Genomic DNA, 68546 nt, shown 5'->3' with positions numbered 1-68546 from the left:
GAGAGAGAGAGAGAGAGAGAGAGAGAGAGAGAGAGAGAGAGAGAGAGAGAGAGAGAGAGAGAGAGAACCCAAACAAACCTTGCAACAAGTATTTCTGATAAAGGTCTTATTCCTCAAATATATAAAGAACTAAGTCAAATTTATAAAAATACAAGTCATTCCCTAATTGAACAGGCAGCTTTCAGACAAAAATATAAAAACAATCTATAGTCATTTGAAAAAATGCTCTCAACCATTATTGATTAGAGAAATGCAAGTTAAAACAACTCTGAGGTACCACATCTCACCTATCAGAGTGGCTAATAATGACAAAAAAAGGAAAATGTTGGATGTTGGAGGGGATGTGGGAAAAGTAGGACACTAATGCACTGCTAGTGGAGTTGTAAACTGATCCAATTCTGGAGGGTTCTGGAGAACTATGCCCAAAGGTGTATAAAACTGTGCATATCCTTTGATTTAGCAATACCACTTCTAGGTTTATATTCCAAAGACATTCCAAAAAAGGGGAAAGACTCTATTTACACACAAAAAAAACATTTACAACAGTTCTTTTTGAAGTGGCTAAGAATTGGAAATTGAAGGGATGCCCATCAATTGGGAAATGGCTAAACAAGCTATGATATGTGGTTGCAATGGAATATTATTGTGATGTAAGAAATAACAAGCGGGATGGTTTTGGAAAATCCTGGAAAGACTTATATGAACTGATGCATAAGAACCATGAGAACATTGTACACAGTAACAGCAGTATTATTTGATGAAGAATTGTGAATGTCTTAACTATTCTCAGCAATACAATGATCCAAGAAAATTCCAAAGGACTAATGATGAAGCATACTATCCACCTCCAGAGAAAGAATTGATATTGTTTGAATACAGAATGAAGCATTCTATTTTTTATTTTCTTTCATTTTTTATTAGAGTCTTCTTGTACAAAATGACTAACATTGAAATGTTTTATATAATTGCAAATGTATAACCTATATTTGATTGATAACCATCTCAGGGAGTGGTACAGGGGAGGGAGAGAAGGAGTGAAGGATAGAATTTGGAACTCAAAAAAATAAATTTAAATAAAAATGTTTTTAAAATTTATGTGTGTGTGTGTCTCCAAATGTCAAATTACATACATTCAGCCTTACTTTAGGGGCTGTTCTTGCAACAAACTGACAAAGGCTAGCTAAGTCTAAGACCTGGTCATTTTCTTAGCCCCAAGATCATTGTGGTGTGCCATGGAAATGGCACCTGGGTAAAGTTTCTTTTTAGCCCTGCTTCTACCTCAATTTAGGCCAGCAACAAGTCATTTTAGAACACTGAGCTGCACTCTGCAAGTAGCTGTTCCAAAAGTCTTAGCACCATTTAAAGATACTAAAACTGAAAAGAGCACTAAGAGTGTTGAGACACCACTGGCAAATTATAAAATGTGTCAAATCTTTTACATACCTTATCTCATTTGAGGAAGGTACTATAGGTATTATTATTCCCATTTTACAGATCAGGAAACTGATATACAAAGAACTCGAATTACTTGCACATCTACAAAAAACTAGTGACTGTCAAAGGAAGGATTCGAACCACAGCTTTTCTGACTCCAAGCTTAGCACTTTACTCTGCCATCTTCTTTCTAAATGTTAGGAGTTGACTTTCTTTCAGAAGGTTAGAGATGAAATTTTCCTCATGCTTTGTTGGACTTCATAATAGCTATCCCTTGGTACAGAATGCTGCATGAATTACTTGGAACAAGAAATCATTTTGATAGGGTTTCATTTTATGACAGCAATGGTTATTGGTGTCTGCTTCTATTGACATTGGACTGATTCATAATGCCTGATTTTGATCGGATAAAACAAGATTGAGCTGGTTTTCTCACCTTTAGTTAGTTTTCTGTCAGTTAATTCTTAGATTTCATGCCAAACACACAGTTTCATTGCTCTCCTTTCATCTCTGGAACTGCCCTGGAGCTTCATTGCCCTGATTGGTTACTGCATTTCCTGGACCACTATTTCAGGAAAGCCCCAACAATGCTTTGTTCACTACTATCAAGTCATCTTCTCTTAGTCTGGTCACTCTAACATCCCCCTACCCTATATCCAATTCTGAAACCAGGAACTGTGATTAAGTCAATTCTGCCATTGTTTCTGGATGAGGTGTCAATATATTCCCCTATGTTTAACCATTCCTGTAACTTTCCTACTAAAAGTATCTTTTCCTGGCCACAACTGCTCTATGACCCATCTCCTCCATTAGCATGTAAGCTCTTTGAGGTTAAAGGATTTTATCTCCTTTTGTATTTGTATCTCCTGCAAATAGCAATCAAATACTCTTAATAAATGTTTTTTAATTCATTCATTCATTTGCTGAATTTCTATTTCTGTGACCTTAAAGAATTGATAGTACTCCATAGAAAATTGATAGGATTCCACAGAAAAATGCAAAATGTAACTTCTAAAGAGCACACTTCAGTGACTATTTGAGATATTATAGTAGTTCTCTATGTGGAGAAGTCAAGTGATTCAAGGATCATTCAAGCCTACAATCATACTGAAGCTCAAAAGAAAGTGTGGTCAGATATGAAAAAAAATGCCAAGAACTGACAAGCTTGTGCTATAAAACAATCTAATTTTCAGAAGCCAACCTAAGACCTTCAGAGAGACCTAACATAAAGGGGCTGCTAATAACTTCATTACAGTGTGGTATGGACTTCTTGATGTTGAAAGGACAGCAAGAAAACCAGTAAAGAAAAAAAAAAGCAGCTACTAATCATTGCTATGGAGGAAAAAAAACACTCATCTTGGGAAGACAACAGCAACACTGGAGAACTGAATACTGGAAAAAGATAATTTTTACCAATAAAACTAACTTTTTTGGTCAAAGCTATGCTAAAACTGCTTTTAGAAATGGTATAAGAAATCCAGGAGCTTGTTAGATCTGAGAGTGCTCATCAGACTAGAAAACATCCACCCTAAAATATGGAGGGATTTTTTAATTTTTTACTTCCAGTGAACCTTATCTTCTCACCATTAAGATTAATTGTTGTTGGGGCGGCCAGGTAGCACAGCGAGTAAGAGCACCGGCTCCAGTGTTGAGAAGACCTGGAGATCGAATCCCGGGCTCAGACACTTAGCACCCACTCAGAAACACCTGGCCGTGTAACCTTGAGCAAGTTACTTAACCCCAATTGCTTAGGGGCGCCAGGTGGCTCAGCAAGTAAGAGCACTGGCTCCAGTGTCGGGATGACCTGGATCAAATCCGGGCTCAGATACTCAGCACCACACCCAGAAATAACTGGCCATGTAACCTTGAGCAAGTTACTTAACCCCAATTGCTTTAAAAAAAAAAAAATTAATTGTTGTTGTTGCTGAGTTGTTTCAGTTGTGTTTTACTGTCCATGACCTCATTTGGGATTTTTTGGCAAAGATACTGAAGTGGTTGGCCATTTCCTTCTCCGACTCATTTTAATAGATGAGGAACTCAAGCAAACAGAATTAAGTGATTTGCCTAGGGTCATACAGCTGAGGCTCAATTTGCACTTTGGTCTTCCTCACTCCAGGACCAGCACTCTACCCACTTGACCACTTAGCTGCCCTAAGAGAATGATAAACCCCAATAAATATTTTGAGAAACAAATTGGGAATTAGAAGAATTCTCAAATAGTGATGGAATAACTACAACAGGATTTTATAACCTGTCATATGTCATGAAATAAAAAATTTAAGAGATGGAGATAAATTTACTTCAGTGCCCTGGGAACTCACTGATTTAAACTCCATTGAAAGCCAATGGGCTATAATCAAGACTAGATTTGGACAAATGGACTATCAAAAGTAGATTTAATATCTAATGTAATAAAAATTATTTCACGATGAACTAAAGAATATGTTAACATCCTGTGAACTCAGTGCCAAATCATATAAAAATATCAACAAAACTAGGCTATATTACTTATTAAAACAGCTTTTAAAAATGTAAAAAATATTATGTTTTATTTTATGTCAATAAATTTAATTATTTTACTTTGTCCCAAGCAATATATAAACCATTGACATATTTTAAGCACAAGTCAAGGGAAGAAGTGTTTACTAAGTGATTACTATGTGCCAGGTGCTGTGCTAAAGAGCTAAGGATAAGGGCACAAATCCTCTCTTCTATCTAGACACCCCCCCCAAAAGTATAAACAATCCTTGCCCTCAAGGAGTTTACAATCTAATTGGGAAGACAATATGGAAACAATTATGTACAAACAAGGTATATACTGGATAAATTGGCAATAAACAACAGAGTGAAGGCACTAGAATTAATGGAGACCTGGAAATGCTTCTTATAGGTGTTGGGATTTGACTTAAAACTTTAAGGAAGCCAGGAAGTAGAGACAAGGAAAGAATTCTAGTTTTGGAGGACAGCCAATGAATGTATATATACTCTATGTATATAGAGTCAGGAGATGGAGTATCCTGTTTGAAGAATAGCAAGGAGACCAGAGCCTGGCACATAGTAGGTGCATAAATGTTTATTGATGATTGATTGTCACTGGCTTGTTGAGCATACAGAGGGGAATAAGGTCTAACAAAGCTAACAAGGTAGAAGGGAGCCAGGTTGTAAAAGGTTTTAAAAACCAAACAGAGAATTTTGTATTTGATTCTGGAGGTAACAGAGAGTCACTGGAGTTTACTGAGTAGGTTATGACATGGTCAGAACTGAGCTTTAGATTTTGACATCTGTGTGGAGGACAGACTACAGTGGCAGGGAGAGCCACAAGAAGGTTATTGTAATAACCCAGTCTTATAAAGCACTTTCCCTACAACAGCCCCATGAGGGAGGTAGTACAATTGTTCCCTTCTTGTGGATGAGATCAGTTACTAGCAAATAACTGAACCAGGATTACAGCCTCAGCTCAGTATCTCAGTGCAACCTTCCATTCTGGTCAATGAAAGGGTAATAGCAAAGTGCTCATTGTGGGAGATAAGGAGTCATGATTCCTGAATTCTTTGCCACTTGGGACTTTGAGCAAATAGCACTATATACTTTGATATATACTACAGCACTTCTAGGTGCTTCTCATTTATAAGGATTAATGAGGTGACAGTATTTGATATTCATTAAGTCTTACACTGTGCTAAGCATTGACAACCTGTGAGGGCAGATTTCAACTCCTTAGAGGAAAGGTGCTATAAAGCACAGGGTATTATTATCACATGTAAATGATATATTTTTATCATGGAATTATGTATACCATATTTGGTTGCAAGGCATTGTACATCAGGGCTCCCAAAGGCAGCTTCTCACATGCTCTGTTAAAATGTATTACTGAATTCATGCATAGCATCAGAAGGAAAAAGCATTTGCTCTGACTCACTTTCATAATAATAGAGAGCCAATGTGCTGTAGTAAATAGAAAGCTGGCCTCAAAGTCAGGAAGTCCAGGCTCCAAGTCTGGCCTCTGACACATAAAATCTGTGTGACCCTGGGCAAGTAACTCAACCTTCCCGTGCTCTAGACAACTTTTTTTAGCACTATAAATTGCCAAGAAGTGCTGGCCTGAATTGAGAGAGGGAGTTTCCCTAGCAGGGAATTCCCTGTGCTAGTGAAATCATAGGTCCAGTGGCTATCCCTTTATAATAATAGCAACTCACCTTTATATAAGAATCAAAAAGTTTTTACACTCTGCTTCTTTGCTCACAACCCTGGGAACGACAAAGTATGTTAGCCTCATCTAACCAGTAAAAATTGTCAGTCAGGATCTGAATCTACTTTTCTCAGCTCTAAGTTTAACATTTTCTTCATAGTGCAACATTGTATTCACATAATACAAATCTTAACTGTCTCTGAAAAGATTTCAGGATCACCCTATATTTCCAAAAAGGCTTAACATCTAAAAACTTACAGTTAGTGTGAAATATATTTCACAAGTATATTTATTGCTTCTCCCCTCCCCTTTGGTGAGTGCGTGATATCTGTATAAAGATTAGGAAAAAGAAAGAAACTCTACATAGGGACAAGAAAAAGAAAATATTTTGTAAGACCTTGTGAGAGAGCAACATTCAATGTGGAGAGTTTCAAGGTCTGGAATATTTTTGTTTGTGTTAACAACCTTACTAGGGACATAGGTTGCTGTCCAACACTACATTCTGCTCATATGTAAATACATGAGGAACAGGGCCTTTCTGGGCTCTTTTTGTCAGGCAGAAGTTGGTGTGACTAGCTGTCTCAATTTCCCCTGAGGACAGAACAAGATGAAATTGCTTTAAACTGCTTCAGGAATATAGTAGGAAAGAAAAGAACATTTTCTGCTAGGATCCTTAAACAAATGGAGTAGTTACTTTCTTTTGAAGAACCTTTATAGCATCAAGTCTCATCCTTCCAGGATGATTGCAGTGTGTGCCTGCACGAACATAAAGTGAGAGACAAGATGCCTCTCAAAATCTCTTCCAATCTTCAGTTCTGTGATGGAAGAAAACACCACACTCCCTTTATTGACTCTGTGTCTTTGTACAGGCTACCCCCATGTCTGGAATATTGTTCTTCCTTGACTCCTCCTCCCAGCTTCCCAGGCATCCTTCAAGATTCAGCTCAAATACTACCTTTGGCAAGATGCCTTTCCCAGTCTCTCAACTGCTAGTGCCTTCTTCCCGAGATTACTTCTCTTTTACACTGGCTCTTTCTTGTGCAGTTGTCTTGCCCATTAAAATGTGAGCTCCTTGAGGGCTGGGACCCTGTTTTTGCTTTTGTATCCCCAGTACTTAGTGCAAAGGCTGGCATATGGTTGGCTGGTTGTTGTCCTTCGTTCTCAAAGAGGATCAAAATGACATCACGAGGTGAGAGTCAAGTTACAGTGTGTCCAACTATGGCTGACTAATAAGAGCTTGGAATGTTCTACCTACCACAGGACAGGCACAAATAGTCCATGTGAACATTTGGGGTAGATTCTCTAAATCTGTGCATCGAGTGTTTCTTTTGAGCTACTTCAATTCTGCTTTGCTCATAGAGCACAGCGCCATCTTTGATGCTGGTACTCCATGCTAGGGGGTCCTTTGCCAGCATCTCCTATGTCACACAATCAATTCCAAAGTTCTTCAGAGAGGCACACAGTAGTAGGAGCTTCATAAATGCTTGTGGATGACAATGATGAAAAGAAGTGCAAAGAAGGCAATTCAGTTCAGCACCAAATTTCTAAGAATACAATACCTGTCCTATCAACCAACCTTCTTTTATATGACTCACCTTCCTGCACGCTCTGCTGCAGCCAATGACAAAGCCCAGAAATCCTTGAGTTGCCTAAGTAGGTCAGATGACTATGGCCAGTGGCTAGAATTTGCAGTGGGGAGCAAGAAGTATGTCAGCTCTTCCCCCTGGTGCTATATGTCATGGTATGTGAGAAAAGGAACCGCTAAGTGTTGGAGAGAGAATGGTGAGAAATGTATCCTCAAGAGACAGCTTCGTTTCAGCAAGTACCAGGAGATCAAAGGAAGGTCAACATAAGGGATACAAGATGAAGAGGGAGTTTTTTTTTTTTTTTTTTTTTTTTTTTTTTAGCATAGGGGGTTATTTCTTGTGGGCATGGGGAAAAGGCAGGCACAGAAGGATAGGGAGTTGGGGCTGAAATGCATAGGGATGAAAGTGTAGGCAAGGGTAGCAGGAATAAAGGGTTTCAAAAGCAGGTAGAAGGCAAACAGGAACCAAAAAGATAGTTCAATCACAGGTACAGTGCCAGGGAGAAAAGGGACAGTTTGTCTCCCCCCCCCTCCTATGCCCCCAAACTCCTCTGATACTGACCATGTTCTGTCACCCTGTCCTTTAGTTTCCTTCTTTCCCAATACTCAAAGAAGTATGGGGGTGGGTGGGAGATGTGGTGTGTCAGAGAGGTGGCAGACCTTTTCAGGGAAGGTGTGGCTCATCTTTCTGTCTACATTGTGGCCTGGAGAAAAGCCTTAGTTGTTGGTCTCCAAAGAACTTATTAAGGATCTCTCCTTTTCCACTTTCACCTTCTATTGGGTGTCATACTGATTTGTATACATATCATTATCCCCTTGTAAGCTTTTTGAGGGCAGAAACTATTGTTTTAAACAAAAATTAGGAGTCAGCTAGTTGATACAATACATTGTTGGACTTGGAGTCTGGAAGGCTTAAGTTCAAATCCAGCTTAAGACACTGTATGACCTTGGGCAAGTCACTTAACTTGTTTCTGCCCCAATTTCTTCATCTATAAGATGGAGATAATGATAGCACCTGCCTCCCGGGGTTGTAATGAGGTTAAAATGAGATCATATTTACACAACATTTTTGCAAACCTTCAAGAGCTATACAAATGCTGACTACTAAAATTAAAAACAGCTGGTACCTACACAGTGCTTTCATATTTGTAAAGAACTCAGCATACATTATCTCACCTGCACTGGGGACAAATCACTTGACAGTGAGGTGGCACAATGGATAGAACAGTGGACTTGGAATCAGGAAGACCTTGACCGAATCCTTCCTGTCACTTATTATCTGTGTGGCCCTGGGTGAATCATTTTACCTCCCTGTGATTATCTGCCTCAACTTCTTCATCTGTAAAATGAGTTTTTCTTTGGTGGCCTCTAAGGTTCCTTCTTGTTCTAAACCTGTAAACCTCTGAAGCTCTCTGGTCCTGTTTCCCCCACTGTCAAATGAAGGAGTTGGACCCAATGGCCTCTAAAGTCCTTTCTAGCTGTAGATTCCAGAGCCTTACAACCACCCTGAGTAGTGGATGTTGTTATTATTATTATTACAACTTTAAGATGAGGAAACTGCTGTTTTGTAATGTTAAGTAACTTGCCCAGAGTCACATAGTTTATAAGGATCAAAGATGGAATTTGAACTCTCATGTCTCCTAACTCCTAGGTTCTTTCCATCATACCACCCTCTCCCACCCCTCATCCTAACATATAATAAATCTTTAGTGAGGTAGTATGGAAAGAATGATAAATCTGGGGTCATGAGTCATGGGTTCAGATACTGGCTCAAACCTTTTCTAACCAGCTCTGTGACCTTGGGCAACTCTTTGAACCTCAATTTCCTCATCTGTAAACAAACCAAAAAAGGAGATGGGAATGATAATACTCATACTACTTCCCTCCCTTCTTGTCATGAAAGTACTTTCTAAATCTAAGAGGACAATACAAAAGAGAAGAATTTTTTAAAAATTTAATCTTTTGTGGATGAGTTTTAAACTAATCATTTCCCACTAACTCTGTCCCACCTCTGTAGAGTTATCTTGTATAATAAAGAAAACCAGTTTAACAAAACTAACCAAAGTAGCACCTTTAATTACATGTTCAACATTCTGCTTCCCTAGTCCACCTCCTCTCCACTGAGAGGAGAGAAGCGAATTTCATCATTAATCCTCTGGAGTCAACTTTGATAATTTAATCTGAATTCTGGTACCTTTTCATGTTGTTTTCATTTGCTTTACCCTAGTCCTTGTATTTATTGTTTTCCTGGATCTACTTTTTTTTCACTTTGTATCAGTTTATATGAATCTTCCCATGTTTCTTTGAATTCTTCATCTTTTTCATTTCATGTGGAAGAATAATAGTTCATTTCATCAATATACTATAGTTTGTTCAATCATTACCCAATTAAGAGGCATCCACTTTGTTTACAATTTTTTGCTACTACAAAAAAAATGGCCACTATGAATATTTTGGTCTATATGGGAACTTTCTGTCATTGGTCTTGGAATGGGGTCGCTGTATAGAGAGGTATGAGCCATTAATTATGCAATATGGCAGGGTGGTTAAAGAGTTGAACTTGGAACCTTGAAGATATGTGTTAAAGGGGAAAAAGTGACAAACACTGGCTATGTGAACCTGGGCAAGTCACTTAACCTCTCTAAGACTGTTAGCCAAGAGAAAGTGCTAACCTTTACTGGTAGAGAGCAGTTCCTTCCCAGGAAGTTTCCATATACAAATTCCCTATACAAAGTTGCAGGTCCAATACCCATTTCTCCCCTTTTCCTGCCCCATGCAAAAAGAGTAAATTGTTGAATGGTGAAATTGAATTGTGGATTTTGTAACCATATGCATTCTTTTCCTTTGGAAGGATCTAATCTTTCCTCTGTGTCAAAGCCCCACCTCCTAATAATTCCTTTATAATATAGCAGTTTATAAAGGATCTGCCCTATGTTCTGGGACCTTTATTTTCTCCATTACCACATCCTTTCCTTCAAGAACATTATTCATCTCTAAAAAGCAATATATTTCTCGCTATGGACAAACATGATGTGTAGTCTTACTCTACAGTAATGGTGGTACCAGGCTCCTCTGACACCTTGTAAGGTAATGCCTGGTGGCAGCCTTCACCCAGTCTATGCAATTGAGAGAGGCAGTACACCACTCCCACTTGGCTAGACCCGTCTCCCCTCAACTCGGTGGCACATCGGAGGCACCATACTGCCTGTCACTTGTTTTTGCATTGAGTAATCACCAATGTGTGCTGTTAAGTGAGATTCCTGGCTGCTGATTGCATTTATCGCATAAATTACTTCATTATTAAAATCAGATCATTTGAGCTTGCAAACCATTAACATGCAAGCTATTAACATAATTTCATAAGCTAATAAATCAAGCACAGGAAAAGAATTAAGAGGTTCTTAGTGATAAGTGTTTCTTCAGAGATTAAGGAACACAATTTTCTTATGCATATATTAACATTTTAAGAGTGAATTCATGCAAGAGCAAATTTTTTTCTGCATACATGACTTGCGCTTAATACTCTTCATACTCTGCCTCTAAAGCTCATTCAAAATTAAGTTTTTTTTTCTTTCAAATCAGTATAAAGCAATTTTATGTTGAACCCATTAGCCTTCTGTGATATGTTCTACCTATAAAATCCTTATCTTTCTACATTTATTAGAGTGCAAAAGGTTGGAGGGGGCAGGAAAGGAATAAAGGTAAAGCTGGGAGAAAAAAATAACTTGGATTGGTCTTAGATAATGAAATTTTTATTCTAGGTGAATTTAAAATGTATTCTTAGTCTTAAGAGGTTCTAGTGAAGTTCTAATTATCTCTCTAATTACAGCACGTATTGAGGTTAAGTGTTCTTATCAAATGGTGCATTAAAAATGGATTTTATTCCCAGGTTGTATGTAACAGGCTGTGATGCTGGCCAGAACAAAACAGAAATTGGCTCTCTTATCCATCTCACCTACCAGATCACGAGTGACTCCAAGAGGTGTAGCCATAATTATCCAGTACAATAATGTTGCCTGGAAACATAGATAAGTTCAAATGTAAATTAGACCAAAGCAACTTTATCCTTTAGTCAATCTGTGGAATACTTCCAGCAAATAGCAACTTAACAATCATAACTGAAATGCACTGTTGTTTTGTATTGTCACCATTCATATTGGATTTTTTTCTTTTGCTTTTCATAGGGGCAGTTAGGGTTAAGTGACTTACCCAAGGTCACATGGCTAGTAAGTGTTAAGTGCCTGAGGTCAGATTTGAACTCAGTCCTCCTGACTCCAGGGCCAGTGCTCTATTCACTGCACCACCTAGCCGCCCCACATTGGATTTTTTTAATGGGAATTTGAGGTGAGTCACAGTCTTCTTTCTTAAATTCTCCACTGGCTCCCAGACAGTTGGGAACTGTGGACTGAAGCTTAAACTTCCCATAGTACAACATAGTCCTAGTCCCACAGAGATTAGCCTATTTATCTCTGACAATGTGCCCCCAGCTATTGAAAACGAAACTACCTTTGAGGCTTTAAATAAAGCAAAGGACTCAATTTTCTTACTTGTAAAATGGGGTTAGAGGACATGCTTTCTAAGGGTCCCTCCAGCTAACATTCTCTAGTTCAATGGCTCTATGTTACATCTCTAAACATTCACTCATTCCCTTAGGGTAAGTTGTTGGTTGTCTGGTGAGATTTCAAGATTTCCAATTTCACAAATTTCCAATAACCAATAAATAACCAATTTCACTTCCTCTAAAATCTCTTTTTTTTTCTTTTTGGAGGGCAATTGAGGTTAAGTGACTCGCCCAAAGTCATATGGCTAGTAAGTGTGTCAAGTGTCTGAGGTCACATTTGAACTCAGGTCCTCCTGACTCCAGGGCTGGTGCTCTATTCACTGTGCCACCTAGCCATCCCACTTCCTCTAAAATCTCTACCCACTGATGCCTGAAACTCTGATATTTATGATTCATTCCTTTCAGTTTCAGGGTTGACCTCTTCTCTAGGTGCCTCTTTTAAACTTAAAGTACTTTTAGAAGGGATATTAAGCTACTAACACTTTATTGGGAATTAATTGATCATTTTGGTATCTTCTCTGCTGGGAAGGACAGTGAAAAGAAGAGCCTATTTATAGCACTTACCAAGTGTTTCTCTCACAATGGCTCTGAGAAGTGGGCAGTGCAAGTATTGTGACCTCCATTTGGGGGTCAGAAAACTGGTGTTCAGAGAAATTGTGACTTGTACAATGTTACGTGGCTAGTAAATACCGTGTTTCCCCAATAATAAGACACTGTCTTATTAATTTTTTTTTGGAAAGAAAAACACCAGAGGGCTTATTTTCAGGGGAGGGCTTATGTTGTCCTGCCTCAGCTCTCCTCCACAGCACTGCTCTCAATGGCGCCAGCAAGCAAATCACTGGGGAAGAACAGGATGACGCGCTCACTGCTGCAGCTCTGATTGGATGCAGCTCGGAGTGCGGCGTGCGTTTCACCCGGGGGGGGAGGGGACGGTGCATACAGAGGGTACCGTAATGTAGTGTGTAGCGCAAGGGATCACCTTCACTACAGTAGCAATCTCAATAGGGCTTATTTTCAGGGGAGGGCTTATTTTAGAGGAATCTTACACAGTAAGGGGAGGGCTTATTTTCGGGATAGGTCTTATTATCGGGGAAACACGGTAGTAGGCCCTCCAGACTCCAAGTCTGTTGCACTCTACCACACAACCTCTGTGGGTTTTAATATTTTTCTTCCGGAAAATTGAGACAATAACAGACACACTACTTGCCTGACAAGGCTGTTGTGAGGGAAGTATTTTGTAAACCTTTAATAGTCAAAGAAATGTGAGCCATTGTAATTCTTGATCTAAAGTCCCACCTTCTACAGGAAACCTTCCCTAATTCTTCTTAATTCTAGTGCTTTCCATCTTTTAATTATTTCCTATTTATCCTGTATAGAGCTTGCTTTGTATATATTTGTTTGCATGTTATCTCCCCCATTAGATTGTAAGCTCCTCAAGGGCATGGACTGACTTTTGCCTCTTTTTGTAATCCCCAGCATTTGGCACAGTGCCTGGCAGATAGCAGATACTTAATAAATGTTTATTGAAAGGAATTGATCTGTCAAACCAGGTGCCTCTCAGCTGATCAATTTCAACTTCAATCTTTTCCAGGAAGCCAATTTATGTGTTTGTTCCTCCAAGGAGATGCTCTGAGTTGTCCTTGCATTTAGCCACAATGTCATACTGTAGTGCCAACGATATTCACAGCACCGATGACGGCTATGACTATGCTGGCATAGTTCTGAATCACAAAATTTAACAGACTTTCCATATATAAGACAGAAGCAACACATTTATTCAGCCACCAGAAAACCAAATCTCCAAACCAGAAAACCAAGTCACAACACCAGAAAACTGAATCCATCATAGCAACAAAGAAGTTATTAGAGCATAACACAGCAGGGAGCCACACCTTACCTAGCTGTGTCCTTACCTATGTCTTCTCCTCTCTCCAGCTCTGACTCCCAGCTTCCTCTGGGCTCTGCTCCACCCATTCAGCAAACTTCTCCTGCCAGGGGCTCCATGTGATTACATTAGGCCTATTAAGGGGCAGGGAAGATCTTCAAATTCCCATTCCCATTACACCTGCCTTATCATTTCATTTATTACAAAATGATAAAAATATCTGGTTTTTAGAAATCTTTCTCACCTTTTCCCATCCCTCTGCTACAATCATTGCAGGAGAGCTAGAAGGTTATGTGAGATCCAGGTCTGTATTATATTTTCATCTTTCATGGGTCATGGCTAAACTACTAGTGATGAGCTTCTGATCCTTTAATGATGGTAATAATTTTTTTACTTCTAATTTTCAGAAGAGTTCCCAACCTAGACAAAAGTAAATTTCAAGCTTCTTCTACCTGATCTAACCATTCACAAAATCCCTCTTTCTGTTTCTTTTTTCCTTTGAATTCAAGTTTTTGAAGTCAATGCTTCCTTCCAGTCAATCTGTAAGGTTAGAAGCAGAGGGCTAAAGAATTTTAAGCCCAGAAGGGTCTTTACAGAAGTCTAATACAATGTTTCTCATTTAATAAATACCGACTCTGAGGTCTAGTGGTGTTAACAAATGTGACCAAACTCATGTAGCTAATTAATGGCAAAGATGGAACTAGACCCCAAGTAACTATTGTACTAGGTGATCATTTGCTCATTATATGTGTATGTTTTCAAGCATCTTCAAATAGAAAAAGGTGTTTCCATTCTTTTCCACATCACTAAACTGGTGGGAAGGCTTCTTAGTTTTCATTAGTTGAATAATTTGCCTGTAATGGAATTATAGAATGTTAGGGCTGAAAGGAACTTGAGAGATCATCTAGACCAGTGATTCTCAAACTTTTTGGTCTCAAGACCTCTTTACTCTCTTAAAATTTACTGAGGACTCCCTCCCAGGAGCAGTTTTTTTATGTGGATTGTCAATATAATATTAGAAATTAAAACCATTAATATTAAAAATATTTATTTATGGGGTGGCTAGGTGGCACAGTGAATAGAGCACCAGCCCTGCAGTCAGGAGGACCTGAGTACAAATCCAGCCTCAGACACTTAACACAAAACTAGCCACGTGACCTCGGGCAAGTCACTTAACCCCAATTGCCCTGCCTTACCCCCTCCAAAAAGCAAAAATAAAATAAAACAATTTACTAATCATTTAAAATAACATTCATAAACCCATGTTAAGATAAATACTTTAACACAACATTTTTATGTAAAATAACTATTTTCCAAAACAAAAAAAATAGTGAGGAGAGTAACATTGTTTTACACATTTTTTTTTGCATATCTCTTTAATGTCTGGCTTAATAAAAGATAACTGGATTCTCATATCTGTTTCTATGTTCAATCTGTTGCAATGTTATTTTGGTTGAAGAATGTGAAGAAAATCTGGCCTCATACAGACATGTAGTTGGAAAAGCCAAAGTATTTTAATAGGTAAAAGATGTCTTTGTATCATGATAAAAATAATTTTGACTTGTGGACCTCCAAAATGGTGTTGGGGATCCCCGGGAGTCCATGGACCACACTTTATGAACTGCTGATCTAATTCAGTTTTCTCATTTTACAGATAAGAACACCAAAGGCTGAATGACATTTCCAGCTGTCCCTTTTTACCCCTCTGAATCATCTGAAAATCATGCAGTGTTGTTTTTTTTAAACATGTCTCGTTCCTATTCACTCTCTTGTTCATCATAATGGATGTAGTACTGTGGTTCATTCTTAAATGAGATATTGCATACTGGTGCATGGCCTAGGGATGCATGCATGGAATGCTAAATTTGGAGACAGAGGGGCAGTTAGGTGGCACAGTGAATAGAACACCTGCCCTGAAGTCAGGAAGACCTGAGTTCAAATCCAACCTCAGACACACATGTGACCTCGGACAAGTCACTTAACCCCAATTGCCCTCCAAAAAGCAAAAAAAAAAAAAAACATATGGAGACAGAGGACTTGGGTTCCAATTCTAGCTCTTCCACTGTATGACCCTGGATGAGTTATTCAATTTCATTATGCCTCAGTTTCCTCATCAATAAAATTGGACTGCATGATCTTTATGGTGTTGCAAGTATCTATGATTCTATGTTGTACATAATTCAATTAAGGTACACTATGCATGAGTGTGTGTGAATGTATATACATGGGTATATATGAATAAAGTGGACATATACATAATATATTCTCTATGAAGTAGCAGTCCACAAGAGGACAGATGTGTAAATCGCCATTCATTCTTGGCTTCTTTGTTGTTAGCATTTCATGCATGCATTGAAGAGGGAATTGTTAAGATCCTTCCTTACATTGAAGTGAGTGTGAAAATGTCATGCGTTAACAGCTAATTAGTAACATTTCAGGGAAGAGGTAGAATATTCTTTTAACTAGGGGATAACCCGCTAATTCTGCCAAGCTGCCATGTGTCACCACACATCTCAGTGGAGACACCTCCTAGCTGTCAATAGAAGCCTGGTATGAGGGGCAGGGCTGAGAGGGAGCTCCCCAGAAAATAGCCCTGATTTGGAGCATAGTCAGTAGCTGTAATGACCAGTGAGGTGGTCAGGGTACCAGACTCTGTGGGCTCTTAGCACCAGGGGAATTGCTGAGAATTTTCCCCTTTTTACATACAGGGAAGACTGCCAGTCCTTTATAGGGCTGCAGAGTCCCACAGAAAGCACCCTTTTAGTGAGGAATCCTGATTCAAGTCCTAATACTTTATGGGCCTGAGTTCCACATTATTTACTATCTGTCCCAGATACAATTATTGATGGATAAGCTATATAGACTGGATGGCCTACAAGAAATTGTGATGAATGACCCCAAGTTTCTCCAGGAAACAAAGACCCATCTTTTTAATACCAATATCATATCGTTGCTGTATGACTGTGAGCTATGAAACACAAATTTCTGAAGAATTAAAAGTGAACATTACAGATGGTAACAAAGAGGTGCATGGGAACAGGCTGCAGCATGGAAAACATGCCCTCAGGGAAATGTAGGAAGTGAAAAGAAATAGGGATGGTCCCATACAAAGGTGAGACATAAGAAGAGGACAGCTCTAGAGCTCCACTGATATTCTCGAGATGTCAGGAGAAGGGAGGCAGGCCCCCAGGCCACAGGTGGCCTCCCTGGAACACACTCATGGGAGAGTGTGGAAAAGAGTCACCCGGGGTGGTGGTCAGGCAGCATGGGTTGGGATGTGCAACCACATCAGTTGGATCCCAGGTCCATTTGAGTATTTGATGCTACCATAGAATCAGTGGCAGAAGACACCAAAATCTGAAATCCTTTCCTGTAGTTTTAGTGTTTAGAGTACTGTGGTACTCTGTGTCTCTGTCTCTCCCTCCTCTGTCTCTCCATCTCCTCTGTCCCTCTGTCCTAGAGACAGAGAGAGACAGAGAGTGTCAAGTGAGAAGAGGGCCCAAGACAGACCCCTGGGCAGGGCAGTAGAACAAGGATGATGTAGCAAAAGACCCTTAAAAATGGGTCAGACAGCTTCATGAAAACCAGATGAAAACAGTGCCACAAAAATCCAAAGAGAGATTTTCTAGGAGAATGGAGTGGTCAACAAAAGCTACAGGAAATAGACTGAGTTAAAACCCTCAGATTTTATTGTTAATATAGATCATTGGTAAGCATGTAGAAAGCAGTTTCAGTTGATCAATGAGCTGGAAAGTCAGTCTGCAAGGAGCTAAGAAATCAGTGGAACATGAGGAAATGGAAGCAATGAATATAGAATAAGAATTTGTGTGTAAAAGAAAAGAGAAAGGGGAATATAATTTGCAGGAATGGAAGTAAATAAAGGTTTTTAAGAATCAGGGAAATATAGACATGTTTGTAAGAAGTAGCGAAGCATCCAGTGGCTAGAAGCGTAAATTAGGAATGAAACGGAAATGATTGGAAGGACAGTCTTCCAGAGGAGATAGCAGGGGGTGGAATTAAGGAGCTGTCCCTTGTGAGGATTTCTGTTCCTGTGAGACTATAGCAAAGGAAGAGAAAATAGACTATGTTGCTGAGATAATTTGGAAAGTAGAGCTAGGGAAAGTATGACAGATGGGTTCTATTTTTTAGGGAAGTATTTGGTGAAGTCCTCTGCTGACAGGATCCCACAGCTAGCAGGTGTCAGAGTTAGAAACTGAATTTAGATCTTCCTCACTCCATGGTCAGACCTCTGGTTACCTTATCATGCTGCCTTTTGTGCTGACTACTAGATGGGTTAAAAAAAAAAAAAGATACAAGAACACAGGTAGAGATTGCAAAGTTCTTTGAAGTCATAATGGAACTCATGCAGATTTCCAGACTGTCATCCTAGTCATTAGCACCCTTAAGGTAAATAGCCTTTGTGCCCATGTTAATTTGGAAGAGAGCAGGTGGCATTACATTTAATATATTGGAGTGGAAAGTGAGTGAATGAGAGACAGACACACACAGACACAGACAGAGAGACAGAGGAAGAGAGACAAAGTTTTTTTTTTTTATATATCTGAAAGGGACCTTAGGGTTGGGTGAAGAGAAGTAATTCATAATAAGCCTGGAAAGGTAAGGAGGTCGTGTAGGGCTTTAAATGCTAAACTGAATAGTTTATATTTGATCCTAGAGATAATAGGTGACCACTGGAGCCTTTTGAGCAAGGGAGTGACAATAACTAGCCCTATGGTTCAGGAATATTACCTTAGCAGTCATGTAGAGGACAGTTTGAGAGGAGAGACCTATAAGTAAGGGAGACTAATTAGGAAGTTATTACAATGTTTAGGAAAGAAGTGAGGGGAGCCGGAACTAGGGTTATAGCTCTATGAGTGGAGAGGAGATAACTCTCTAGATCCAATTCTAGTCTTTTTCCTGAATTCCAGACATACATCATCAACTTCCTATGGGACATTTCTAAAATATTTTGAACTCAACATATCCAAAACAGTACCGTGATTTACTCAGTCACATGACCAGTATGTGTCAGATCATCCTAGTTTCAAGGCCAGTTCACTATCAGAAGTGTCAGCAGCCCGAAAATATCCAAAACAAAAGTATTTGCCCCTAAGCCACCCCTCATTTCAAATTTCCTTATTTCTGTAGAGGACTTTGCCATCCTTCTAGTCACATGGGTTCACGAGCTCAGTGCCGTCTTTGACCCTTCACTCTCACTCACCTCTATTCAATCAATGGCCAGATCTCGGAATACTGATCTCTCTCTACTGTCTTTGAAAATGTTCCCATCTGTCCACTCACACAGCCATCTCTCTTCTTCAGATGCTTATCACCTTTTACCTGGACAATTGTTATAGTCTCCTAACTGATCTCTCTGTGTTGTGTTTATTTTCTCTAAATCTATCCTTTGCACAGCTGTCAAAGTAATTCTCCTAAGGAACAAAGTCTTACCATGCCACTCTACTACTCAGCAATCTCCAGTGGCACCCTATTTACTCTACCATATGATCAAATATGAGTAGCTCTGTTTTGCATTTACAATCCTTAATCACCTTAAAAATCGACCTTTACAGCTTTGTTACATATAACTCACCTTCATACATATTACAATCTGACCAAACTGGCATTCTTAGCATTCATCAAGAGTAATCAATCAATCAACCAATAAGCATTTGTTAAATGAATTCAACTGAGGGGAAAAACATATGCATAGAACACACGTATACACATATGTATCTAATAAGACAACATATATGTACAAAATAATGAAGAAATGAACATATATCCATACCTATGCCCATATTTGTATATGTCACATATATGTGTGTATACACATACATGTGTGTATATATGTACATATATTTGATTATTTACTCACTGTCACCCCTCTTAAATTAAGTAGTAAGATACCCAATCAATCACATTCGTAGGCCTTAGACTAAGTGTGGAAAAGTTCTACAAAATGTAGTTATGTTGCACAGGAATCAAGTTCAGATAAGTTGAGAAAATTGGTCCATGCCCTAGGAATTGTCACCAGTTTATCTAGTTAGAGAAGTGGAATCACTCAAGAGGGTAGAGAAAGCATCACATTCCAGCTCCAATTTTCTCAGGGCCATAGGTTAGACTGAACTATGGGAAAGAAGGGAGATATTGAGGAGGGTCATCAGCTCTAAAGACATCTCAGAATAGATGATGTAGGATGAGGTAAGTCTTAAGGTCAACTCTTGCTCCACCTTCTCCCAGTGTCCATCTGTTCACAGAAACCATAAAAAAATCTGCTATTTCATTACTCAAACATTTCTTTCTTTCTTTTTTATTTCTGCCTTTTAGAGGGCAATTGGGGTTAAGTAACTTGCCCAAGGTTACAGGGCTAGTTTGTGTGTGTGTGTGTGTGTGTGTGTGTGTGTGTGTGTGTGTGTGTGTGTGTTAAGTGTCTGAGGCCAGATCCAAACCCAGGTCCTCCTGACTCCAGGGCCGGCGCTTTACTCACTGTACCACCTAGCCACCCCTACTCAAACATTTCTAATAAAGTATATTTTGCCTCAATCACAGGTATGTTTCCTAAAGTCAAAGAAGAGGAAACCATATGGACTTTAAGGATCATTATATTGCCCCTAGGATTAAATGAGCTAATTAGTGTAACTGACATATACATGTATGCATGTAGATCTCTCTCCCTCTCCCTCTTCCTTTCCCTCTCTCCAAAGGGAAAGGGGCAGTGCCAGTGATATCATTAAAAAAAGGAACTCTCAGGCAAAGAAATTCCCTTTCTCAATGTAGGCTGGCACCTTCTTTACAACTTAGAACTTGAAAGAAGATGATTGAAGAATAGATGAGAACATAGCTCTGGGTGGATGGAAAAATGATCCACTGACAATAGGAAAATGTATGCTTAATTATTATATCCTCATTTTACCTTCTATTCAGAATGAATTTTGTAATAGAATAAAAAAATGAAACCTGGTACACTGAAAGGGTAAGTGATTTGCTCAGTCACATGACCAATATATGTGTCAGATCATCCTAGTTGCAAGGTCCATTTACTGTTGGCTACATCAGAAATGTCAGCAGCCTGAACCAGATTAAAAAGCAATTGGGAAATATTTAGCAAAATAAATTTAAAAATACATTACAGCATAGATAATGTTAAACTGTGATTTTTAAAATTCAGTACATGGCCCGCAGGTATCTATTTGAACTATACTATATCATGCTGCTTCAAATACATATGTGTATATATGTGTACATATATATATACACATACACATGCACATTTATATACATATATGTACATATATATAATCAAAGAAAGGTAATTTTTGCTTTGAGGAGTATAAAATACTAGAAACAGAGGAGGAGGAGATGCATTCCAGGCATGGTGGGCAGCCACACATCATTTCATATCCCCTCTCCATGTCTTTGCACTGGCTGTCCCCCATGCCTGGAGTGCCCTCCTCTCTTCAAAATCTTAGAATCTCTAGTTTCCCTCAAGGCTTAATTACGATTTTCATTCTATATGAAACCTCTCTCTTGCTAATGCCTTCTCCCCTAAACCACCTTGTACATATTTTTAAATAAATATTGCTCTTTTGGGGGCAGCCAGGTGGTGCAGAGAGTAAGAGCGCCAGCCCCAGCATTGGGAGACCTGGGATCGGTTCCGGCCTCAGATACTTAACACCCATGCAAAAATAACTGGCCGTGTAACCTTGAGCAAGTTACTTAACCCCGATTGCTTTAAAAAAAAGTATTGCTATTTTGTATCCCTGAAATTGAATAGAAGCTTTTTGAGGGTAGAGGCTGTTCTGCTTCGGTTTTCGTATCCCTAGATCTTGGCACTATGCCTCTCATTGATCTGTAGATTAATTAACAGATGGGAAAAGTGTTGACTGAATGGATATGTAAGGTGTGGGAGAAGTCATACTCTAGGATGACTCCATGGTTTAAACTTGGACAAATATATACGAACACATTATCCATGCATGTATATATGTATGCATGTATATATATATGCACATTGTGTATATGTGTGTGTCTATACATATACATATATCTATATTCTCAATAAACTGATGGTTTGAACCATTCATGAAATTGTGTAAGAACTATATATGGGCAAGAAAGGAAAAAAATGACCATCCTTCCTCACTAAAGCTCTTTTTATAATTCTAAACACCATAAGTAGAAGTAATATGAGGGTCAGGCTGAGAGTATAGAGACATACTTTTATCTTGTATTATTTCAGCTTTTTTACTTTTTCTAGGTTTTTTTTAACTTCAAAAATTGATTATTGCTTTAAAGTGGGACATGAGGTCTATGAGATGTACTCAAGTTTTAATACATTGTTCTTCTCCTGTGATCTAATGATGCAGCACAGTTCTTACAGACCAAACCTGGTCTTTGTTAAGTGGTTTCTAAATTGTGATAATTATCCTTTTTTTTCCAATCACTGCCTAATTTATGTTTGCATCCAAGTATAGCTTTGTTTTTGCTTGCATCTAGAAGACTGTAAGTTAAATGGAACATCTCTTCCTATCTGTGTTTAAGGAGCAATCCAAGATTCCCCAGAAAAAAATTTTAATTACAAAATCTTGGGTCAAAAAAATTTTAGTTGCCTCACTCTCAAAGGAATAATTAAGGGAATAGAAGACAAGAAGTAGAGCTGGGTCAAGGTATTGGTGAGTGCCAGCAACCGTGCAACAAATCTAAGTACAATAACTCTCACTTATCAAGAATTCAAACAACCAGAAGGTTCAAATAACCACAATTTTTTTTTTTACCATATTGGACTTTCAGAAGAAAGGTCATAAAATCAGAAATCTAGAACTGAACCTCAGAAGCCATCTAGTCTAGTAATATAAATTATTATAATATAATATATGTAACAATAAAATATATAGTTTAAGTTTATATATGCAAGTCATGTCTAATTAGCCAATATTTTCATACTTCATTATTAACTACATCTTTACAGTTCATAGAAATGAGACATGATTTTTGAACTTTAGGATCATTTAATTTCCCCCTTTATATCAAGGAAGTTTTATAAGTAGAGGTTAGTGCTTTCACCTTTTCAGAAAACAAGAATTATATATGACTGAAGAATTATGTAATGATTATTGACCCCAGAGATGAACTAGATTAAACCACAGATGTCTATTGTCATGACATGACTCCTACAGACTGAATCAGAGTAAAACCCATTGCAGAACCACAACACGTAACATAATATATAATATAATATTTACATACATACATACATATATATATATATGGAAGTTGAGGCCCCGGGGAAATTAAGTAACTTGCCCAAAGTCACACAAATAGGACTCATCAGACACAGGATGTGAGCCTAGGTCTTCTGAATTCAGATCCAGTGATTTTTATCCTGTGTCTTACTGATAATAGAGAGACAGATTTAGGATCAATGGAAGAAAAAAATTTCCTAGGAATCAGTGCTATTCAAAAGTGGTCTTACATGCCTTAGATGGTAATGGATACAGATAAGACTACAGTTATACCTTCCAAATCATCGGGGTTAGGGGCACAGCATCCCCACAACCTGGAAAATCCATGTAAAATTTTTGGCTCTCTCTACATGCCAGAGAAGAAGTCTGAATTAATATTATACAATACTATACATATGTTTTATACATTTCTGAGCTTCTAAACTTTTTTTTGTTGTCTGTTGACTTTTGTGCGTCATCTACAGCTTCCTCAAAACTCCCCCAAAATTTCCATTTAATTTCTTATGCCAACCTGTGGTATATTGAGACTGTGATGGGTAAAATTACAATATAGATGCCCTCTGACATCCTATATGACAATGAGATTCTATTGTTCCATGATCCCACTTAAAATGGTAAGTTCATGGGTATTTTAATGGATCAGTATTCAGTCTTATTATTAATAGAAAAGTAGAATGGAAATTCCTTGAAGGCAGGGATTTCTTTTTTCATTTTACCCTTGTATTCCCAGATACTGACAGTGTCTAGCATATAGAAGACATTAAATGTTTGTCAGGAGGGTCAGAATTGACTCTGGTAGAGATTTTCTCAAAGACTTTGCCTTATTTAAGGGATCCCTGATCTTGTTTCAGCATCAATTGATCCTATGTGGATTCTCTCTACTTTAAATAAATGTCTGTATTAAAAAAATACATCAGATGAATTATCTTTTCATTGACGGTTAAATGAAGAAGACTTTAAAATATAGAGGTCATTTTTGTTTGTTATCTTGGAAATATCTTGTATTATTTAAATAATGCAAGGCACTTTAAATAGCCTGCATTTTATATATTCTTGTGCTAAAAAAGTTCAAAAATCATGTCTTATTTCTATGAAATGTAAAGATGTAGCTAATAATGAAGTATGAAAACATTGGCTAGTTAGACATGATTTGCATATATAAACTTAATTAAAATTGATTTTATTCAAATTGAGCAATTAACATAAAATTTGCAAGGTATTTTTTTGTATCATAGTATTTCCCTTGCTAAAACCATGCAATTTGTTGTGTGGTATTGTGGTTCTGCAATGGTTTTTACTCTGATTCAGTGTGTAGGAGCCATGTCATGACAATAGGCATCTGTGGTTTAATCTGGTTCACCTCTGGGGACAACAATCATTACATAATTCTTCAGTCATATGTAATTCTTGTTTTCTGAAAAGGTGAAAGCACTAACCTCTACTTATAAAGCTTCCTTGAAATAAAGGGGGAAATTAAGTGATCCTATTTCTTCCAGTGGATACCATTCTAAATGTTCTAATGTCCTGTCATTTTTTTGCTATGAGTTGTAGCCCTACTCTCAAAAGCTGTATCCTACACTCCCCCATGAAAGTCAGCACAGATGGGAATTAGCCCTGAAATGCTACACAGTTGGGACTGAGAGAGAAGATCTCTGCCTTATCCCATTGAAGTTTCTAGACAATGTAGTCAAATCACGTCAAGGAGTGAACTCCCAAACAGTGTTCTGCAAACAGTAAGTACTTAATAAGTGTTTTCATAGTTTAATTGAGCTCTGGAAATTGAAAGCAGTGGCTAGTTCAAACTTACTGACATATGGAAAACTGTATGAGGAATTTGGTTTCGCTACTACAATTTTTTAGCTTCTGCTTCTATCTTCCTCCTTCTATCCCCCTTCTTCCCCCCCCAGCCAGCTTTCGTGGCACTGAGACTCCCTGAATGGTCCCATCCAATGCAAGTAAATCATTCCATTCATTGAATAAGTGAGTGAAAAAGACATTTATTAAGTGCTATGTTCCAAGCACTGTTTAAGAACTGGGGATATATTGGGAAAAGTAAGATGGTCTCCATCTTCAAGGAGCTCACATTCCAATGGGTGAGACAACAAATATAGGATGATTCAGCCACAAATCCAGTAGAAAGCCCCAATAGTCTTTTAGGTACAGCACCAAAATAGATAGTAATGCACTTTCTTTAGTGTCATGTCCATGGATAAAATAATATCCATTGATGATGTTGAACCATTTGATAGTGTCAAGGTCTTTGGTAGTAAAAGTATCTTCTGGGTTGTTGGTAACTGTGTCTTCTAAAGAGGCAGAGGGCTACAAAACCTGTAGAAGTGGTTAGCAGTTCATATCACAAGGGTTGTTTCTCTGAATAATGGCTATAGGGGCTGAGCTGGAAGTGGGTTGATTGTCTGGGGGCAGGCATGGGGCACTGTTGTTCCCTTCTTGGGCTTATCTGCCCTTCAGTTGAAGATAGTTGGTAGTTAGTACTAGTTTGGGAAGGGTGCTAGACCCCATCCATAGGGATTGCTTCTTTAGGTGTTGGTTGGGTAGGTTGTCTTGGTACAGAAAAAGCATGGAGCTAGTGTTATTAGGTCCTACAGGATGGGGTGGGGGAAGGTAAGGCCTAAGAAGACTGGAAATGCAGGAAGGGGATCAATTATAAAGGGCTTAAATAGAGGGTTTTGCATTTGACCCTAGAGGTGATAGGGAGCTACTGGAACTTTTAAAATGGGGGTATGACATAGTCAGACCTGTCCTTTAGGAAAATCAATTTGACAGCTGAGTGGGAAAAGACTTGAGGTGGAAAGACCAATTCAAAGGGCCAATACTAGGGTGGTGGTCATGTCAGAAGAGAGAAAGTGTTGTACATGAGAGACATTGCAAATGTAAATGTAGAATTGATAAGTTGAGCAGATTGAATGGGAAATGGTGAGAAAGAATGAGGAATAGAGGATGACAATTGGGTCGTAAGTCATCTTGGTGACAAGGAGGACATAGTAGAGCCCTCAACAGTAATAGGAAAGTTAAAAAGAGGGGGGGGGGAATTGGAGCAACAGAGGGAGGAAGACAATGAATTAAGTTTGGGGGTATGTTGAGCATAAGATGTCTACAAGACTTCCGGGTCAAGATGTCCAATAAACAGTGGAAATGTGAGGCTAGAGGTTAGGGAAGAAGCTAAGGCTGAATAAGTAGATCTAAGAATCATCAGCATAGAGATAATAATTAAATCCATGGGAACTGATGAGATCATCGAGAGAAATTGTATAGAAGAGAATTGGGCCCAGGACAGAGTCTTGGTGGGACATCCATGGTTAACGGACAATATTTAGATTTAGGTGGACTAAGGAGAAGGAGCTATCTGAAAGGTAGGAGGGAGAACTAGGAGATAGTAGTGTCACCAAACCTAGAGAGAAAAGAATATCAAGAAGAGGGCAAATGACAATGTCATAGGCTGCAAAGAGGCTAGATGAGGACAAGAAAAGTAATGAAGAAACCACTTATACCTTTGGAAAGAAGAATTTCAGTTGAATGATGAAGTCAGAGAATTAAGAAGACAGGGAGAAGAAAGTGGAATGAGCTCCCTGGAAATATTGGGGCTGCGGAGGGAAGCTTTCTCCTTGGAGGTTAAATAGATGCTGGGATCCATGTAACAGGTATGTTACAGTGAGGATTCCTCTGGAGTTAGGGTTGCACTGGATATTCTCTATGATCCTTTCCAAATCTGACATTTGGTGCTTTTATAATTCTACAGAATTATATATCTCAGTCCAGTTACCTATCCTGAGTTTCAGTTCCACATTACCACTGCCTATTAGACATTTCACATTGAATGTCCCATAAGCTCCTCAAACTCAACATGTCTAAAACCAGAACTCAATGTCCCTTTTTTCCAGAACCTGACCTTCTTCCTAGCTCTCCTATCATCAAATGAGATATTTGTAAAGTGTTTAGCATGTAGTAGGTGCTTAATAAATGATTGTTCCCTTCTCCTTTCTGTTCACCTATTTATGTCACGGGCATCACCATCTTTCCAATTACCCTGGTTTGCAACCTTGGAATCACATTTGATTCTTCCCTCTCCCTCATACCTCACATCCAACCATTTTCCAAGTCTTATTGATTCTACCTTTATAACATTTTTCACATCTGTCCCCTTCTCCCCATTTGTAATAACATCCCTCTAATTCAAATTTTCATGGACTCTTATGTAGACTTCTAAGCTCCTAATGAGCAGGGACCATATCTTACTTGTTTCTTTTGTATTCCATCCAACGCAGGGCTTTTGTACATGGCAGAACAATAAATCATAGAATCTTTGAATTGGAAGGGCCCCTTGAGGTCATGTAATCCAACATCCAACCTGACTCACTCTACTTCATCTCTGATGGACGGCCATTAGATCCCTCCACACTTCTAGTAACAGAGAACTTACTTCTTTGTGAAGCAATTCATTCCCATTTTGAGTAGCCCGACTAATTCCAATTTTCCCCTCATAATGAGTTAGCATATCCATCCGTATAACTCCTCTGCATTATCCTAGTTCTGCCTTTTGCATTTCTACTGAATTAAGCTTAATTTCTCTTCCCCATGACAGCCTGTCAAATGTTTGAAGGCCTGTATTTTATCCCTTCTCATTCCATATTGAATAGTTCCACTTCCTTTAACTATTTTGATAAAGAAAATAAAGCCAAAATAGCCTATATTTTCCTTTTCCCAGTAGGATAGTTTTGTGATCCACCTTTATTTTTTTTTCTGCAGTAATTTCACCATCCTGTAGGGAAATGTGTCCCAGGAGCCTACGTAGTATTATGTGTGATGACATTAGAACAGTGAACAGGGAATTGGGATGTTGTTTTGTCATCTTTGGGTTTAATAGCCTTAACAAAGAATTCACTTGAGGGTTAGATAATATTAAGATAAAGAGATTTCTCAACAACTGAAGTCTGAAGTGATAATGGGAATTCTGTTCAGGTGACCTTGAACTCCCAGAGAGCTTCTTGGAAAATGGAGTGAAGTAAGGACTTGATTGCCTCTCTCTTGGAGGGAGTAAAAGTACCTTGATTAGCAAGGAAAAGTCATGCATCCCCTATGTTTCAATACACACTAGACAGAGCCTTTGAAGGACAGAAGTCTTCAGGAGAGGATTTCTGGGTATTGGGGATTTTCCATTCAATAGTGATTTCCCAATCAGAAGTGGCATCAGAGATGGAACTATGAATTGATTAGTAGCTACCATAACTACTCCTTTTACTTAGGAAAAAAGACAGAAAGACAGACACGGGGCAAACACCTACATATGCCAGAAGATATGCAATGGCCTAAACTCCTGCTGAGGAATATTTGGTGATTATTCAGGTTAAGTATTCAGGTATATCTTAGATGAAGGAACTCTATAAAGAGAATATGAAACTACTTAAATTAAGCATTATTAGAAGCATAGTATTGCAGAAGGGAAGGCACACTCAAAGTCATCTAGTCCCCACCCCACCCAAAGCAGGAATGCCTTCCACGATATGCTTGACAGACTGTCACTCATACCTGCCTTGGAGACCTACGGCAGGATACTTTCTACCTTCCTATAAAGCTCATTCTGTTTTGCACAACTGTGATTACATGTAGAATCAAAAACTGCCTCCTTGCTCCTTCTACCCTACAGCTCTGGTTCTGCCCTCTGGCACCAAGCAAAGTAGGCCTAATCCTTCCACATAAAAGAGATGGATTTTATTTAATGGTATTAAAATCCATATGATGAAACCCTTTAAGATCTTTGAAATAAACAGATCTGGCAAAAATAAACATTTAGCATTCTTTGACAACTGTGTAGTAGGCAATGGCCCGTAATGTAGCCCCTTGTGCCTCCTTATTGTGTTTACAAAAGAAGTCTGATATGGTTGGTTTCTTTATTTTGAGAATTAGCAAGCAGATAAATGGGGGTTGCACTTGCAACAAATTTATCCTGAGGGAAACGATCGTCATATATATAAACAGAACAGTTGTGACTAGAATTGAATCAACCACAAACATGTATTTTGCTTCTTAGATAATGACAGGTCACCTTTTTAAAAGAAAAATCAGATAATTAATGGAGGCAAAATAATATAACATTAATAATCAGAGGGACCACTTTATCTGTAACTTCCTCCAGAGGCTCCTCTATTTGTGTATTCTGCAGCTGCTTTCCTGGTGCCTGAAAGGTAATTAAGAGGTGTTAATGATATGTATCCCTCCCTTATCAAAGTCATTAACACATTATTATTGTGGAAAGGAATCTGGGAAGGCCTGGCTGGAGCAACAAGGTTTTAGCCATAAAACTCATTGATCTGGCTCCGATTTCTGCTGTGAAGAGGGCATGTCCTCTCAGGGATGCCTTAGTAGGTCATGTTGTCTGTGACTGGAGGGTCTTGTTTTCTCCACACTTGCAAGTTCCTTCCTGAGAACTCCCAGAGCTCTGATAATTCTAAATTTGACCCTCCTAAAGCACAATTAATAGAATTGTTTCCAACTCTGAACCTTTCAAATCTTTCAAATCTTCTTAATATCCTCTATCCTTCTCCCCATCAAAACACCAGGCCCTGGGTGTGGCCCATACTCAGGCACACCTGGCCCACATTATTCACAGTTATGGTAGTAACTTTGGAGAGTTAGTTAAAATTCCTTCTATTGGGGAAACCTTTTTCTGCTTTGATTCAGAATCATCATTTGCCCACCAAAAATTTGTTGTCTATTGTCTATATCCTGTTTTTGCACATATAGTTTGATATATTATAGTGCCTGAAACATAGTAAACCTTTAAAAAATGATCTCTCTCCATATATATATATACACACACACACATATATATATCTATCTGTACATATATCTATGTAATATGCATATACATGATAGGTATCTATATGTAGATACATAGACAGATATAGATATACATATATAAATACACACCTCTATACATAGATACACATAGATGACAGAAACGTATCTATCATCTGTACATAGATATATATTCATTTATAAAATTGTTGTATGTGCATATATTTATATACCTATATTAACAGATAATTTAATTCACCAAACACACTTAATACTTGCTGATATATTATTATGAAAAACAAGAGGTTCAGTGAATAGAGTTGCCCTCAGAATAGGGAAGACCAGAATTCAAATCTCACCTCTTGCACATACTTGCTGTGTGACTCTGGTTATTGGTAGAGGGAGTTTACTCATCTCTAGACCAATGATATCACAGAACTGGTCATATGGGAACAAACATATGTTTGTGTGTGTATGTATGTGTCTGTCCATCTATCTTCAGCAAGAGAATCAACTTCAAATATAGTATTCTATATATTTAGAAATTTTCTTTATAAATCTGTTCCAATCCAAAAGCCCCGAATTTATAGATAGAGGATCTGAGCTCAGATCCTGGATCCAATACTTACTGCTGTGACTTTGGAGAAGTTATTTCATTCCTTTGAGTCTCAGTTACCTCATCCGTAAAATGAGGGGCTTTTGCTAAGTTTTCCTTCAGTTTTAAATCTATAATCTCAAGATCTTTTCTGAAGATCCTAATGCATTTTATAGCATGTGCTATTTGGTAAAAAAACAAACTTAAATTGACCTTAAGCACACACACACACACACACACACACGTTGTTGTTCATCCTTTGTTTATGAAGAGGACCAATGACATCGCAGGGTGAGGTCTTGATTTGTGTATGAATTGGATGTGAGTGAGGCAGAGTTGCACAGTGGGCAGCCTCACTCTATCTTGCTGAGTCATCAAAATCCCGTGGCAAGATAAAAGTCAAGATGACTGGTGATGGCCCAATGCAGGGATGACCTTGGTGTCTTCAGTGCCTAACCAAGCTCCTTCTCAGTATAGGCTAAACCAGACTGAGGGTAAGCAACAGACCTTAACCCTGCCAGTGAGTCAGGGAGATGGCTACCCCAAGTATGCGAAGACTTTTCAAGGAGGAATGGGCGTTTGAGAACAACACACATATTGTACATATTCATATGGGTGGGTGGGTGTCTTAAATTTTTATTCTTCACACTCTGAACTCTAAATTCCATCATGTAGACCAGTGGGTAAATAGCTATTTGAGGGTTCATGGAATTTATAATATCTTGCTGTAAGATCAAAGTGAGTATCTGTTCAGGCATTAGCTTTAAAATTTAAAGATTTCTGTAAACTGAGAGAGGCAATTGAAGAATTTAAAATGGTTCTAAAATGCCATGTTTTTTTTTTTTTCATGGAGAGGTAATGAGGGTGGCAGCAACTGGAGCTTTTTTCCAGGGCACTGAAAGTTAGCATCAAAAGCATAATTCAAGATTCCTCCTCCTCCAGAGACTGCACTCCTAGAACCTACTGCCCTTTCTAGCTGAAGGTCAGCATAGAACCAGCTGGCAGGGTGTCCCAGGGCAAGCTTCTTCTACCCATCAGCCACACCCCACAAGAGCTCCCCTTCCTTGCATCCTCCCTTTCCCCAGGCACAAAAGTTTGAGTTACAGCTCTGTCTTTTCATGACATTTATATATGCTGTGAACTATGTGTTGCATTTTCAAGTCTACACTCGACTGTAAGGTTTTTGCATATGTGGACCATGCAAATAATAGTATTATCACCAGTATTATTCTTCCTTAATGTGCTTAGCACATAGTAGGTGCTCCATAAGCTAGTCTATCTTTAAGGGCAGTTTCAGTCAGAAGTCCGTGGCTTTGGACAAAGTTGGCATTTTGCTGTTATTCAGACGTGCTACTCTTGGTGTCCCCTGCTTGGGGTTTTCTTGGCAAAGATGTGCTTTGCCATTTCTTTCTCCAGCTCATTTTATAAATAAGGAATTGAGACAAACAGGGTTAAGTGACTTGCCCAGAGTCACATAGTTAGTAAATGTCTAAGACCAGATTTGAACTTAGAAAGATGAGTCTTCTTGACTCCAGGCCAGGCGCTCCATCCAATGCACCACCTGGCTGCCTGGCTTAGGTGAGGAACAGTGTGTTTTTACAAAGCAACAATCAAATGCACTAGGATCTTCAGAAAACATTGTGAGGTTATAAGAGTTGTAAGAGAATTTAGCAATAATCTACCAGGAAGGTACTGAGGAACTTGTGACCTCCAGGCCACATGTGGCCTCTAGGTCCTTGGATCCAGCCTTTTGAGTGAGCCCAAGTTGTACAGAACAAATCCTTTTATTAAAAGAATTGTTCTATGAAGTTTGAATTCAGTTGAAGGGCTGAACTTGAGGACCTGGACGATCACATGCAGCCTCAGGGTCCCAGGTTCCCCACCCCTAATGGTCTAACGCTCTCATTTTACAGATGAAGAAACTGAGGCCCAAATGGGTAAAATAACTTTTCCATTGTCTCATAGAGGTAAGAGTCAAAGCCAGATTTGAACTCAGGTCCTTGAGATGGAGCAGAATTAAATACATTTCTGAATATAGAAATATGCAACATTTTGAAGTTGATTTTATGAGAAGAACAATTGCCACATCTCTTCAGCTTCCCTTTATATATGTCTTTCCCCAGTAGAATGTAAAGTCTTTGAGGTCAGGAGCTATTTTTTCTTTTTCCTTGTAATTTGTATTAGTAGTATGTAGCACACAGTGTCTGGCACACAGTAAGAGCTTAATGAATGCTCATTGGCTTGCTGGCATACAATAAGAGTTTAATGAATGCTCATTGGTTTATAAATATAAAGCATGTTCCACTGACTAGTGGCTAAAATAACTTCTCAGTTACTTTTTTTGAGGCTCAGAGACAAGGAGAAAGACTAGAGGAGCTGCACACTTACTTGCCTATTTCAAATGATAGGCAACTTGTCTCTCCTGGAATTATTCTTCAGTGAATTCTAGTGAAGTTCCCCTAAGAAACCTGTAGAATTATTCTAAATACATTGGGTAAAATCAGATATAGTCCTTCTATTCCACTGAATAATAATTTTTTAAGATCTGGAGAAGATCTCAGATTTTATATAATCTGATCCCTCATTTTATAGATAAGGAAACAGAGGGATGAAAAGATTAAATGACTTCTGAAGCTTTGTTGTTCAGTCTCTTTTCAATTGTGTCTGACTCTTTTTGACACCATTTTGGGGTTTTCTTGGCAGAGATACTGGAGTGGTTTGCCATTTCCTTCTCTAGCTCATTTTATAGATGAGGGAAACTGAGGCAAACAGGATTAAGTGACTTGCCCAGAGTCACACAGCTAATAAGTGTCTGAGGATAGAGCTGAATTCATGTAAGATGAGTCTTCCTGATTCTAAGCCCAGTGCTCTAGCTCAGCACTTCTTTAACTGTGGGTCATGAAAAATTTGGCAACAGAAAAAGATTTCTGAACCTGGAATGACCAAAAATTAATTAAAAGTGAAATGCATAATGAATGAGAGGTGTTTCTGGTAGTGCTTGCCTGTGTTGCATCGTACAACTTCACTGAAGCCTTGGCTCTGAACACAAAGCAGGGGCATTTTGCACTGTGCACGTCCTCAGGCTATGTAACACCAATGTATGCTGCCAGTCCTGAGTGGAAAAAATTTAAGAAGTCGTACTCTAGCTGCTGGGCCACCTAGCTGCCCACTTCTGAACTTCTGAAGCTAATTGATGGCTAAGCCATCACCCCAACCTGGGTCTCCCAGTTTTTCATTTTCTCAGCGCTGCCCCTTAAGAACTTTCCAGAATGAAGCTCTAATAACCATTTAGAGTCTGGGCCATGCAGTACATCAGTCCAAACAAGCTATTGTTGATTCTACTGCCTGTATTAGACATTGGGAAGCACTCAGCCTTATCCAGAATCATCCCAGGAACCAGTGCCAAGGCCATTCTCCAACAGCAACACATAATCAGATGCAGCAGCAAGCTGATCTATCTCTGTCCCTTGGCTTAAATTATCTATACCAGCTTGAACTACTTTAACTTCCCCAGTCTTTTCTATGTCCCATCATCCAAGTAGTGAAAAAAATAATGTATGGGAATGAATCAGAATCCAGTACTTTCCCCACTGCATTGTCTCCCTCAAGCCTCTGATCTAGTCTCTGTTTAGACTAGTTCTTAGACTGCCAAATGCTGTCTTTTTGCTGCTAGATGTTTAGAAAGCAACCCTTTCACATAAGCACTCTGTAGGTGAAATTTAGAGCTCAGTTGAAGTCCTGACAAGAACACTTAAAAATCAGTGGTTTATGGTGTTGGGAGAGACAGACTAGTCAGATCAGAGTTCTGCTGATGGTCTGGAGTATGTCTTCTTAAATGTAGGTGGGCATATATCCACATTTTGTCTTTTGAATGTTTCAGTTTCTTAGGTCATATTATCTTGTATGTCACTGAAAATTCAAACCACACAAATAATTATTACCTGCTCTAGGACTTATTATGAAGTTTAAACTAATTCCCTCCTTGTAAGGAGCCAATTACTAAGTATCATTGGAAAACTTTCTGGGTATGGTCTGCTTTCCATCCATCACACCAAAGATAGTTTTACATGAAGAAGTGAGGAGCTTGTATGACTCTGTTTCCTTTCAGAAATCTTAGTAAGTGAAGCCAGTTTACTCCTGGACCCATTGGATCTCAGGCCACCACGTTGAAGTTGCTCTTGGTCAAATTCTCCTGCCTTTTCCAGAGTATTCATAGGCCTATATCCTTTTATTGTTAGAGGTACATATACTAGCCAACCCCTGGCTGAAGCTTGTAAAAGCTTACTAGGGAAATTAGAAGTCATAAAACATGTACATAAGACACACACATATATATGTATTATATGTTAACATATAATATTGAAATGAAAGCAAACATTTTTAGGAGAAGACTCCAACTCTCCAGCCATATGTCTGAAGGTAAATTTCTCTGACTGTGGATCATGCTAATTTGTTAAACAAAAAACATTTCTGGACTTGGAAGGCTTCTTCAAACTCACTAAGCATTCAACATTTCACTCAGCTGCTTTAAGACTCAGTCTGAGTCGCCTGCAACCAGACATAATTAAAAGATTAAAGAGACCATTGGAAATGCAAACCTGGTCAGTTTTTAATCAGGAGGATTGATCTTTCTGTCCATGTGTGAAAGGAGGTATTTTGAATAATTCATGCTAGAGAAAGCCAGAGGTTCATTTTCATTTGGCCAAAAGAAAAAAAAAGGGCTTGGGGGGTGGGGAACAGGGGAATGTTCTAGGTTCATCTTTTAGAAAAGGGATTACAGAAAAGTGGATGGAAGGAAAGAGAACCATGTGTGATTGTTGTTACCGCTGCATTTGTAATGCTATTCTAGTTTTCTGTATCCCTGTTGGAAGCATGAAAGTAAGTGGAATTGCATCCCCTCTCCCCATTCTTTCCTGGCAAACATCATTCTTCTCACTACTCAAAAGTGTGGTTCTTTTTATCTCTAATATATATTATCTGTCTATGTCTTATGTCACAGGAGATTTATTGATTCATTTGTATTTTTAGTTTTGTAAAATATTTCCCAATTATGTGTAAAAATTTTTTTAACATTCATTTAAAAATTTTTTGAGTTCCAAATTCTCTCCCTCCCTCCTACTTCTCTCCCACCCCAGAGAAGACAAGGAGATTTATTTAGAAAAGATTTGGAATACCTCACTGGACACCTCCAAAAGAAATTGTCATTTTCACCTTTGTTTAGAGCAAGGAGAAGTTCCATGGTTTCACTCCCCTTATGTCCAAAAGGAGTATTGGGCTAGAACTATATCAATCTATTACACATCAGGTATTTTCAGTTTAAAATATGAAGCTCCATTTTCTTTTGTCCTTCTGGGTGGAAAATAGCTCTTCCCCTAGACCAGAAGGGTAAGCACTTACTTCTGGCCACACAGATACCAAGCAAACATTTATCAAAGTTATAGTAATCAGGGAAGTTATACAGAGAACAGTCAGGGAGCTCTGTGACTGAGGAACAAAATGAGATCTCAACTCAACTATGGAGAAAGTAATTTCATCCAAGAAGTCAGTTCTTAGCAGCTTTGGGAGGTGCAGATGATGGAAACTGAAGGCTGTGTGGGGTGCTGGCTTTTGCTACATACCTGTGGTTCCAGAGATTTCTCCTGTTTGCCATCTGAAGTCCATAGCTTGCCTCTCACCTTCTCTCTTGCCTTCTCTCCTCAGTCTCTGCCAATCCAAAGTTAATTCTCCATGCATATACACAGAGAATAGTGCTTCAGAAAACTGCCAAAGCTCCCCCCTGGGATGAGACTATTCTATAACTTTTAAGCAGTATTCAGTTTCCAATTATGTTAGTTATCAATTATGGACTACTTAGCAGGAAACTCAACCACTTTGTCATCAGAAACTTTTTTTAAGTTTATTTATTTACTTTTAGTTTACAACATTCAGTTCTACAATCCCTTGAGTTTCAAACTTTCTCCCCCTTCCTTTCCTTCTCCCTCCTTCTCCTCCTCCCCTCCCCCCATGGCAGTAAGCAATCAAATATAGTGTCTACAAATACCTTCACATTAAACAGAAACTTCTTAATCAGAGGTAGAAATGTAGGAGACATAGGGCTGTACCCCATAACAAGAGATAAAGGTAATTCCTATACTGTTGCCCTATCCCCCCCCAGTCCCATGCCCAAAGTTATGAAACACTGGTGACCATGAGGTTAAATATGCCAGAAAATATAAAAGATGCATCTGGAAGCCTTATATAAGAGAAAATAAGATGGGTATTGTGTTAGAGGAGGGGGAGTGTAGCAAACCTATATTTAGGCAGAAAAGTTTCTTGAAGTCCTTGAAGGTAGAAGCAGACTTTGGTTACACCAGGATGGGCTTCAAGTCCTGGAACATCTCTACAGGTTGTCTATATAACTACCTATCTTAGTCTGGACAATAGGTATTATTAAGAAAAAGTTCCTTTTTCATTATGAACTCTGTAATTATCAACACACACAACATTCAGAAACACAAAAAGAGGACTGCATGTGAACAGTAAGCTTCTGTTATGCATTATCTTGTATTTAAAAAGAGCATATATTAAATTTAGCAGATTAGTAACAGAACTATTGATTTGTGCCATTTTCTTTCTCTTTATTTTTCACCTCTGTCCTTTCATATTATCAACCCAACAATAACAAAAAACCAAAACAAAATAAAAACCAAACAATTGGTAGAGCTTTCCTTTTAAACAAATAAAATGAAGCAAAACAATACATTGTCAGTGTCTGAAAACGTGTGTCTTTCTTGGAACTTCTAGTCCCTCACCTTTGCCAACAGGGAAATTATCTCATCAGTCCTTTGAAATGATGAGTAGTCAGGGTTCCAAAGTTTTACAAAATTGGTTTTTTCCTTTATATTAGACAGAAGATATAATTTGTCCACTTAGTTATTTTGAATGATTGTGGTTCTCATTGAGAACGTCTTAATAACCAATTCCCCAATGCCCTCGAAACCACATGGCCTCCAACGTAGACCTCTTCTATGTAGACTTGATCTCATCTCGCTTCCCATCTTTGTTTCTTCAGTGCCAACAATCTTAACCTCCCCACACAGCATATCTGAGACTGTGATGTTAGAATCTAAATATAGAAGTTCCACTGTCATTGGTGGAGAGACAAAAAGATTGCTACCAGTATCTTTTCAGATCCTTTCCATTTTTCATCTGTTTCTTATTCTCATTCCAGTTTTATTCTTAAACATCTTTGTGAGGCTCTAGCTTACTTGGGTCTTTTGCTAAATTTTCTGTGAACTTGCATATCCCTATACTACTTCTTGACTACTCATAGTATTCCACAATCATTCTCTGTAAGATTTTATAAAGGCCTTTACATGCTAAAGAGGTGTTGCTCTCAGCTGCCATATCTCTCCATTTGGCAAGGAGATCAACAATGCTATCTAAGGCAAACTTTGTTTTTTTGGGTTTTGAGATTGATTTATATTGGTTAAATGTAAACCAGAGAGGCAGAGTTGGGTAGAGTTGACTCTGGAGTCAGAGAGATCTTTACTGGACTGTGACCACTGAGCATGCTACAGCTTCTTGAAACCACAGGTGAGAGTTGGGTGACTGGTGGATCCCTGAAAAGGGCTCATACCAGAGGTGCTGGTCTCCTCTGGACACCCCATATACTCTACCTCTGACATATGCTGCCTATGTGGTTCTGGGCAGATCACTTAACTTACCAGCATCCCAGGGATCTAAGACTATAAATTGCTCTTTTTCAGCATCAACAGACTTATTTTTAAAAAGATTAAGTTAAAGTTACTTCAGTTGTATACCATTTCTTATCATTTAAAAAAAATTGTTATTAACTTTGATCTTTGCCCTAAAAATCAGTTCCCTGATTATACACAAGACTGCAGATTTTGAAGGGATGCTGGCTATCAGTTATTTGTTTCCTGTTAAAATGTAATCAATTTCTTTTTGTGTGTGTGATATTATTTGCTGCTTGCTATGTCTAACACCTCCTGACTCCTTTTTTTTTTTTTTGCCTTTTGGAGGGCAATTGGGATTAAGTAACTTGCCCAAGGTTACACGGCTAGTATTTTTTGTGTGGGTGTTAAGTGTCTGAGGCCGGACCTGAACTCGGGTCCTTCTCCCCACTCTGGGGCCAGCTACTTACTGCACCACCTAGCTGCCCTGACTCCTTTCTTAAAGAAAGTATAAGGTGTGGACATGAGACTTCTTCAGGACTTTAAATACTCTCATTACTTAGATTTTTCCAACGCTTCTTTTTTGCTGTTCTCCCCTTGCTCACTTTTTTTTTTTTTTTTGCTTTTTGGAGGGCAACTGGGGCTAAGTGACTTGCCCAAGGTGACACAGCTAGTTTTTGTGTTTAGTGTCTGAGGCCGGATTTGAACTCAGGTCTTCCTGACTCTAGGGCCGGTGCTCTATTCACTGCACCACCTAGCTGCCCCTCCCTTGCTCACTTTTGCAACAAATATCAAATCATATGTTGATTCAATTTGGAGATCTGTATTAAGTTCTTTGTAGAGTTTTCCAGACTTCTCACTCCTCTGCAACAGATGTTGATGTCTAAGCTATAGTTGTCTTCATACTGGTGTTCATACTTGCAAATGCTTATCATTAGTACAGCAATATGAAACATACCCTGAAGTGATGTTTCTTGTTGCCCTTGGATGCACAATAAAACCATTTCACTTAGAGTGAGAATGTTGAGATTACTATGATTCAATTCTTTATCAACAGTTAATATTTATAGTCTTCAAACTATGTGATTCTTCACACCCTTTCCCTTCTTTGCTCACATTATTCTGTCACTGAAAAAACTAACAGGAGCCACATAGGAAAAAAAAAAAAGACATTCTATATTTTCCTTTGTTTCATCAATCTATCAGCAAAGCCTACTATCTGTCAGGCATGGTGCTAGACACTGTTGTCACAAAGACAAAACCAAAATGGTTTCTGCCTTCAAGTCTCAGTCTTTCAGTAGGGAGAGACAATGTGGATACATAAGTATGTACAAATTTGGGGGGACAGACATTAGCATATCTCACATATAAGGTAATGCTTGAACTGAACTTTGAAGGAAATCAGGAATTCTAAAAGGCAGAAGTGGGAAGAGAGTGCATTTCCAGGCATGGAGGTCAGCCTGCTCAATGGCATAGGAGATGGGGTTTGAATGGTTTTTGTAAGGAACAGAAAAAGGACAGTTTGGCTGAATTATAGAGAGGTTGAAGGGGATTAATGTATAGTAAAGCTTTACATTATATAGTAAAGTAAGATAGGTTGGAGATAGTTTGTGAAGGGCTTTAAATGCCCAACAGAGGAGTCTGTTTGATCTTAGATTTAACACGGAGCCATTAGAATTTATTGGGCAGTGGGATATCGTGGTCAGGCCTGTGTTTTAGGAATATATCATTTTGGCAGCTATCTGGAGAATGAATGAAGAGGGTAGAGATATGAGGCCAGGAAAACAATTTGGAGGCTGTTACATTTTTAAGACCCCCAAATCAGATGAGCATGAATTAGGGTGATAATCACATTCACACAGACAGAGAGCAGGAAAGATGTGAGAGCTCCCTTCAAACTCAGCTAAAGTGTTAGCTCCTATGGGAGACTTTTCCAGAACTCTTTAATTGTTAGTGATCCCTTATTCTTTCCCCCCACCACAAATTCCCTGGTAGTTACTATGTATCTATTTTGCATTTACTTATCTATGTATATATTCTGTCTCCCCACTAGAATGAAAACTTCTTGAGGGCAAGTAATATTTCAGTGCCTGGTGCTTAATAAATTCTTATTTAATCTTGCCATTTAGAAAAGACAATCCTGTGTCCTACAATCAATTGTTCTTACAAAGACCACTCCACAGAGCACTTTATTTTATTTTTTTTTTAATTTTATTTTTTTTATATTGCACGTTAACCATAAAATGAATGACCATCAGAACAACTACCATTGTCTGGAGATACAAAGATCAAGGACAGGGGCAGCTAGGTGGCACAGTGAATAGAACACAGGCCCTGGAGTGAGGAGGACCTGAGATCAAATCCAACCTCAGACATTTAACACTTATTAGCTGTGTGACCTTGGGCAGGTCACTTAACCCCATTTGTTCTGCCTTCCCTCCTCCAAAAAAGGCAAAAAAAGATCAAGGTCATGTGAGGTGTGCCATGAATCTCACTAAGGTCAAGTGCTCTGGTACCAATTAAGTCAAAGGAAAATACAATAATTGAATTTGTAAGGTACAGAAGAACCTGTGGTTCTTCTAATGAATCTTTTTTTTTTGTCTTTGATAACTATTTTATCTTCCATTTTATCTTCCAGCACTTAGAGACAGTGGAATCATCTAGAGATGGGTCTCATGCATGAACCAAAAGATTACATATCAATATGTAAAAAAAGATCAATATCTTGATCATATCTGTAATTACGAATTTAAAAAAAACACACAGAGATTGCCTTCATTTGGGAAGGGTGTTGTTTAACACCCCTCACAGAACAGAAGTAAGGAGGTTAGGACTTTGGCATGAGGCAGTTCCTGACAAGATAGTCACAATAGGGGAAGGAAAAGGAAAAGCTTATCCCCCTACCATCTGAAAGCTTCTCATTTTATACTGATTATTCTCTCCAAGTAGGTGCTAAGTTTTATTCTCCCTATACTGCAGAAGGTTAGCAAGTGCTATCATTACTTTCTAAATTAAGCACCCTGAGGCAAAACACTGATTACACAGCCCTAGTTACAGCCCTTATTATAGCTATGTTCTTCCCATCTTCTTATATGCTATTCTGAGCCAATGACAGTGTGTATGGATGAGTAATGGGTTTCAGGGTGAAAGGAAAGAAATATCACCTCAAAAACTTATCGAGATCAGACAGCACAATCTTTATGCACATAAGTTACAAATTATGCACAAATGTTTTTGATCCTCTAAAAAATCTTAGTGGCAGTCTCCATTTTAATGTATTTACACCCTGTGGGTTGGTAAAAAGTAGGTAATAAATACTGTAGGCCTTTGGTAGAATCTCTCTGAAAGTCTCAGGATTGCTTAGGACTGAGAATAATTTCCATCAGTTAAAAAGACTATAAAATAAAGCCACAAGTTAGAGAGGGAAGAATATTTTTGTGCTAAATATCCCAGTATTCCTCCAGTTTTCTCTTGTGGAAATATAACTCATAACTAAAGCAAGATCACAGAAGTTGTTAAGCTCTTCTAGCTTTCTTAAGCTTACTTGGTGTATCTAATTTGTACAGCAGACTACGCACTTCTGTGGACTACTGCCAGACCTCTCCCATTGAGTCAGCTCCTATCTGGTCATGCACAGAACTTTGGCGATATGTTTCCTGTCTGTACATACTCCCTGACTCTTCCTTGAACCATGCTGAGATTCTGATGAAAGTCTTGGAGCTGGTGTAAACATCAGCTGATTTTCTGAAGCTCTCTTGTTACTTATTCCCATCCAGGGCAAAGATATGCTATGTAAAAGGCTAAAGGCTGTCATTTTTTGTTCTTTTTTTTTTTTACTTGACCTCATTGCTTTCCCTATGATTCAAAGTTTACTGAGAGATTTCATTTTACTATGTTTACATGTAGACTGAAGGTGGTCACATATTTACTTTGATTAACATCAAAAAAGAAACTTGGTAATAAAATGGTAAAAAAAAGTAGGCTCTTTTCTTTTAACCTACTTTTTACTAACCTCCCAGAAGTTAATCATTATTTAAATGAAGTGCAGGCAAAAGGGTTTGGTACAACATTTGCACTAGGCTAGGAGATAGGAGGCATGTTATTTGTTCGTTCTGACATATGCTTATTAGGTCCCTACTGTGTGCCATGCATTGTGTTAGGTGCTGAAGAAATAAACAGATAAATAAGACCCCCTAGTCCCTGCCCTTAGGACAGCTAGATGGTATAGTGCATAGAGGACTGGGCTTGGAAGCAGGAACACTCATCCTCCATGAGTTCAAATCCAGCCTCATATACTTACTAGCTGTGTGACCCTGAGGAAGTCACTTACTGCTGTTTGCCTCAGTTTCCTCATCTGTAAAATGAGTTGGAGAAGGAAATGGCAAACCACTCAAGTATCTTTGCCAAGAAACCTCCAAGTGGGATCAAGCTTGTATAGGAACCTTACCTAATTTACAATGTTAAAGTTTTCAATTGCTGTTGTTTTAGTAATTGACCTTCAAGTACAAAGAGTGCTCTGCAACAATTATCCCAACTCCCCCTCCCATTTTCATTGTTTGACTCTTCCCCAGACTGACTGCACTCAAGATTCTGGAATGGTGTCTTCTAATTCTACAACTCAGGAACTTCCACTGGTGTGGTCTCCCTATGGTTCTCAGTTGCTATCAGTCAGGCAGACAATAAGCTTTTAGAAAGTGATGGTAACTATGATGGTGTAGTTGGTAAAACAATTCATCTCCCACCCCAAATCTGTGATATGCTCTCCCACCAGTACATACAGAGAGTGAGGGAAAGCATGCCCTTCCATATATAATCTACAAGAGTACATATGGCAAAGAATTGCTCATAGCCCCTGGGAGACTTTTTGGTGGAGTCCTCGAGATTTTTAAAGATATAATGTAGATTTTCTGCTAGGCTCTTTGTAGAGCCTTTAATTGCATCCAGTAATAATAATAAAATAATGATGATGATAAAACAACTAGCACTTATATATAACCTACTATGTGCCAGTCATGGTACTAAGCATTTTACTAATATTTTCTTATTTGAGCCTCACAATAACCTGGGGGGGGAGTGCTATTACAAATGAAGAACTGAGGCAAACAGAGGTGATGTGACTTACTCAAGGTCAATAGCTAGTAAGGCTAGCTTTGGCTAGTCTGAGGCTGTGTTTGAACTCAGGCCTTACTGATTACAGGCCCATTACTTTTATCCACTGAGCCCCCGTCTGCTAATACCTGTATATCCTTGTTGCCTGGTGCAGGCACTGCTGTTATCTCGGGGATAGTGCTAGGATATGATGAAAAATCCAAATCCTCTGGTCCTCTCAAGTTCACCAGAGCCTTCTCTGTTTGAGGGGAATGGGAGGAGGAGACGGTCTGTAGCTAGCGTTAATATACTCCATCCACCCCTCCCCCAACTCTCCCTCTCACCCCCACCCCCAGCAATTCCCTCTCAAGGGCTTGCTTGATTCTAAATTAGCTTCCTGGTTTTATAAGAGCCTCAAGGGGCATAACTAAGTCCCTCAGCCAATCCAAATAGACTTCTTGTCACACCTAGTTGAAATGCCTTGATTGAAGCAAGATGTAGAGGCCTTGTTCACAATTAGTTCACACTTCTTACTGATTCAATTGAGATTGATTCACCTTTAAGTGGGGTGGGGGGTAATTAGATTGAATGACTCAATCATCACCCCATCCTCATCCCGTATTGGAAAAAAAAGATTACTCTTCCACATAAATTCATTCTGTTTTGGTGGGCATTTTTCTCCTTTCTATGTATCATTATAACTTCATTATAGAAGTTAATTTTAAAATGGTTGATAGGAATAACTATAAAGAATAGCCAGTGATCAGTTCTGATCAACAAAAATTACTTCATAACAATATTAAATCAAACCTATGTTAAGACAAAGGACATTAATCTACTGTTTTTTCCTTTCTCCGAGTTCTCAGATTTGGCAGAAAAGCTAAATCATACCTGACCTATTAATTATGCCTCTTGCCTAGACCATTTTAACAGTCTCGTAATTGGTCTGCTAGCCTCCAGTCTCTCCCCTTTCTAATCCATCCTTCATATGACTGTCCAAATAATCTTCCTAAGGTATAAATCTAACTATAACCCTTGCTCAGAAATCTTCCCTGGCTCCCTCTTGTCCACAGGGTAAAATACAAACTAATCAGTCTGGCACTCGAGGCTCTAAACTGACTTCCTTATTTCACACTTTAATGCACTGCTCCTCCCAGCCAGAGAGAACTATCAGCTGCTCTTTTATTATCTTCTCTACTCTCCCAACTCTCTGAATTTGTGGAGGCTTTTCCCACTTGCCTGTAACACACCCCTTCCTCTCCTCATTTGCTGAAATACCCCCTTGCCTTCTCTTAGTTTCCTCTCTTCCTCAAGACTTAGCTCAAATCCTCTTATGGGAGGACACCTTTCCAGTCCAGGGTCCTAATGCCATCTCCTCTCCTCTTGCCTTCCATTATAAGAACACAGTTGTTTACATGACTCCTCCATTAGAGTGGGAGCACTTTGAAGGCTGACACTCTTTTTTGCCTTTTTAATATCCCCAGTGAGGGCCATCTCTAATCACCCAGATCTGTGTCTTGCCACTGGCTCTAGAGGAGAGAGTGGCTTTGCACAGCCTTGACCCTTTTAAATCCAATTCACTTGTACATAGAGACATCACCTTCCTCATGTCATTGGTCCCCTTCAAGAACAAAGGACAAACAATAACAACAATATCCCCAGTGCCTGCCACATAAGGACCCTGAACAATTGCTTGTGGACTGACTGATGGGTGGAAATTCTACTCTTCTTTCGAGCCCCAGCTTAGCTATAACTTGCTCTATGAAGTTTTCTCTGGTTTTATAGTTATTGTTCAATAGTATATGATCATGTCTGACTCTTCGTGACCCCATAGACCAACTGTCCATGTGGTTTTCTTGGCAAAGTTACAGGAGAAGTTTGCCATTTCCTTCTCCAATTCATTTTACCAATAAGGAAATGGAGGTAAACAGGGTTAAATGACTTGCCCAGGGTCACACAGCTAGTGTCAAAAGTTAGATTTGAACTCTGGTCTTTCTGACTCCACACCCAGTGCTTTATCCACTGTGCCATTTAGCTGTACACCTCAAGCTAAAAGCAGGGGTGGGATCTCTCACTCCATAAATTTTCCCAGATCACTTTGCTTGAATCTCTCCTTTCCCCCATCACTACTTCCCTACTAGCATCCTTATTTAGGTACATGCCCTGCACCTCCATTAGATTGTATGGTCTTTAGTAACAGAGACTCATAATTTTTTCATCTTTGTATGCTAGTGCCCAACAGTGCCCAGTATAAAACAGATGATTAATTGATGTCAGAGAAATTGAATGGAATATCTGAGGGAACAATTAAAATGCTTTCTCACAAAGCATCCTTTACAATCTTCGAAATAGAAAATTGGACTGAATATACCATTAACTGACCCACCATAGCATGTTAACGGCAACTTTCTACTAGAAATTCTGTTCCTCAGAAATATTCCTTACATTACTCTTCACTTGTTATTTTCTAATGATGGATCATGAAATATGTGGATTATCTGGCTCTTAGTTCTTCCTTTCATTGAAAGATCCCTGAATTTTGGTCATTCCATGATGTCTTAGAAATTCATAGAAGGGAAAAAACTGAAATGTAAATAAAATTAATTTTGTTTCTTGTTCTCTTTTTGTCTAGGAAGAGTGTAGAACAATTAGTTAAAGTAAAAGATTTGGATTTGTTTTAGTATTTCAGCTTTTCAAGGTGATGATGTAGTGCACAGGATTTGGAATTAGGAATACTTAAATTTGAATCCTGCCTCAGACACATTTACTAGCAATGTGGCCCTGGGTAAGTCACTTAAATTCCCCCAGCTTCAATTTACTCATCTGTAAAATGGGCATATTAAAAGCACCTACTGCATAGACTAACTTGGTATTCCACTTCCCTCTGTGAAACCACAGTCTCTTGATTGCTGAGACTTCATTAATCTAGCTCATATCCAGATTCAGTGTGCTATGCTCCAACTCTCTTGATTCCATGTCCATACTTGTGTTATCCTCTGGCCACCCTCTTTTAATCTCCTCTCCACTTTCTACCTCTGGCCCTGAAAACAATAATCAAATTAGCACTAACATTCCTTGGGAGAGAGGAGTCAATCTGCTGCTGTAAAGATCTTGCCTCATTATTCCTGTAACTTTTCAGACCAAAACATCCTTCCTTGGCTACCTATACATATGTTCTCCTCCCCTATTAGAATACACTCCCTGAGGTAAAGGATTATCTTTGTTTTTGTATTTGTATTCCTAGTGTTTAGCACATTGTCTGACACAGAGTAAATGCTTAATATTTACACTTCTTAGGAAAATGAAAATGCACTTGATAAATGCTTTCTTATTTATTCATCCACAGGGTTGTTATGAGGATCAAATTAGGAAATAATATGTAAAATGTTAAACCTTTTAAATTTTACTTCTTTTTCTTTTCCTCCTTCTCCTCCTTCTTCTTCCTATTATTATTCCCATGGCCCATGGACCATTGAGAGGAGGCAATATGATACTTTTGAAATACAAATGGGCCAGTATAATAGGCATGCCCTGGCATTAGAATATGCTCACAGTAAACAATTACCTGAAGGCATTTAAGAGGAGCTTGCCCACAGACTGTTGTAAGGTAACACAAATCACATGCCACCTGATTTGGAACCCACCATTAAGCCACCATTAAGCCCCTTTATAATTGTCTTTGTCCTTGTACTAAACCCTGTAACTGCTTGTAACAGCTTAAAGGAGTAGTTGTGGGTAAAAGTGAATCACCCAAGGCATAGTCCCCTGCTCCCTTATCTTTCCCCTAAGTTAGTACTTCCCTAAATCAGTAAGCCTTGAAGCAGCATTTTGTATAAGGATTATGGTGCAAGTGTGCATAGAGATCATGGGGCAAGTCTATCCCATGCAAGAGACCACCCTTTTCTGGGATGCTGACCAATCAAGATCCTCTACCCAGAATGCTGACCCAGCAGGGTCCCCCACACCCTTTACCCAGAACATGACCCTGACCTGTTCCATGACCCCAGCCTGTTTGGGGAATTCCACTGCCCCTGTGCCCTCCACCCTGTACCCTCCACCCTGTTCTCTGGCTGCACCCTTGTACCCTTGTGCCACATTTCCCAAATTAGCCCTGAGCTATAGATCCAACCAATGGCTGTTCTTGGCTTCTGTATTTCATTGCTTGCACTAGCTCCCTTCCGCAATTGTGGTTTTTGCCTTTATAAGCTTTGGCTGTTTCCCAATTTGGGGCTGCCTGATTTGAGTGTATACTCCAGGCAGTCCTGTGCTTGATCAATAAATCCACATCTAAATTTATCTAAAACCCAGGTCTCTGTCTTGCTCTTATTCTCTTCACAACAAGACATGAGAGGGAGATTTGAAAGGGGAATCTAAGGCACCATGACTCACTTTCCTGCTATGGTCCCTGGATTTATGACTATTAGACTATATCTATGTGGGTACAATCTGGAATCCTTTTTTTTTTATCACACTGGAGTTTTAGGAACAGAATAAAATTGAATCTGAGCAACTGGTAACATTCAGTCTAAACTGGGGAAAAGGCAGAGATTGGGAGAAACAGCCATAAACAGAGCATGGACCACAGCAGAGGCAAGTAAGGTTGGTAACCAGAGCAAAACCAGCTGGATTGGAAAGGGAAATGAACCAAATTCCTACAATGAGTTGGAGATTGACTAAGATTAGGTGAATGACAAGTATTTTCTGATGAGGATACCTCAGATGCATTCATGCCTTCTGGACATACCTGAGGTAGAAGCTTAATATGACGGCTAGGGATAGGAGACAAAGCTTACAGTTTTGTGAACGATTGAATGAGAGTTAATGCTTGACCTCTTTCTACTTCTGTTTTTATTGTATTTTTCTTACTTCAATTGAACAGTTATCCTAATTACACATGGAAGCTGGCATAATAAGGAAGCCCATTGTAGCACCAATGCAATCACAGCGCTGACAGCAACTGAATAGATTGGCATAGTGCTCAATTGCAAAATATAACAGATTCTCCATATAGAAGACAGAAGAAAAACATTTATTCACACACCAGGAAACCAAATCCCAACACCAGGAAACCAAATCCATCATAGCAACATAGAAATTAATACACCACAACACAGCAGAGAGCCACACCATCATTTAGCCTTCCCACAAACCAACACTCACAAGCTTAGATATCTCCTTGCCTGAACATCCTCTTTCTCCCACTGTCTAGTTGCTCTGACTCCCAGATTCCTGTGGACTCTGCTTTACCCTTCAGCAAACTCCTCCTATCACAGGCTCCATGTGATTACATTCAGCCTATTAGGGGTCAGGGAATATCTTCAAAGCAGGGAAGGTCTTCAAATTCCCCTCAGCTTATTAAGGGGCAGGGAAGATCTTCAAATTCCCATGACCATTACACCTATCAAGAACTGAGTGGAAGAGGTAGAGCTTTCCTAGGATATTATGGAAACTAGAATCATAAGATTGATTTGTACTCACAGACTCTACACCAACTTGAAAAGGAAATTCTACCCACAGAGAGGCAGGGTTAAGGAGAGAGAGGTTGCCAGATCTCTGAGAACCAAGGAGAGTTTGGTAGTTACTCCAACATGTCCTCTGGGGTCAGGTGATACACATGACAGGAGATGGTGAACATCTGATTTATGGAACTGATGCTTATGAATGGATAGCATCAGGTACTAGTCAGTTCCCCCTAGCTGCTACATTAGGGGACCTGGGTTCTAAGCCATAATGTAACCTTGGCCAAATGACTTGCTCTGGGTCTCAGTTTTCTCATCTTCACAATGCTGGACCTGGACTTCATGATTGTGAAGGTCATTTTTAGCTTTCCCTTCTAAAATTGCCTGTAGAGCTTCATGGGATTAAGTTGTGGGTCAGGATTTCAACTATGAAAAAATGCATCACTCTAAACTTTCACTTTAAAGACCTTTTATAGTTATTTATGTTTGGAGAACAAAATGAAGCTCAGTTTGTTAGCCTGGACGTGCTTTACTGCAGCTTCACACTGCTACTGTCCGAAACGGAGTCAGTGCAAAAATATCGTCTTAAGTGCCAGACTAATGTCAATGTGTATGGTTTAAATAAGGACATAGCAGAGCTCTTCTGAAACAGACAAATTAACAATACCAAAATATTATGTTTGCTTTTGCCAATGAGAGCAGCTGGCAAGATGGATCCATGAAGGGAAATCTAGCCAACAAAGAGATTTTACTTTCACAGGCTTATGCCTCTGAAATATGGAATTAAAAAAAAAAATTCACATGAGTTTTTACTTCTGAAGTTGAGGGTGTGCTGGTTTTTATCTTGTGAAATTTAGCAGAAAAGTGAAAATAATCTCAAGGTTTCAGGCACCATGGAGAGACTGTTAATATGGGAACAAAGGGCATTTGGCCAGTTAAAATAATAATTTTAAACAAGGACTGCAACTTTTCCAGTGATGGCTGAAGCCCAATTAGTCCTTTCCAGCTAAAGCTGCAGTTCCTTTTTCCAGATTATGCGGTTTGGCACGATACAGGAAGAGTAAACTTTCCTAGATGGGGAAAAACATAATTAAAAGAAAAATAAAATTATATAGTCTTAGGCCTGAAGCAAGTTCCAGCCTAGTGGAAAGGTGTATTTGTCAGACAATCGGCAGGTCTCACTAGGCCTAGTAAGAAAAGGGTACAGTCCTTGGAAGAGGAAACAGAGGATAAATATTTGACTTGTATGGATTCAGTTAGGAAAAAGGAATCAAACAATAGATATTTACTCAGTCTCATATATGTATATGTATATGTTTAGATAGAGATATACATGCACATACATGTGTATATATTTGCCCAGTTTCTGTGTTAAGTGCTATGAACAAATACAATAAAAAGATGAGACCTGGAATTTACAATCTAGCTAGTGAGACATAAAATGAATTCTTTTTTTTTGGGGGGGGGGCAGGGCAATTGGGGTTAAGCGACTTGCCCAAGGTCACACGGCTAATAAGTGTTATGTGTCTGAGGCTGGATTTGAACTCAGGTCGTCCTGACTCCAGGGCTGGTGCTCTGTTAATAAAATGAATTCTTAATTAAAATCAGGCAGTCAGTCAACAAGCATTTATTAAGCACTTTCTTCATGCCATGAATTATACTGTGTTAGGGATAATAAGAAAGTCAAATTCAGAGTCCCTGCTTTCAAGGAGCTCACATTCTAGCAGGGAAGTCAACTTGTAAACAACAATGTGTATATAAGATAGATACTGTATATACATAACAAGGTAGCCTGGAAGGGAAGGCACGAACACTCGGTGGGATGGGAGATGCTGGGAAAGGCCTCTTATAGAATGTGGAGGCACAGGTGAGAAAGAGAATGTTCCAGACATGGGGGAGAGTCAGTGAGAAAGCACCAAGTATGAGCTAGTGTTGATGAATCGACAAGGGCTGCAAAGGTAGGAAGGGGCCAGGTTTTAAAGGGCTTTAACTGTGTTTATCCCTGTACTATCTGTGGGCAACTAGGCAATGCAGTGGATGGAACACTGGAGTCAAAGACCCAAGTTCAAATTTGACCTTGGATACTCATTAACTGTGTGACCCCAAGCAAGTCACTTAACTTCTATTTGCCTCAGTTTCCTCATCTGTAAAATGGGGATAATAATATCACCTATCTCCTTGGGTTGTTTTGAGGATCAAGGGAGATAATAATATAAAACACTTAGCACAGGGTCCATGGCTACAGCTCCTTTTGTTGAGGGAATTTGTTTTGTGAAGTCTGGATTCAGTCAAAGGACAACACTCGAGGACCTAGAGGGCCACATGTGACCTCAGGGACCACAGGTTCCCCGCCTCTGTTAGCCCATAGTAAGAATTATACAAATGTTAGCTCTCTGCTCTACTTGGACACAATAGCAGTTTAACTAAAGAAAAATAAAGATATTCTAATCTAAATGTGGCAGAGAAGTATTTTAAATAGTAGCTGTGTGGGGTATATTGCTCAATTAACATAAATTCAAATTGGGTGGTCAGAATTTTTATCAAACTGGGTGGCTGAATCAGTCAGTCTCATCATTGCTTTTGAAATAAAAACCAAAGATTCATTTTTATGAATGCATTAATGCTATATATGCATGTAAATAACACAACTGACTACCTTAAAAAAAGAGACAAAAACAATCTATGCAGAATAGGATACACATACACACACATATGTTCTATCTTGTTAGCATTGGTTCTGAACTGAATAGGAATGTGGAAATTCCCAGGTTCAAAGAGAAGTAGAAATCTTTGTTCTCTAATCAGGATGCTTCAGAGACTTTCTCCAGCCTTTTCCTCATTATCATTTTGCCAGTAGATGTGGCAGTTATTTTTAGTCTATAGTGGAGGGCTTATCTTTGGCATCCGTGTGCAACTTTTAATCCATATTACATGCATACATTTGTGGCAAAAGGGTCCTTCTGGGGCTGCTAACGCTCCCTAGTTTATAAGTAAAGTACCTCTAAACCTACTGTAGACTACCTTAGGATTTAAAAGTGGATTTGATCTTCACCTGAAATAAAAAGAAAGTAAAGATGTTTTCAGCTTAATATCTGAACTGTCTGCCTAAGGAATGTATTACACACCATGGTGGTCTCTGTGATCCAAAATGCTGTTTTATTGCTATGAAATCTAGTCCATTGAACCTTCCTATTTCTGGGAACTCTTCTCAAGATTAGGGCTTCATGGTACGTCATCTCTGCACCTGACATCTCTTCTGTTCATTTTAAATTGCCACACTGGGATGCTTAGCTACACATTTGACACATTGATATCTCTGGGATTTAATCGATGGGGGTACTCATTGCAGAATGGAACCCATTCAAGGACATGTATACTGTGTTTTTCTGTATCCTCCTAAAAATCCTGATAGGACCTTCTCTAGATTTTTAACATTGTATGGATTACATTATAGGTGGTGCAATGGATAGAGCCATGAGCCCAGAGTCAGAAAGACTTAAATTCAAATGTGACCTCAGACACTTACTAGCTGACCCTGAGCAAGTCACTTAAGCCTGTTTGCCACAGTTTCCTCATCTGTAAAATGAGTTGGAGAAGGAAATGGCAAACCACTCCATCTACAGTTAGAAATGACTCAAAAATACAAGATGCCACTGTACTGATGGCTACTTGATTACCTTAAAATCATTCAGTTTGTTGGAGCAGAATGAAACCAATCCTAAGGGTTTTTCTTCCAAAAGGAATTCTTACATTAAAACCGTACAAAATGGCAGCTATGATGGGATCTGGTCAAAGTGCAGAAGGATTAGAACCCCTGTTGTTCTAGATACCGTTGTTGCTATTGTTCAGTTGTGTTTGTCTCTTGGTGACCCCATTTTAGGGTTTTCTTGGCAGAGGTACTGGAGTGGTTTGCCATTTCCTTCTCTAGCTCCTTATATAGATGAGAAACTGAGGCAAACAGAGGTGAATGACTTGCCCAGGGTCACACAGCTACTAAGTGTCCAAGGTTGGATTTGAACTCAGGTTCTTTCTAACTTCAGGTTCACCACTCTATCCACTGATCCACCTAGCTGTCCTAACTAGATAATGACCCTCAGTTTAAAAAGCCCAAGTTACCTTTGTTTCTCTGAGCTTCACACTGTTGATTCTTGTTGATGTCCAATGAAAAACTTCATTCCTTTTTTTTGGAGGGAATAAGACAAGGCAATTGGGGTTAAGTGACTTGCCCAAGGTCACACCGCTAGTAAGTATTAAGTGTCTGAGGCTGGATTTGAACCCAGGTCCTCCTGCCTCCAGGGCCCATGCTCTCTTCACTGTACCACCTAGCTGCCCCTTAACCTCATTTCTTTCCCCATGATGGGAAAACTTCTCCTACCAATGCAATCATGACCTACTCTACAATTATATATGCCAGAGACACTGGCAGGTTAAGCATCTTGCTCAGGGCCACAAAGCCAGCAGGTGTCAGAGACAGCACTTGAGCCCAGGTCTTTGTGATTCCAGAGCTGACTCTCTATTCATTATAGTGTGCTGTGGTACTGTAAGTACTTTTTGGGCAACTAGAAGGTGCAGAGTGCTGGGCCTGAAGCTAGGAAGGCTCATCTTTCTGAGTTCAAATCCAGCCTCAGACATTTACTAGCTATGTGACCTTAGGCAAGTCACTTAATTCTGTTTGCCACAGTTTCCTCATCTGTAAAATGAGTTGGAGAAGGAAATGGCAAACCACTCCAGTATATCTCTGCCAAGAAAACCCCAAATGGGATCACAGAGAATCCGACATGACCGAACAACAATTTTAAGGGCTTAAAGATGCCTTCCGTACATTGTATACTGTGACCTTCACACCAACCTTGTAAAGCAGGTACTGCAGGTATTTCCCCCCTACTTTATGGATAAGGAAGCTGAGGCTCAGGGAGGTTGAATGAACACAGCTAGTATGTGTAAGAGGAAGGATTTGAACCCTGACTAATATTTGATCATTTGTCCTTTATACCATACTGCTTCACATGTACTATATCTACCAGATTTCTATGATCTAGTAACTGTATCCTAAAAAGGGGGGGGGGTTGATGAGGTTAGTGTGGCATGACTTGTTCTTGATGAAAGCTTGGTAAATCTTAGAGGTTGTTGCTTCCCTTTCAAAGTACTCCTAAGCCATCCTGTTAATAATAAGCTCTAAGATTTTTTTTTCCCAGGAATTGGTGTTAGGTTCACTGGGCTAAAGTTTGAGGAATCCATTTTCTTGCCCCTTTCACAATTGGGGCATTTGAATGCTTCCAATTCTGTGACTGCACTCTCCTATTCTCATCATTTTCAAAGATCAGTGACCACAGCTCAGCAATCATATCCACAAGTTTTTTTCCATGGCCCTGGGGATACTCTAATCTTCCCTCTTACCATGAATTTCTATTTCCTGTTAACCTTTCTCTTCCCTGTATTTTTCAGTCTAAAGATCATTCCTCTTGATAAAGACAGACTTGGATAGGCAACAGGATAAGGATTGAACCTGTGTGATTTCAGTGGTCTCCCAGATGAAGAAACTTCCTCTACCAACAGAGGCTAGAACCTTTCCTGCAATTTAGAGTCTTAGAGAATTTCCTGGAGCACCAAGAAGCTAAGGGACATGTCCAAGATCACATAGTCAATATGTTTCAGTGGAAGTTCTTGAACCCAGAATTTCATGCTACCCTCTTGGTAAAGAACACAGAGCCACAAATGGAATTTAGTAGCTCTGCCTTCTCCCCCATCATCCATCATCATTATTTTCACCAGCATTACAAGATGTCAAATGAATAACTTTGATTATATTAAATTAAAAAAAATTTACATAAACATAGAAGGAAAGCAGAAAGCTGAAAAAATTTTTTTTTACAACAAATAACTCTGATGAAGGCCTCATTTCTCAAATATATAGAAAACTGAGTCAAATTTATAAGAATACAAGTCATTCCCCAATTGATAAATGGTCAAGGATATGAATAAGCAATTTTCAGAAGGAGAAATCAAAGCTATCTATAGTCATATGAAAAAAAATTTCTAAATAACTTTTGATTAGAGAAATGCAAATTAAAACAACTCTGAGGTACCACCCCACACCTATTAGACTGGCAAATGTTGGAGGTCATGTGGGAAAAAATAGAACACTAATGCATTGTTGGTAGAGTTGTGAACTGATCCAACTGTTTTGGAGAGCAATTTGGAACCATGTCCAAGGGGCTATAAAACTGTGCATACCCTTTAATCCAGTAATAACACAACAAGGATATCTCTATATCTTTTTCCATAGATATACAAAAGGAAAAAGAACTTATTTGTACAAAAATTTTTATAGCGGTTCTTTTAGTGGTGGCAAAGAATTGGGAACTGAGGGGATATTCATAAATTAAGGAATGACTGAGCAAGTTGTAACATATGACTGTAATGGAATACTATTGTACTATAAGAAATGAAGAGCAGGATGCTCTCAGAAAAACCTATAAAGACTTACATGAACTGATGCAAAATGAGTTAGCAGAACCAGTACATAGTACAGCAATATTTTACAATGATCAGCTTAGCTAATGACTTAGCTATTTTCAGCAATACAATGATCTAAGACAATCCCAAAGAATTCATGATAAAAAATGCTATTTATCTCGAAAGAAAGAACTGATAGAGTCTAAATGCAGGTCAAAGAATACTACTTTTTACTTTCTTTATTTTTTTCATTGTTTTTCTTGGTCTGTGTTTTCTTCCACATTTTGAGTAATATAGAAATGTGAAAAAAATGTTATTCTCACCACCCTGAACTGATAGCCTGATAGCCAAGTCTTGCTCTCTGTGTTTTCCTTAGCATTTATTGTGAGCCTCAGTCCAATATGCACTTTAGTGTTTCTGCCATTGTTATGGGACCATGAGACTCTTTTAATATTTAACGAGAGTAAGAGGAGAGGAATTGGGGACACCTAGCGTGGGCAGTTTTCTCATGGAACTTAGTTGGAGGAAAGATAGCTAGCCTGGATCATAGGATCAAGGGAGGGGTTTTGAGCATCAAGAATGGAGAGACTGATTGCTTCCAGAAAGGCAAGGTTATGTATAATGGAAGGGTCTTTCTGTATGATTTGGAGCATGTACAGACATTCTGCAACTTGTTCCGGTCTGGTAACTATGTAATGAGGAGATATACTATTGATTGACTATTTAACTGGAAGTTGGGTGCTTTGAGGTATGCAAATGACTTTCCCTATGACAACCCTGTGAGGTAGGTGGTATAAGTATTATAAGACCCATTATACAGATGGGGAAACTGTGATTCTAAGAAGTGGAGGAAGGGAAGCACGGCAGGTAGAGAGGAAGAGGGAAAAGGTAAAGTGGCAGGATATGAAATGCTGTGTGTGGACAATAGAAAATAGGACAGTTTGGTTGGAACATTTTGTGTGTGTGTGTATATGTGAGTCAATGTGTGTGTACATTTGTGAGTCAATTGTGTGAGTCAGTGTGTATGTGAATCAGTGTGCATGTATGTGTCACTGTGTATGTATGTGAGTCAGTGTGTATATGAATGTGTGTGTGTGTTGGATGACAATTTGGGGTGTCAGGGATGGGAAGTCATTCTAAAAAGATAGCTTGGAGCCAGATTGTGAAAGGCTTTAAATGCCAATCAGAGGAGTTTTTCTCTTATCCTAGAGGCAATAAAGAGACACCACACTTCTTGAGCAAGGAGGGGCATGGTCAGACCTGTACCTTGGGAATATCAATTTTGCAGCTATGTGGAGGATGTATTAGACAGGGGAAAGACTTTGGGGGAGCTCCAATTACTGCAGTAACTCAAGTGAAAGGCTTTGAAGACCTCTACTAGACTAATAGCAGTGTGAGTATAGTGGAGGAGACTTAAATGCGAGGTGATGTGAGAGGTATAGATGAAATGTGTACACAGGTGTATAGGAAAGGTGGGGCAGTGAATAGAGAGTGAGACTTGGAGTTAAGAAGTACTGTGTTAAAATCTAACCTCAGCTGCTTACTAGAAATGTGACCCTAGGGCAAGTTACTAAACATCTTTATACCTACATTTTAAATGGGACAATAATAGCGCTTCTGTCCCAAGGTTGCTGTGAGAATAAATAAAATGAGATAATATTTATGAAGTGTTTTGCAAAACTTGGAAGTGCTGTATAAATGCTATTATTTGGCAATGTATTCTGTATGGGGGAGGGTGTGTGTGTGTATACAAGTGAATAATCAAGGGTGATAATTGTGGGCCTGGGTGACTGTGAAGGACAGTGGTACCCTTAATAGGAATAGGGAAGTTTGGAAGTGAGGGAAATTTGTGGAGAAGATGATATTGTTTGAGATTCTTAAGGAATATCCAGTTCAAGATATCTAAAAGGCAGTTTTTGATGCAGGACACTGGCTCAGAAGAGAAACCAGAGCTGCTTACATGGGTCTGGGAATGATTTACATAGAGATGATGCAAAGGGAGTAAAATGGTGAGGGTAGCAAGATGAGGGGCCAGGATAGAACTTTGGGAGATGCCTAAGTCTAGTAGATGTGACAGGAATGAAAAATCAGCAAAGGATCCTGTGAAGGAACAATCAGACAGGAGAAGAACCAAGAAGAGAATAGTGGCTCAACAACTCAGAGAAGAAGGAATGTCCAGGAGAGGAGGGTGATCAGGTGCGCTGAATACTGCAGAAAGGTGAAGAAGGATAAAGACAGAGAAGGCTATTTAGATTTTGCATTTAAGAGATTATTGGTGACTGGAGAAATGTTTCAGTTGAATGATGAAGAAGCCAGATTGCAGAGGTTTTAGAAGAGAATAAGATGGGGGCAGGTAGGTGGCACAGTGAATAGACCACCAGCCCTGGAGTCAGGAGAACCTGAGTTCAAATTTGGCCTCAGACATTTGACACTTACTAACTATGTGGACCGTGGGCAAGTCACTTAACCCTGATTGCCTACCCCCACCTCAAGAAAAAAAAAGAGAATAGAATGAGAAGAGAGGAATTGAGGGCTACTAGCACAAGCAGCTTCCTCAAGGAGTTTAGTGGAGAATTGGAGGAGGGATGTAGGATGAGAATCAGAGAAGATTATAAAATCAAGTGAGGGTTTTTGAATATGCAGAGTTGGGAAACGGATAGAATTCCCAATGTAGAAGAAGCCGGGAAGTCTGCTTTCACAAAGGCCTTAGGGCATGTAAGAGAAGTATAGACATTGTGTAATTGGTTCTGGTCTGGGGTGGAGCACTACTGATTGGCCATGGAACGGGAACTGGGTGCATGGCACTTCCATGAAGGACGGGGGAGACACGAGCATATTTTTAGGCATCAGGGAAAGAAGCCAGTGTGAAGAGAGAGATCAATGATAAAAAAGAAGGTGAGGGTCAGAGTGGGAGTAATCTTCTGGAGAAGATGGAAAAAGATGAGAGCAAGGGTGCATATAGAATGGTTGGCTTTGGTAAGAAGAAGGGTCACTTCTGAGACTGATGTGAAGGAGGAGATAGTAGGGGGAAATTTCTGACTGATATAAGATTTAAAAAAGAGGTAAGAAGAAGGCAGCTAGGTGGCACAGTAGACAGAATGCTGAACCTGTATCTTCCTGAGTTCAAATCTGGCCTCAGACACTTACTAGCTGCGTGACCCTGGGCAAGTCAATTCACTCTATTTGCCCCAGTTTCCTCATCTGTAAAAATGAATTGGAGAAGGCAATGGAAAACCTCTCTGGTATCTTTGCCAAGCAAACCCCAAAAGGGGTCTCAGAGAGTCGGACAAAACTAATACAATTAAACAAGAAGAGGAATCTCAGAGAAAGACCTCAATTTTCTTTTTCTTTTTTTTTGTGAAATATGAAGCTCTAATTATGTCACATATCATCGAGTCTTAGTACTGCCCATGTTTATTCTACCTTTTTGCATTATGCCTTGTTTATTACTCACAGTCTCCATATTTGTTGCATGGCTATCTACAGCCATGAATACTATTATTACCCTTCTTCTTTAAATAGTCTTTCTTACTGCTTCAGTTCTTTAAAAATTATATCCCCACTGATACTTCTCTTTCTGTGTTGTACTTGATTCTCTCTGGGCTTATTCCTTAGCGGCTGAATGTGGTAGTTTCTCTTAACCACTCCATTTTCAATTGAAAGACCTTTTGACAAAACCTGCAAGTCACTGGCCAAATATATTCTCCCCAGACATTATTTTATATATATTGTACTAGAATTCTGATCAAGAAACTGTCATTTCTATAAATGAAGCCCTGGCCCACAAGAAGTCTAAATCCCATTTTCTAGCACTATATTTTTAACAAGCCCTTTACTCCTCAAGTCCAAGATGGAATAATAGTTTAGGCAAGAGAGACCTAAGAAGAATATACCTAATATACTATAATGGTGTTCAGAGCCAGGATTAAACCATAAAAATATCGCAAGACATAAGATCCTTCCCTTTGTAATGTTAATATATACCTCATGTCTTTTGTGTGTTTCTCCTGTAGGTGGAACAGTGGGTAGAAGGCTAATCTTGGAGTCTGGAAAACCTGAGTTCAAAACCAACCTCAGACATTTATTGACATTTAGTGACTTTAGGCAAGTTTCTTAACATATGTTCACCTCAGTTTCCTTAACTGCAAAATCATAATAGCACCCACCTCCTAGGATTATTATGAGGGTCAAATGAGATAATATTTGTAAAGTGTTTAGTATAGTGCCTAGCACATAAATACTGGATAATTGGATACATAATATAATTATACATAATATATAATAATACATAATACTGGATGCTGGAAATTCAGCAAAGATCCAAACTTAATTGCTTCCTTCATTCTCAGAATAATGTTTTAAAGTATAAAAAATCCATAGGGTTAAAAAGGAAAATAATTATATTGAAATAAAGATGTCATTTTTTCCCATCCAATTCACAGACCCCTGAAATCTAGCCACAGAATTTTTGGGAGGGTAATGTTACATGTACCTATAATGCTAATGTGATATTCACAGTGCCCATGGTGGCTATAAAAATGCTGGCATAGTTCTGAATCAAAAAATTTAACAGACTCTTGGCATGGAAGACAGAACCAAAACATTTATCCAAACACCAGAAAGCCAATCCATCACAGCAACCAAGAAGTACTTCAAGCCACTTTGTAAAGTGTAAAGGCCCTTGTAAGGTGATAATGAGAAGGGTGTTATGGAGGATAGGGGTGGGTAGATAGAGAGGAGAAAAGAGATCATCAGAGGATACTGGAAATTCAGCAAAGATCCAAACTTAAGCAAAGAAATCTTGGCAGACTCAAGAGTCAACATGTCAACAAGATTCCTGTAAATCCATCTAGATTTATGTAGAAAATGTCAATACCATGGTGATTGCTGTTTTGTCATCTGTTGGTAGTATAGCTGTGCTTGTTTCTTCACTGGGGCTGTAACCAGAAAAGGCTGTGATGTTGTCAGATAGACCCTCTATCTCTTAGATGTGTTTATGACAACAGCACAATTCCACATTTTGCTTTAAAAATGTGTCCTTTTATATGTTTTGTATATACCTATATGTGTATGTCTTGTCTCTAAGGGACATCTAGTTGTCACAATGAAGAGAGTACTGGGTCTGGGTCAGAGAATTCAAATCTAGTTTCAGACACTTACTAGCTGTGTGACTGTGCAAGCCACTTAACTTGCCACTTAACTAAGCCACTTAATCTGCCTTAGTTTCTTTCCTCAACTATAAAATAAGGATAATAATACCAACCTCTTAGGGTTCTTGTGAGGATCAAATGAGATAATATTTGTAAAGCCCTTAGCATAGCATTTGGCACGTAGTAGGTACTTAATAAATGCTTTCCTTCCTTCCTTCCTTCCTTCCTTCCTTCCTTCCTTCCTTCCTTCCTTCCTTCCTTCCTTCCTTCCTCCTTATCTATCAGAATGTAAGTTCTTTGAAAGCAAAGTCTGTTTTTCTCTTGTCTTTATATTCTAAATGCTTGGCACCATGACTGGCACATAGTAGGTCCTTGATGAATGCTCAATGATTTCTTGATTAAGTGATGAAAAGAGTGATATATGTCTGAGTAGCCTGGATATTGTGGTGAAAAGAGTGTAAGATTTGGATTCAGATGACCTGGATGGATTCTATTCCTGGCTCAATTAGCCATATCTCTTTAGGATAGTTAACCTCTATGGACCTCAGTTTCCTCATCTATAAAAGAAGAGGCTTGGACTACTTAATAGCTTCTAAGGTCTCTGCTGGTTCAAAATCCCATGATCCTGTGAATCACAGTTGTCATTCTATCTACGTAACTTACTGGGTGGGCAGTTCAGTTTATATAACCTACCCTATCTACCACCAGACCCCTTCACTGAGGTGCAATAGTGAATGAATGGACTTTATCTTCTCAGGGTATGAATCCATTGCAAACACAGGATAAGACTGTAGGGAGGTTCCTCCCATCTTTTAGAGTCATTTGGTAAAACAGAGGACACCCCGGTAGTCTGTCAGAATCAATGCTCCTTCCTAAAGACCAACATCTCCAGCAAGGAATGAATTATGCCATGGAGAAAATTGGATTTGGCAGATCTAAAACAGTCCAAGGTCCTGTCAAGGCTGAAGAAGAAATAAGGAAGAGAAGTTTGTTTTCAGGGTCCTGTGCCAGTGAGGAAGCAGAAGATAGGAGAAGTAGGGCTGGGTTTGAAGTCAGAGAACCTGACTCCAACATACCTGTATGACTCCAACAAGTTACTTAATCTTCCTAGGTCTCAGGTTCATAATAGACCTCCAAGGCTCTTTCCAGCTCTGTCCACAATCTTGTGATACTCTTTCTTCACCCCCTCCTCCCACATTTCACCAGGGCCTGAAGGTGACCCTGGGTTCTTGGTGCCTCTTCCTGCCAAAGCCCGGGTCCTGGCAGATTCTACCACATTGGAAGGACTACAAATACTATTCCATTGACAGAGTCCACTGTCCAGGTGCCTAGTCCTATCATCCTACTCTCATGATCCTGACATAGAAGGAACTGCTAAAACATTCATTCACATGAAGGTGTGAATGTTATTTGCCCTGGAGAGAGTGTTAGCATTTTCAGAGAGGACCCCAGGGAGGAAGGCTGTAAGTAACACAAAGGCATATTAGGCATCAGACAAAGAGATCTGGGAGTGGCAAGGACTTTCTGATACTCCTCATAGGACATTCTTTACTCAACCTACAATCTCAGCAGGATGAAAGTTACTTATCCCAAATTCGCCTCATTCATACTTGGAGAGATAGTTTTCTGACAAATATTGATCAGGAAGCTTTCAGTCACATAACTGGAAACGTATAAATGATTTTAGACAACTCCACTCTAAAGCGAACTGAAAATAAAAAAAAAATGGATCAAGAATTCACCATGAGATTCAGTTTGAACTAATACACGGTTGCTAACTTCAGTTGGGAGGGTGGGGAAGGGAGGTGGGGGGAAGTGGTTGAAAAAGGTGTTGCTCCAGGGGGACTTTTGTCAAATTGATCATTCAAAAGAAGTCATTCCTTTTGAGCTTGGAATCATTAACTCCCCTAGTAACCAACTGTGGTTGTCATGTTTGTGCTTGTCCTGAGAATTGCTTAAGAAGGGAATGGACCAGGAAACAAGCTGCCTCCCTTGACAGGTTATTCACACGCATGTTTTAAGCCACATTTGGAGCGCTCCTGGTGTGATCTATTCATCTTAATAGAAATACTCTCCTGCATCAGAATCAGCACCCACCACAGGTGCAGGTCTCAAGACATTTTACAAAGTTCTCTATTAACCCATCCATTATTTTTAGTTTCAGAAAGTAATTTTTCCCTCCAGTTGTTCCATTCTTACCTTTTATATCATTTGACGGGTAAATGCCCAAATAAAGTCCAAGTATTCTTTCAGGCTAAGCTCACCAACACCAATCCTAGAATCTTAGTATTAGAAGGAAACCTAGAGAGAATCTAATTCAACTTCCCACTTGAAATAAGAATCCCCTTTATAAGAAGCCAGGCAAGAAGCCAGCTATCCAGGCTGTACTTGAAGACCTCCAGTCAGGGAGACTCTTGGGGCAGTCCATTCCATTAAAAAATATAAATGTTTTATTGATTTTTTTTCTTTCTATATAACTCATCTAAATTTCCTAATATATCTCCTCACTCTCCCTTTCCTAGATAGTCATCTTTAATAACAAAGAACAGAAGGGAAAAAACAATTCAACAAACCTAAGAGATATGTGTGTGTATATGTATGTATATATATGTGAATATATGTATATGCATGTATATGTGTGTATATAAATATATACACATTTATATATACATATATGTACATATCTGTATATGAGTATAAATGTCTGTATATATTTGGCATTTTATATATCATATATATATGTATATATTGAAGTGCTCCACACTTATAGTCCCCACTTCTGTAAAGAAGTTGGAAAAGAGGCCTTCTTATGTGTATTCTCTGGGGCTAAACTTGGTCAGTCTAATTTCACAGCATTTTATTTCCATTGTTTTATTTTCTGTAGTTCTTTCCACTTCCATTGTTTTAGTCTATTCCATTTTGGAAGAGATTCATTTGTGGGGAAATTCCACCTTAAGTAGCCTTGCCAAAAAATTTGGCATCCCATCAAATTTTCACCAGCTTTGTTTACACCCATCAGAATATCAGAATTGTCTACCACCAAGTGAATGGCCCTTATGACTCTCAGAGACATAAGATTACTTAATTTTCCTATTAAAATTGTGTAAATCCTAAGGATAAAACTAACATCACTAAAATTATTGAGATAAATGGACGAAAAAAAGTATTTATTGAGCACTTACTACACACAGCTGGGGAACCTGGGGCCTTGAGGCCACATGTGGCCTTGAAGCTACAGATTCCTCACTCTGGTGCTAGAGATACACATAGAAAAGTAAAACAGTCTATTCTTAGGGAGCTGGCATTATAATGGGGAGAGAAAACAGATAGGAGGATTCCATCTGCAAGTCAGAGGGAAAGGCCCCATGGTGCTAAGGATGCCTTGATAAAGCAGAGATACCTTTTCTTTAATGCCATTCCCATTAATAAAACCATATTTGTTTCTAATGTTGAGAGAGGAATTTAGTGGTGAGAACTTTTTTTGGGGGGGGTTTCATTGCTTGTGGCTGCTGGGGAGGCAGGAGCCACAGCATCTGCAGAGACACTTGTGAGATTGCCTCCCTATAAGAATTGCTTTCCTGGACAAGGCCTGTGGAAACAGACTGGAAGTGGGGATGGTGGCTGGTGTTCTTGGGCTTACTTTCCAGTAAGTGGCAAGTGGTTATGAGTTGGTGGTGGGTATGCGAGTCTCTTCCCCAAAGGAATTGCTGCTAGGTATTACAGTAGATAGAGGACTGTGCCTGGAGTCAAGAAGACCTAAGTTCAAATCTAGCCTCAGACACTTTCTAGATATGTGACCTTGAGCAAGTCACTTAACCTGTTTGCCCTAGTTTTCTCAACTGTAAAATGGGGATAATAACAGTACCTACATACAGAATCATTCCAAGGATTAAGGAAGATAATATTTGCAAAGCAGCTAAAATAGTGCCTGGCACATGTTAGGGGCTATATAAATTGCTTATTCTATTCCCCTTTCCCTTTTCCATAGATGTTGGCTGTGGGGATAGAGTGGAAGCGTGTGTGTGTGTGTGTGTTGGGGGAATGTGTGATTTTTCCACAACAAAGGACTAATTAATACTACTATTACTATTACCTTAATCACCTAACCACCTAGTTTCTGGCATATTCATCTCTCTGGAGCAGCTAGAAATTAGGAAGCTAGTGGGGAAAGGGGCACAGCACAAGCCATAACAAAAATAGGTGACACCATATAAAGACATTTACAGAAAGGATATTGGTGGCATTGGTCAGATTAGCCAATCAGCAGAAAGGACTGCCAGCCCACTTGGCCTCAAAACCTAAAATCATGGGAGAAGAGACAGGAAAGGGAGAGAGGAAGAGATAAGGAAGAAAGGAGAAGAGAAGGGCCAGAAAAAGAAAAGAACCAAGGTCAGTGGACATAGTGTCAGAGATTACAAGCTGAAAGAGGGGTGATGAGGAACAGACCTTTAACAGAGACAGTCATGAAAGAAAGAAAAGAAAATCTAGAGATAACGACAGCAGTTTGAGGAGGATTTGGTGCAGGGCATCTAAACAGTTCTGAACAGCACCATGGAGGCATCATGTATTACGGATGTGGAGGGGTAGGGGAACTTCAAGTCAGGAGGCCCCAACCTGCCCTGGCTGCTCTATAGTCCCCTGTTGGGCCTTATGGGACACAATCCCCATATCCAGGTACAAGGGCACTTTACAAGTCGAGTCCCAGAGTGTTATCCAGCAAGCAGAAGGCTCTGTTTTGTGCAAATGATGCTGTCAATGGATAACCTGAGTTCCATTTACAAAGAGAAGACACAGCAATGGGTGTGTAGCATCCTAGAGCAGGAATCAAGAAAGACCTAGGTTCGAATCCTGTTGCTAATATTTATTAGCTGTGGGAGCATGAGCTAGTCCCTTAAATTTCATAAGCCCCAGGCAACATCTTAAGACTTTACTAAATTACATATAGGTTGCCATCTGCCCCAAGTCATTAACAAGGGTTTAAAATATGTATGTCATGTTAATTTACTAATATGGGAAGTGTGTGATATATTTTAGAACGATTTCATCACAAACGTTTAAGATTTAAAATTGTTGCATTGGAAAGGTTAACCTTTATTTACCTGGAAAAATTTAGTCATTTAGAATACCTTATTTCCTAGACTGTTGTGGATAACTAAAATTACTATATCTATATAGATATAGATAGATATAGTCCTCTTTTTAAAGAATAAAATACTATTTTTTTATTTGAATAGAACCCAGCTTAACAAATACTTTAAAACAAACATTTAAACATGAGAAGAGCTACAAATAATAAATAACATCATGTTAATTTAATAGAAACCAAAAATTCCATTGTCTCTCCTACCACATCAACAGAATAATCTACAGGAGGCTAGGTGACTAGGTGAATAGATCATGGACCCTGGAGTCAGGAGCCCCTGAATTCAAATCCGACCTCAGACACTTAACACTTACTAGCTGTGTGGCTTTGGGCAAGTCACTTGACCCCAATTGCCCTCCCTTCCCACCTCCAAAAAACAAAACAAACAGAGTAACCTATACCACCAATAAAAAATCTTTCAGAAAAAAAAAAAAAACCATCTTAGATGGTCTTTGTACAAGATGTACAACTTTGTGCATCTTAGAGTCAAAGACTTCTGCTTTCTCTACTAAATTCAAGTCTTCTTTGACAGGACCAAAACAGAATTAGCTTTCCATTCAATGTCTTCACTGTATAAATGAAGAATTGGGATTTCTTCATGCTGTGCTCTGCATTTACCCTGATTTTAACACTGACAATCACCCCTTTCCCTTGAAGGCTGTGAATTCTGTAGCATTTGAGAACCCTGTTTTATTCTATGAACCTCCTCTGCTCATAGGAGAAAGAAAGTACCGATCAGGCTAAAATTATGTCTTCTCCCCCGGATGGGACAGCTGTCTAGGCACCTTGAAGCATTTCCTAAAATTCTTAGGTTTGAAATATTCCTATATACTAGTGGGGATGGTTTGGGTCTAGGGAAGCTATATCTGTAGGCAACCAAGAGGTAGATTCTTTGTCAAAAATTGTCACAAAAGGTGAAAATCACTCTATGTAGCTAAGAATGCCTGTCCATTTATATGAGTGGTCTATTCTCTTGAGCCAAGGTCAATAGACAAGAGCTCAGGGAAATATTTTGCCCATTCAAGGAGACAGTGAGGTTTTCCAGGAGGTAGGAAATCAGAGCTTTTCTGCTTGGATAAATCCACACTAAACAAACCTCTTAGGCTAAAGAGGTAAGTGTGGCCACTCAGAGAGAGAAGTGAAGGAAAGGGATGGAAGGTGGCCCACTCTGAGGACCACACAGAGCTTGTCACTTCCCAACATTCCCTCTAGAGCAGGATGAGTGTAGGATTTCCCAGAACCCAGTCATTTTGGTGACTTGGTTCAGGTTGTTGATTATTGTTGCTGAGTCGTTTTTAATCATGTTGGACTCTTCATGACCCCATTTGGGGTTTTCTTGGAAAAGATACTGGAGTGGCTCACAATGTCACCTAGTAGTTAAATATATTTCTTACTGATTATCCTCTACACAAAACTTAGAGGGATCCTGCCCAGGGGAGTTCCAAAGTAAATAATTTTTTTTAATAATACATAGGGTCATTGTCTTTTTGGAGAAATTTCTAAAAATATTGAATAAGCCACATTCTCTTTTGCTAGTACCAAGTAGGCTAGAGTAGAAATATTCTTTAAAAATCCTCAGGTCTTGTTTATATCAAATATGCCCTTTAATTCATACTTTTAAAAAATAAGTATTTATTAAATGCCTACTATGCATCAGGCATTGTGCTATGTACTTTATCAGTGTTATTTGACTTGAGTTCAAAGAGCTAAAACATCTGGTAGATGATTTTTTCAACATTCCCGTTTTTAAGTAATTCAACCCAAGCAATAATATTGTAAAGTTTTCATCTACATTCAGTATCCAAATAGAAACAGTAAATAAATAACTATTTAACTATTGATTGTTAATTTAATGTAAATAGTTTATATAGGAAGAACCTATTTGAATTGGGGGCAGCTAGGTGGCACAATGGATAGAGTGTCCAACCCAGAGTCAGAAAGACCTAAGTTCAAATCTGGCCTCAGACACTTACTAGCTGTGTGACTCTGGGCAAGTCGTTTATTCCTGTTGGTCTTAATCTCTTCATCTGTAAAATGAGCTGGAGAAGGAAATGGCAAACCACTCTATCTCCAAAAAAAAACCCAAAGGGGATTATGAAGAGTTTGATATTACTGAAACGACTGAAACAGCTGAACAACAAATTGAACTACTTCATAGTGAAGTAGAAAGAGGGTTGGATTTAATGTCAGGAAACCTGTATTCAAATTCTGACTCCTCCACCTATGAGACTGGGCAAGTCTCATGAGTAAAAGGAGAGAGTTGAGTGGATGAGATATCTCACCGCTGTGGTTCCCCACCACTGGGGAGGCTGAGAATGACGGATCCCTTGAGTTCAAGAGTTCTGAGACACAATAGGGCCAGAGTCAATCCAGGTGCCGACACTAAATTTGGTACCAGTGAGGTGAACCCTCAGGAGCACAGGACCACTGGGCTGTTTAAAGAGGGGTGAACTGGCCTAGGTTAGAAAAAAATGGAGCAGGTCAGAGCTTTCATTCTCATCTGTGTTGGGATCAGGCCTGTGAATGGCCAGTGCCCTTCCAGCCTGGTGAAATAGGGAAATCCAGTCTCAGAAAAAGAGGAAAGAGTTGAACAAGTTGGACAAATTGACATCCAAGACCCCTTCCAGGTCTAAAGCTATGATACTCTGAAGGTAATACAGCTATTTTAGAGCTATATTCTGCTATAGAGTAAAAAAAATTGTTTCTTTTGTCCTTGTTTGCTTCTTTTTCCCCAGCTCTGACTCTGAATTATCTGTGGCTTAGCTAGTCATTTAAAATCCTCTAATCAGTTTCCTAGACCTTGTCCTGGCTTTCTTCCCCTTGAATTTAATTACCCTCTTAGAAACTTTCTCCCATGCTCTTAAGTTCAGGTGATGCTGTTGCTTTCTTTATATTTTTCTTAGAATCCGTGGCTGAACCTGTGGGAGACAATTCTTGATTATACACGCTAAGGAAGGAGGGCTATAATGGGGCAAATCAGAAACATCAAATAATCTAAAAATCATTTCTATTTGGCTTTGGCAATGCACCCTTTTCTACCTGAATTTTGAGAACTTCAAACACAACACTTCAAACAAAATAATGAAGCCAGCCTCTGCAGGGCTTAGTTGGAAGGGACAGTGTGGAAAAAAAAAAGTGCAATCATACTAGACTCTCCTTCCTTTCCCCCCCCCTTCCCCTTCCCTCTTTCCCTTTCCCTCCTTCTTCCTCTTCTCCCCTTCTTTCTCCCTCTCTCCTTTTCTCTCTTCTTCTCTTTCTCCCTTTCTC

The 68546-nt window shown here is 39.1% G+C and overlaps 1 long non-coding RNA gene across 1 annotated transcript; it reads right to left on the bottom strand.

Moving 5' to 3' along the window:
- Nucleotides 1–28950: 28950 nt before the first annotated feature.
- LOC138166480 (uncharacterized) lies at nucleotides 28951–61493 on the bottom strand. Its single transcript, XR_011169605.1, has 3 exons — nucleotides 61213–61493; nucleotides 35926–36030; nucleotides 28951–29092 (listed from the first exon to the last, which is right to left on the bottom strand). It is a non-coding gene; the product is annotated as an uncharacterized lncRNA (long non-coding RNA).
- Between the last annotated feature and the right edge of the window lie 7053 nt (nucleotides 61494–68546).

This window comes from Petaurus breviceps, unplaced genomic scaffold (assembly GCF_028583685.1).
Source record: "Petaurus breviceps papuanus isolate PSGF00001 unplaced genomic scaffold, PetGlider_PUasm1.0 224, whole genome shotgun sequence".
Lineage (NCBI taxonomy): Eukaryota > Metazoa > Chordata > Mammalia > Diprotodontia > Petauridae > Petaurus > Petaurus breviceps.
This window is presented reverse-complemented; position numbering and strand designations above follow the sequence as displayed.